General features: G+C 38.6%; 1 long non-coding RNA gene across 3 annotated transcripts; it reads left to right on the forward strand.

The window, feature by feature from the left end:
• The first annotated feature begins 25194 nt into the window (after positions 1-25194).
• LOC135412156 (uncharacterized) lies at positions 25195-45830 on the forward strand. 3 transcript variants are annotated; one of them, XR_010429515.1, is made up of 9 exons: positions 25195-25476; positions 26195-26296; positions 27253-28963; positions 29464-29663; positions 30345-30428; positions 34560-34727; positions 37732-41179; positions 41279-41399; positions 43157-45830. It is a non-coding gene; the product is annotated as an uncharacterized LOC135412156 (long non-coding RNA). The 3 variants fall into 3 exon arrangements; XR_010429514.1 differs by having other exon boundaries at positions 27253-29663; XR_010429516.1 differs by lacking the exons at positions 37732-41179; positions 41279-41399; positions 43157-45830 and adding an exon at positions 35796-35939 and having other exon boundaries at positions 27253-29663.
• Positions 45831-69167: the final 23337 nt, after the last annotated feature.

Genomic DNA, 69167 nt, shown 5'->3' on the forward strand with positions numbered 1-69167 from the left:
TGGCTGATGAAAAAGTATTGGCTAAGTAGTAAGAGTTGGAAAGAAGAAAGGAGGCGGGACCTTACATGTAAAAAGGGAAAAAATTCAACTGATACAGTGAAGAAGGTAAATAGGACAATATATGTTGAAGAGAAAGGAGTTTCTTGGTACTTCTGGGCAGTGTAAAGAGGAACAATTCAGAGACAGAAAGAGAAGTGGCCTCATTAAAAACAACCAACTTACAGTAAAGGGTGATCAGGTGCATTCCACATCAGTGCAATCACACATCAGTTAGGTAATTATTAGTGTAATTGCACACAGAAAGAAGACTAGACAGAGAGAGTGATTACATAGGTGACAGTTAAAAATTCATCCTTTCTTCATAGCAGGGTTAAAGTAACTTTCAAAGTCCAAAACCACATAGCATTGCTTGTGAAAAAAGGTCGAGCTGCATGTATTTTGGGGATGGGGACACCTTGGCGCATCTTTAGTATTGGAAGTGTGTTTTGTCAGTTGTAAACCTATGGATGAAGTAAAGTTTGTTCAGATATTGGGTATGTGGGAGGTTGTGTTGGAATAAATAAAGTGTGTCAGCATGGTGGATCACAAAGAGCATCCATGCTGTCATGTGCAGTTCTGCATAGTTAGTGGGGGAGGTTTTGAGTGCTATTATCTCTTTGAAAAGTAATTTCACTGAGTTTTAGTGATTACAGTCATAGGAAAGATAATTTAGCAATTTTAACTGTAGTCTAGATTAGGCTGCATATATGAATGTCCGTGTAATGGCAGTCTAGATTGAACCAGCTATTTTATTTTAACAGACCAGGGTTACGAGCACAGTTGCTTTTTCAATGTTTGCTTTTGGTGTTCTGTAGGATTAAAATGGGTTATGAAAACATTGGTCAGCCCAGGCCTACAGCTCCATCATCATTCACTTTGACTGCAGAAGAACATCATGATGAGGTGAAGGACTAGCTCTGATGTATGAGAAAAAAATGCAGCATTTCCTTCTGCAAGGACCATGTGTTGTCTTTCATAGGAAAGTGTACATGTTTTTTTTCCTTTTGATCTTTATACAGTATTTTCTCTGTACTGTTGAACTACACCAAATGTCTCTATTGAGATTCAGGCAAACAAACATTAACCTTTTACCAACTGGTGTGAAATAAAAAAAAAAAAAAGAGTTTTTTTAAAATCTATTTCAGCTGCTTTTCTGTCAGATAATGATTGTGTAATTGAAAGACATCCAGTTGATAAAAAAGAACATGTTTTTTATTGGCAGCACAGTAACATGAGTTCAAAGACTGTATTTGCCAAGAGTGCATAACTCTATAATGGCCGGCATACTTTTACAAGTGTTCTGTGGTATTACTGACAGAAAGATCACTTTGGTCCAAGACAGATGTAAAATACTTCATTTAACAAATATTTACTCCACAATTATCTGAAAATGTAGAAAGTACAACCTGACATGTTTGAATATCTAAAGAACCTGTTTATGGGGTATTCTATTATTGTACCTACATAAAAATCCAAAAAATATAATTATAGGTGAGGCTGGATGATTTAGGATATTGGTAATAGGATACAAAGCCTTTCACTTCTTGGTCAGCAGTTCAAATCTGGCTTAGGTTGGTAGTAACTCGAAATGATTGCTGCACTATGTAACTAGGGTTAATCACAGGTTGGTGCCTTCTACTTTCAGAGTCCACCACCATAATGACTAAATTGTGCAATGACCACAGGCTATTGGCACTTTTGCAGGAATTAGAGTCACCAAAGAGAAGACCATGTAGGTGGTTGCAGAGATATAGGATCCCAGCACCTCTTGCAAAGAACTGTACAACTACCTACTCCAGGAACCTATCAGAAGTTTTGTCCTAACTCAGCAGTGGTGGAGACAGGAAAAACTTCTGCCAGTTGAACATCACAGAATGTCACCATGGAACTGTTAGGAAACACACATGTCACTATGAACCATCATAGCAACAGCCATGCTGATGGACAACTGTGTGGCATAATTATTAAAGGGTAATCAGAAGACTGGCCAAAGGGTGAGATTTATCTCAGTTTTTATTGGGTGTTTTGAGTTTCAGAAGTAACAGAAGTGGTCAGTGGTGTAGATCTTATGCTTGAAAGTGAACGTAGTTGCAAATATCTATCCAACATGGAACATCACAATAAAGCTATTGACAGGCAACAATCCCTGACCTGTGTGCTTGGGAACAGTTTTGGAGAATATTAGCTGGCCCAGACCAAAAGTATACCAGGAACCACCTGGTGACAGTTCAAACAATCCTGCTCTGGTGCTAGGCCCATGCCCAGGCATGAAGTGTAAGAAAAGCTGTGCGACCCTATCTAGGAGGTTTTGTCTTCCTCTCTGAAGAGAAAATTGCAGCACTTTTGATTCTTGTGCGTTTAGAGTCTTTAGACTGAGATTTGTCAGTTGTTTGAGCCATGCTTCATAAAAGGCAATAAATTTGATCCTTGTTGTTAGTCCTGGTATACAAATAATTTTATATGAATTGAAGTTCATCATTCACAAGGTGTTGTTGCTCTGGCTGATGTCATTTTTCTGCTTCCATCCCTCATATGCTGATGTATAAATGCTGTACCTAACGAATTCAACAATTCCACAGAATTTCCTTTGTGGGAATAGACCAAATGTTACTGATTTCATGTAAAAAGCAGGCAGATACTGAGCATTTTAAAAGTTGTTCCTTGCTGTCTTTGCTGTTACAGTTACGGAATAGTAGGAAGAAACTGAAGAACCAGTTTTGAAATCAAGATGATTTTATTTTCAGCTTCCACTGTGCATTTTTCATGGACCAGCAAAGGGGCATGCAGGCTCGTGGGTCAGATGGAACTGAGCATCACAAACTGTTTGGTTTGGAGGAGAGGATGAACAAGGGAGCACTCATACCAATGGCCTGGTTTGGGGAACAGAGGGGAAACCCAGGTATGTGGGGAGGAAGAAAGGCAAGATGTGGGGAGGAAGAAAGGCAAAGGATGAGAAGCTCAGACCATTTGTCACACTGGGAGAGAGAGATCCTTGGATAAGTGCAGCTGCAACATTGGGGGATATGTTCAGGAATCTTAATTTAATAGATAAGTTTTGTGTTAATTATTAAGCTGACAAAAATTTTGCATCCTCTAAAACAATGCAGATTTTACATAACCACAGTTTATATCTGCAGTTTTCCTCTTTCAAATATACAGGCACAAGGTGTGATTCTTGGAGTTAACCTATGCAGAACCAGGAGCTGGACTTCAGTGATCCTTGTGGGTCCCTTCCAACTCAGGATATTCTATTATTCTATGATATTTAACACCTTTCCTCTCCTTGATATTGGCACATTTAGAAAGACTGCAGTGATATCTTGATGACTACAGTTTTCTCAGAAAGGGGAGGAACAGATTCCAGCACTATTGCATTTTTTTTGTGTTTTTGTAGAAAAAGATTTTAGGTTTTTCTTACTTATTCCTTGATTTCAAGCTTAGATACTTAGCAACAGAAAGTGCTATCCTGACACCACTGCTTACAGGAATTTCCCAGAATGATCCAGGGTACTTCTACCATTTCAATCCCAATTTTCCTTCAGGTGAAAGTGATATAAGTCTTTATTTTAAATTACATTCTTTCTCTCTGTCAAATGTTGTGCTCTCTAGCAATGACTGATGACTCTGCACTTTAAGAAGTTGTTTAAAAATATGCATACCATTACAGGTGGTTACTTAAGTTACATAAGTTTAAAGAAAAATATTTAAACACAGAGGCCTGGATTCAGGTAACCCAATTAAGATGCCTGAGTTAGGATCAAAGCCACAGTTTGTTCTCTCTAATTTCCAGAGAAACAGGCACCACCAGGAGTAATTCAGTATCCTTCGGCATATGAATTACTCTGTAAGACCTGAACCACTCTCTGCAGATACCTGTCTATACCGATGGATAGGCAAAGGCAAAACCAGCTCTGTTCATGATGGTGCTGTCACAGTATATCATGAACCCAGGCCACTGTATCTTAGAGGAGCTTACTTTCTTGGCTTTCAGCTGCTTTAAGGGTATATCAAATTGGGCATTGTGAAAAACTTGGCCACTTTCAGGTTCCTGAGTCCATTTCAACTGACAGATTCAACAGTGGTAGACAACTGCATGGTAAAAGGCAGAGCAATCCTCTCTTCCATCCTAGGGGCAGGGACAAGGAGAATTCAGGTCCTTAACCAACTACTCATCCAGGACATTTCTATTTGTTTGTTTTGGCCCTACAACATGACAGTAGTCAATACCACTTCTTATTCTTCAGGAAAAGAAAGCGAAGTGCTTCAGGCAGCACAGACAGCTCTGCACCCTGATGGTCTGTTAAGGGGTAGGCAGGACTATGCATTCCCTGGTTCACATTAGTTGTTCTCTGTGACAACCTCTACTAGCCGTAGTAGTCCCAAAGGGTTCCCTCTTCATTTTAGGCAAGTTTTCCATCCTGAAACACAAATCCTATCTGGCAGCCATATGGGACTCTGCACCCTTTATCCTGCATTGGATGAGACAAAATGGAGGATCAGGGACTCTTTTCCCTCTGTACATGCTCTGTCTTCATTTGCAATGTGCAGACCTGTACCGGTCTACAGGCACAGTCCTCCCTGTCTTATACACACCTTACCATGTCAGTTTGACAATGGTTGCTCAGGAGACAATGAAATTACGCACAATGACACTTCATGGATGGAACTGGGAATGATATTTTGCTATTGTTCATGTACTTATAAATGAAAGAGAAAAATAAATTATATCCTTTAAAAATTAAAAACAGACATGAAAAAGTTGGTCTATAGACTTTTTTTTTTAAAGTGTAGTTTTACTGACAAAGCTTATAAAAACATTCCAAAGTAATGTAGTGTGATGACCCTTGCTCATAATCACAGAAAGCCTCTCCAAGTTTTTTTATTTTTTAATAAGCCTATCATTAATCTTCAGTGAAAATAATATAGATTTTATGAAGAAAGCTCACCAAAGTTCTTGGAAAACTTACAAGACATTTAACAGCTGAACAGTGTATCTCACAAATGGACTTTAAAGGTGCTCTTTCAAACTGAAGCCTTTATTTGATCTGGTTTTATAGTTAGCAATTGCTTTGGTCTGAAACCTCACCCATCCTTTCCAACTAATAAACAAAAGAATCCTGAAATATAGCACTTGTTGGAGGTACAGCATAAAAGCCTCTGAACCAGTAAGTATTGCTCTTAGACTCTTGAAGTTGGATTTATTGTTTGTTCTAAGATATCCTACTGCATCAGAACTGTATGTGTGTATATACTGCACAAAATAAACTATGGGATTAGCAGTATTAATGTATATATAATAAAGATGTAGACGAAGTGATGGATTTTTTAAAATTTTCTTTTGTGAATTTTTTTTTGTTGTTTGGTAACATTGAGCATTACTCAAATGTTTTCTCCAATAACTTCAATCTGGATTTCCTTTCTGATAAAACTCTAGCTGTTTGCAGATCCACCCGTCAGTTTTACGAGGGTATCTTTGAGACATCACAATTATAAAACAAACTGAAAGGAAGAGCAGCTGTACTTACAAACAAACATCACAGGCACAATTAATCTGCTTCTAGGGTTTATGAGGGGAAGCATAAAATATCAAATAAAGGGTAATGGGAAATATTTAAAAAATGCTGAAACTGGTAACAATCCACAGAGCAGAGCAGCCAGTGCACATTCAGGAAACAGAATGTAGCTAGTAACTCATTTGGTTGTAAGCCACCAGTTCTCTACCTCCCAACCTAAACTGTATGGCTGTTTCATGTTTCTGAAAGAGATACAGTTCTATATATATATACTCCATTTACTTTGTAGATTACAATTAAAAAGATATTCCTTTTTTAAAAGTGAAGATGGTAATAAAATCTTAAGAGGCCAATTTTGGTTTTTGTTGTTTGACTTAAAACTGGTATGATCCTGTTCTTGCCTTTAAAATTTATGTCCCTGCTTAGATAAAAGAAAAGCGTATACATACACATACTCTTTTGTGTTCTCTCTTTCTTTCACTAATGCACCTCCAAGCCAACAACCATACTGGAAAAAGGCATTGAATTAAGCAGGTGAATGGCTACTTTGGATAATTTTTTTAAATCTCACAGTATACTTTAAGATTCTAAAAAAGAAAGATTCTTCTATGCTAAACAACAGACATTATCTTCAACTCCAAAATTTCATTTTAGAATCTGAATTAGTTGGATGGTGTGTTTGTGATTTTCTTATCCTTTTCCTAATCTTGACAGAAAGCTTCAGCAAGTACCAAACTGAAATAGTTAGGTACATAAAATACCCTGAGCTTTAATATTTGAGACTGCATCTTCTCGTGTCACATGTAAAGCATCTTTATCTCTTTTTGTCTCACTGTTCATGGAGCTATAAAAGTACCAAAGAGACTCCAGTGGTCTGATCAGTTTGTTGTCACATTTCTACCATATATTTCTAAAATCACTCTCTTTGATGTGATAAAATGTGCATTAGTGAATAGATGTTGGCATTATTATGACATGCGTTCCCATTTGCCCAAGAGAAGATGTTTCATTCAAGATACACAACAAATACAATGAGAATTGTTCTTTAAAGAAAAAAAGAAGGATTTCTTCCTCTCACAGGAACACAGTGGAAGAAGGTTCTTTTTTATTATACAGTTCACTTGGCTTTGGTTGTACATAAGCTTTTTATCAACAGGCTGTCAACAGGGCACACTTCCTATGAGTTGGTCACAAGAGTGTCATGCACTGTCTCAAAGGAAGCTGCGTATTAGATCTTTCTTGTTTGAGTTCTGTAAGCATGGAGGGTTTTATCACAGGGACAGTTCCAACTTAAACTTTGGTTTCAAAGGGTAGTTTAATTAGTGGCTTTGAAAGGACCTGTCTGTGGTTGATTCTGATCTCGCTTAAATTGAAGCAGTTGTGTAAATGCAATATGAGATCTTGTGTTGTAAAGCAGTTCCTTGATGCTTATTTTGAGGAAAATATATTAAAAAAAAAAGTTTAGCAGAGAAAACAAACCAACTTTTAAAAGATAGAATAAAAATTCATGCTAAAGAGCAAGAGTCCAGTGAATTTTTCCAAGAAGATGAAGGCATAGTGCCTTTGGATTTCTGCCCGTTTGTGCGCATGAGGAATGTTGGTGTCTTGGGATAACCACACTCCTTGTCATGTATTTTGCTTTACATGGACTCAGAACTGTCATCGCAATGCATATAAACATTTTTTATTTTCTTCACCTGCTCATGTGGTGCACACCTGGGGCTTGCTGGCAGCACACTTGGCTTCAGCTAGCGAGGGAGAGACACTGCCAGTTTGGAAAGCTAGCCTTGTTCCCTTCATATAAGTTAAGCCTAGTTGATCCCCCGCTGTTTTTATGGAGTGGTTAAGGACAGGGCTGAAAAACTTTAGCTTCTACTGAAAACTCAAAAACCTGTGGGGAGAGTAAACTTGTAGAGACTCAGCCCCATCAGTGCTTTGGTTAGACCTGTTTGGAGCAGGGGTCCCTCTCCTTTGCCTTTCTGCTCTGAAGTTTACCCCTGGTGACTCCTGAGTTTTCTGTCTTTGCAGCAGGAGCAGCATCAGTGCGAAGTGCTGTGCCAGGTGGACAGTGAGCGGCCCTTTAGAAGTCAGCTACATGGCACAGGGCTCTGTTGTTGCTCTATTAACGTAATGGCTTGGACTGAAACCTTTGTTGCTGCTTTGCTTCCTGGAGTAAAGGAAGTGTCAGCTGCAGATTGCTCAGAGCTGGCTGAAACATTTATAGAGGAACTGAAATTTTCATTGATTTGAGTTCATGGGCATTACATAAAAATTCAAGGCTTCCTGCTATTTTTTTTTGCATTAGTAAACATTTTGTTGAAACGCTTTCCGGTGTCTGATTGTCAGTCTCCCAGGCCTGAAAGCTGCAGGAGAATGGAAACATTGCAGGGGGAAGCTGTTGAAAGGTGTCTTTTGATGAGCAGTGAGTTGAAACCTCAATGCTAAGGCATCTTCTAGACCATGAACAGATGCCATTCTTACAGATGTGCACACTGACACAGAAATACAGGTATATGTGGCAATTAGGGGACTGAAACCTTACTCCTGCTCAGAAGGAAGATGTGTTACCTCTTTCTTTCTGAAAAAATAGATGCCTACATGCCCTTATTGATGCTGTGGCCAACCTGTTTGGGCCATTTTGGGGTAAGTGGAGTTGGAGACCTGTCCCTGCCCACGAATGCCTACTCCTCACTCACTCATGAGAACAGATCTTCCCTCACTTCGCCATAGCAAAAGGTGCTTTCCCTGGGGAAAAAATGTCATTCCTAAGCCTCTCTACTCCTGCAGGTGCAAAACATTGTGTCATAACTGAGTCTGAAATGGGAGAATTTTGTTGGTTTATTCTGAGGGGACAACTCGTGCTCGGAGTTAAGACTGATATTCATTACTAGCAGGAGTGAACAAATTGAACACACTTGGATTTGATTTATGGGTGTGATCTTTGAAAGTGGAACTCTATGGTGATGGTTATAATGTAAGTAACAGCACCAGAACCAAGAATTTGGAAGAAACTATGTGCCTCTGGCATCCTGTTTCCTCTACATACCCCAGCTATCCAGAGAATGGATGCCTACACATATTTTTAATCAAGCTAATCCACAACTATGTATGTGATCAGAGTATTTTCAGGTGCAGTGCTTTAGGAACAGCATTCATATTTCAGTAATCTCTGAAAGGCTGCCTTGGACAAGACTCTTCCCACACACAGTGTGTGGCATTCTGCTGTAAAAAAACCCAAGGGTGTTTCCAGTTAAAATTTGGCCTTCACATCAAGTCCATCCTTTGGCAGAAGAGTTTGCATTATGTCATGAAGAAGCCCAATAATCCTATAAACACAAGTCCTTGAGGTATGGAGCTTTTTTAGAAATAGGACTATTTACCATGTTATCAACATTTATCCAGCTGGTCAGAAAATGAAAAGACAGAGAGTGAGAGATTATGCAAGTATGTATATGTCTTTAGTAGATTATTGAAACAAGCAGCAGAACTATCCAATTTTCTTGGGCCAATTCCACAGTGATTTAAAAGCAATGCTTATTACAAAGCATGGAGTTCAAGCTGTGGAATTCGTCTCTTTGCTTCCTGACTCTTTCCACTCTTCCTCACCAGCACACACTGAATTCAGTGCTGTCAGACAGTTTGTGATGGTGGGAGGGATTTGACTGGACCTGTTTTAGGGATAGAAACCCTTTGAATAATTTGCAACCTGTCTGAGTATTTGGATTCAAAGTTCAGATCCCTGCTTTTGATTTTTGCCCATACCTATTTGCTGACATGTTCGCTACTGGCCATTGTCAGAGAAAAGATTTTGGACTAGATGGACTTTTGACCTGACCCAGTACATCTGTTCTTACAGCAAGTGGTGCTTTGCACAGGAAGTTGGTGATGCAACTTCACAGATTGCTAGTTAGGTCTGGACTGGAGTTAAAGATGTTCTTTCCCCCCTATAAAGCTGAAGATGTTTTGCACTTTGGCCACCACATAGATACATCTCTTTCCTTCAGGGACACTCCAGCTAGCTGTTCTCTGATGGAAGATAAGGTCTGTTACTAATACACTCAGCCTCACTGAAACATATTTTTCTGCTTTGGCCCATAAAATCCTGATTTGTAGATCTTTGGAACATTCTGTCTGGTTTATTTATCGATTTATTTATTTATTCTTTCTGGCAGAAGAACGGAAGTTGCTTATTTGTGGGATACTAATGATGAATTTTATTCTGAGGTCTTAATGAATTAGATTAATTAGACTCTGTGATTAAGTTTTTCTGGATTTAAACACCTGTGGAAGGTAAGGGAAAGGATTCTTGAGATGCTTCACAGCATTCTTTGGCTATATCAGCACACCAAACAGATCCAGGACATGCAATCACCCCTATTGTCAAGTTCTTTACACAGTTCTGGGCTAGACAGCATTCCCCAGACAGGTTTACCCCACCATCATGTTCATTCCTCACCTGACTTTACTAGTCAATGCTTTCTTAGAAGTAAATTTTTTTGTCAGTTCTTTGTTATTCTCTGAACAGTCTTGCTGAAAAGGAAAAGGCAGAATACCTGTTAAATTTATGATTATTTCCTTCTATCTGGGATTTGTGTACTGCATCCAGTTTTGGATTCTCCAGTACAAGACGTGGACATATTAGAGCAAGTCCAGTGAAGAGGAATCAGGGCTTTTCTGCTGCCTACAGCTACCTAATGAGATGGTATAGAGAAGACTAGACTCTTCTCAGAGATGATCAGTGATTAAATTCTGATGTGAAAACCACAGGAAATTCCAACTACATACTAGGAAACAGCTTTTCACCATGAGGGTGGTCAAATACTGGAATAGGTTGTCCAGAGAATCTCTGGAACCTCCATCCTTGGAGATTACTCAAAGGTTGACTAGACAAGAACATGAGCAACCTGGTCTAAATTGACACTGCTTTGCGTAGAGAGTTGGATTAAAGATCTCCGGAGGTTCTTTCTCACCTAAATTATGTTATAAGTCTATGATTATAACCGAGAGATAAATCTAAGGGAAACTTATCCTCTTCTCCCTCACAGACTATTAGTACTTGTGGTTTATAAGTGCAAAAAAGCATGTATTTTGTTATTTATTTGGACTTTTTTTCCTCTTTATTTTTGTCAGATATATCTACATTTGTGCAATTCCACTCTTTCTATATAAAATTCTAACGATTCATACCAAGAAAAGACAATTTCATTGACATTATTTTGAATTTGTATCTCTGTCCTTCCCTGTAAAGTAAAGAAGTAGTTCAGAGAACTATGGGGATCATTTCTAAAAGATTTTAGATCAATTAAAAAATTTTAGATCAATTTAAAAATTGATCTAATCTAATTAATTTTTTAAAGATTAGAGCTTGTTATTGTGGCCTCAATGGGCTGTAACCCAATTGCTGTTAACAAAAGCAGAAAATACATCAGCACATCCACAAAACAGAAAATGTTTTTTTCAAATTGGATTTGCAAAACCAGACCCTTATAAAATCTGACATTATTTCTGAAAACCTGGTAAGTGCAAGTAAGTGAAATCCAGGAATCAGAATAAGTGTAGAATACTAATCAATTTGCAATCAGTCTAAATGCCAATAAAATTAGTATGAATCACTTTGACTGTTAGATGAGCAGCATCCTTCCTATTCAGGTATTTAGTGTTGTAAATACAGATATTCGAATCACAAGTTTAACCACAGAAATACTGTGAGGGAAAATACCAAAAGATGTGATTTATAATGTTAATACACTGAGCCTGTCTGGTGTGAACGAGATGTTCCTGAAACCTGAGCACAATCATTCTTATTTGACTATTTATGGAGTCAATAAAATGAAAGATCTGTGTCTTCTCTCCAGCCAGATGACCTCATGAGTGTATGGTAGGTCTCAGAAAGAGGAGTGATGAGCACAAAAGTAGTGTTTTTCAGAAGAAAGAGCAGAAGTTTAGAATCTCATTTCGTTTTCAGACTTGAAAAAATGTAGTAAGAACTCATTGGATTATAGCTCTGAATTTATTCTTTCTTTCCTCAAATTCTTTACATTCTTTGCCTTTTCAAAAGTAAATTTAAAAACAGAAGAAGAAAGGAACTAATTGGAAATAATTTTTAAATTTTGAATACTTGCAGCTACTGCATGTCAGATAATTCTACATGTTCTCTAGCAACTAGATGTGTTTGTGTTTGCCCAGCTCTGTGTGTGTGTATGTTTGTAAATACACTTGCATTGTGATGAGTGGCAGGGAAAGAAAACCACAATCAGCTGCAATCCCACAAGATCAGAAGAACACTTACTCTGACATGGCTTGTGCTGATGTTATGAAAATGCTAGAATGTAAATACAAACTATTTTCATGCCAACATCCAGGCCTTTGTGAAAAGTGGTGTTCATTTCCCAGACCTTTCTCTGGAGTAATTTGCAGTAATTTATAGCCACTGTGAATAGCCACATCTCCTTTGTGAAGCACACATTTGTTTGAAGTATTAATCAGTTCCATGAAAGGAATTGCATTTTTTAACATTTCCCACTGATACATGACAGAATATACACCCATTACTCTTTTCTGTGGTTTTCCTAAAGGGCTGTTTTCCCTCATGTCATTACATCAGGAAAACGGAAGGTGCTTTCAACACCTTCTAACAGTAGCTCCAAAATGAGAAGTCAGAAGACCATCTGCTTGCTGGGCCTTCCTCTTGTTACCATGTTTACATCAACTCCTCCTAAAAACCACCCACTGTTTCTGTAGTAGAAGTATTCTTCACTTGTGGAGAAGGAATTAACTAAAAAGACATATGTTTTTGTTTGATGAAGCCAAACATTTTAATGGAGTTATATATGTCAAACCTTGCTAAGCCAATGCCATTTTATATTACACAGAGGACATCAATTGTTAAGAAAGCTGCAGTCATGATGACTCACTGAGACATTTACTTTTCACTCTAAACAGTTGCAACAGATCAAACAAACTGACACTTCAGAACTAGGTGGTTTTTTTTGTAGCATTGAACTATCAAATGTATATTGAAGGAGTGTCAAAGTCCACTATGATATGGCCAGGTTCTTTCAGGTATTCTGTTTCATGTTTAATACCAGTTTTACTTATGTGAAGATTTATGATGTTACAAAGACCTACAGCAATGTACTAAAATGTACACACTATAACAAAGAGAGATCAAAATAATTTCATGGAGTGATCCCAGAAACAGTGTTAATATTTATCAGTATTGTTCTACAAACAATTCACCTTCCCTGGAAGCCAGAAAAGCAGTGGTCTCTGCAGTGGCTATTGTTGTCAAGCACCATTGAAAATAATCTGCAAATTATTATGTGTGATTAAATTAACTGCTAGGTATAGATAGAACTATAAAATCATAGAATTATGGAATCATTACGTTTGGAAAATACCTCCAGGGTCGTCGAGTTCAACCTTTGACTGAACACCACCATGTCAACTGAACCACAGCAATAATTACCACATCCAGTTGTTTCTTGAACACTTCCAGGGATAGTGACTCTGCCACCTCCCTGGGCAGCCCATTCCAATGCCTGACCACCCTTGATGTCTAATCTGAACCTCCTCTGGCACAGCTTGAGGCCATTTCCTCTTGCCCTGTTGCTGGCTGCCTGGGAGAAGAGACTAATCCCTACCCTTCTACAACCTCCTTTCAGGTAGTTGTAGAGAGTGATAAGGTCTCCCCTGAGTCTCCTTTCCTCTGGGTTAAACACTCCCAGCTCCCTCAGCTGCTCCTCATATGATTTGTTCCCTAGAGCCTTCACCAGCCCTTCTCTGGACTCACTCCAGTACCTCAATGTCTTTCTTGAAGTGCAGAACACCTCATTCCACCTGATTTGTAAATGTGGTAGAATCATTAAAGTCTTATTTTGAGGGTAGTCATCAGAGCTATCATAAGTATGCTGTAGACTGTATTAATTTCTCCTACTTATAGGCACTTGAATGAAGGCCTAGGTATGAAGTAACATCTAGAGCTTTGGTAGACAAATGCGAAAGGGAAAAGATAAAGGGTTGCTTGTGTTTTTCAGCGCTAGCCAGATTCTGGTGTACCATTAAAAGTATACAGCAATGATTTACATTCTTGATGTAAATACCATTTATATAAATGGTATATAAATGGCATATATAAATGGCAAATATAAATGCCATATATAAATGGCAAATACCATTTATAAATATTTGGTGCTTTATCACTCCCATCATTCTTGTACCAGCTCGTACATAGTCATTCTAATGGGTGTAGAAAAGTTTTAGTAAAAAATGTGTTCTATCATGGTCTCAGAGGTCACAATCCTGAGTGCAGTGACACTACATTTTACACAGTCAGTGTAAAGAGAAGTGCTTGTCACTTACAGGAACACAGAAAATTGCCCCCTGAGACAGCCTGTGATGCACACAGCATGGGTAGAAGTTCTCTTGTCTTAAATTTTCCCAAATTTCAAATAATCTGTTCTTGGACATTTCTCTGCTTTAAAGTTATTCCTGAGAAAATCCAAATTCCTTTCCTTGGCTGAAGTGTCTCTGAGAGGCTTCCCCCATTTGATTGCCTGATGCTGTGTTCCAGAATTGCCGATCACTTAACACATATGGACCCCAGAATATTAGCTTTGGCAAGATCCCCAGGCTCTTTGCAAAATAAGAATTCACACTTCCCAAGCCAAGTGTAAGAGGAAGGTTCCCACAACACTGGTGAATCCAGACAGGTTCTTGAAGGCTGTTCACATCCAAACAACTGAGGAGTTTAAAGCTGTTGACCGGCAATACTGCTTACACTCCATTCTTGTGGTAAGAAGCAACCTATTAAATTTTCCTTTTGAAGACATACTGCTTGAAGATGCCAGAGAATTAGGACTTTTCCTAGCCAGTGTTAATAACATGCAGTTTAAGCTGGAGAATTTCAATCTATTCAAGTTCATTTTATTTTACATGGAAGAAAATCTACTCCTTAGCAACAACTTAAGTATGGTAAAAATAAAGTTCTATGGGATTTTTTTTTTTGTCCATGAGTCCCCTACCTGCTTATCCAGTAAAAACATGCTTTCATCAGTCCATCTCAATGCTTGGAGCTGGAATCAGTGGAAATAAAGTCACAAGCAAAGGAAAATTATACTCCCATATTGACTTTAATTTGGCTTTAGCAAACCAACCTTTTTTAGTTATATTGGTATCTTGCCTACTAACCCTTGACTCAGAGGCAAATATTAGAAGTACTTCTGTTACTCGGTTTACAACTTAGCAAACACATGGTGCTTGGTTAAAAATCTCCGACAACTAATTCATGGTCATCCAACAAGGCAAAACTGCACTGAGGTGCTACCACCTGGGAGTTACAAGTGCAGAGGAGATTCTCCCTGGGGTTTCACAGAGACGTGGTGTAGCCTTGCACATCACTATTCTGTGGGAGGTTGATTTTAACACCAGGAGGTTCATACCGAGGTTCATTTAGTGGAGATGAAAGTTGCTCAGTGGTTTCTCCTTTACTGGTGGTAAAAAGATTTCCATGTGTTTTTTTTAAAGGGTGCCAGGATATCAATCCATTCTTCCACCTAACAATTCATTCTTCTGCCGTATGGATTCTGTTTATGCATACAGTACATCTATATATACATACATCTGTCTTTGTAAGTTCAGAAGCCTCTTCTCTTGATGCTGACATCTGACCAGGGTACAACCTGGGACTACATCAAGGATTTAGGGCTGTATTTACTTTTGTACTGAAATAGACTAAGTCTAATATATTCGTCCTTTTCATAAGAAATGGCATGATGATTGCCAACAGAGTATAGCAGAAAAAAATGGGAGACCATGGGAAAGTTTGCCACAAAATTTTACTTTTGCTTCAACTCATATCCACAAGCCAGGTGGTAAGAAAGCATTAAAAAGTGCAGCTGAAAATATTGTCCTTTGGACAGTTTTGAAACTAAATTTAGCATAGGAACAGGAGAGGTAAAATATTCATTCTCCAATAAAGAGATTCTTGCAGGATTTCTTTTTAGCTAAAGTGTATCTTTATAACTCCATCTAGAGTTCAACTGCAGCTTATCTTTTATTATAATGATATTTCACAACTGTAGTAAAAAAGTGATGGTGCAGATTTATTCCAGATACTTTTAATCTGACTGACTCAAGTATCAATAATAGCCTATGAAAGGCAACATACACCTGAGTGTGGGCTGTGTGACTCTGCTTCTTTTCACTATTCCCTTAATTAGATAGCTGGGAAAAATTAGCTTTAAAGTATAAAATGTAGTCAAGTACTTCTCCTTAATCAGGATCATGTGCATAATGAGATTGACAACAAACATCAAGAAATCACAGCTAAGAGGACTACTGATGGTACTGGGAAACATTAAACCATTAGTAGCTATTTATTTACATGCATAAGTAGGGAACCAACTAAAAGAATAAGAATAGCTTCTACAGCATAGGCTGTACACACAGCACTGCTGAAGGATTCTTTCCTATGTTCACATGCATTTGTTATCTCTTAGCCAAACAGTTTGCAAAAATATGAAGTGATATAACTAGCTGAGTCCCTACAGAGAAACAAATGCTTATCTGACGATGACGTCTGCTGGAAAAAGCCCAGCAGGCATGGGTCACTTGCAAATTATAACCTTAGGCCATTATCATCTCATAGCCCTTCAACTGCTTGTGTGAAATGTGTTGATGGTCTCAGTCCAATTCGTAGCAGACAGGTGTCCGCATCACTGGAATCACCAGGTGGAGATGACTACATTTTTTCCCATTAAAAAAGGTGATTATAGCTAACACAGTCTAAAACATTAATATAAAGTACTTATAGTTCCCATAGCAGATGTTACAGAAACTTGGAATCCTGCTCACTGGAGAAAATTGTGCCCAGATGCTTGTACTTAAACTTTATGGTCCGAACTCTGCCCTCAGATGTACACATAACTCCCACAGGTTTCGGGGGGAATAATGTTCACGGATGTCAGGGGCATGTCTAACTCCTTTCACAGAGCCTGTATTGATTTTCAAGTGCATTGTGGGACCCGTTTTCAAAAACCAGCAGCATGGTTGATGATGAGGAGGATGATAATGCTAGAGCAGCTCATAGAAGCCTCATCCAACATCAGGGCCAAAAGGTACCAAGCATTGCTCAAACACAGGTTAGTGTTTCGTGTTCTGATAAAGCTTAGCTTCAGAGACTGGGAGCCTTCAGACAGTTTTGCTTTCAAGAATGATGCAGTAGTCCCCTGTGGAGATTTTAGCTGACTGAGTGTTCTTGTCAGTGCTGATGGCAACAAATTATACTCGTGTATCAGCAGCTCCCAGAAGCTCTAGTTCAAGACACCAATGTGTGCACTGACCTGACCAACACAGGTCTGTTTGAGGTCACATGATGTGCCTGTCACCATTGCATTTGCATGCTTTTATGTAATAGCTTAATCTTTGACACAGTTAATTTTAACTACTTCATGAGCTGCTACACAATCATTAAGGTAAATACATCCTGGATTACTATTTGGGTTTTAAAATATTAGAGCAGCTTAAGAACCCAAAATGAAAACTGTGTTCAAATACAAGATTAAAAACCATATTAATTATTCTTTTCTTCATATTCGTAATGTTGGAGTTGTGATATGAAGTGCCATAAATTTACCTAACACTGTGTGATTAATCTGTCAGCATAATCTGCAGATAATATCCTAAGGGCTATTATAAAACAAGGCCTTAACAAAAGCAGAGGCTAGATATAATGTTTTTAATGGTCATTAATAATGATTCCACTTTAATGTGGAAAAGTTAAGTTCAGTTGTCTGAGTGCTGAGTGTCTGACATGTACAGCTACATGCTCCCTGTAGGGAAATAGACGCATCAGAATGTTTAATTCCGTCCTGAAACATGGAATGAAACCTCCCTGGAGATTCCTTCATCTTTTTCTAATGACTACTGAGTGCAAGACAGCATGTTTAAATGACATTACTAATTTTTAGCTTGCCCCTCACCAAGAAGATTATGCAGAAAATGTTTGATTAACACGGCTATATTTTCCATTGGGTAAGCTAACATCTATGCAGTCATGGTCCTTTAAATAACATCTATGAAGATATGGCCCTTTAAAAAAATTTTATTTCAAAATCTCAGTGAGGCAAAAGCGTGTCTGACATACATGTGGTTCCTCTGATGTGCAATTGTGGTCCTCAGTTCACCCTCTTGGCTGTGCAAAATGGAAATATTTCAGTTTTGAGAGAACCAGTACTAGTTATACTACAGAGACTAATCATGGGTTGAAAAGTATTTTAACCATGTCCTAATTAGGCATTAAAAAGGTTCTGATATATTTTGGAGAATTTATTAATTATTATTATTAATCATTACTCATTATTATTTAGTATTCAAGAAAGAAGAACTGACGAACAGGCAACCAAATGAGACAGTTATAAGAATTTATCTTTGTCAAATTGGAACCATCAGGATCAGGCAGCATCCTCCACAGTTCTGGGAAAAAGGCTCATAGAATCATAGAATAGATTGGGTTGGAAAAGACCTCCAAGATCATCAAGTCCAACCCCTGATCCAACTCCAATTACTATATCATGGCACTAAGGGCCATGTCCAATCTCTTTTTAAAAACCTCCAGGGATGGTGAATCCACCACCTCTCTGGGTAGGCCGTTCCAATGCCTGATAACTCTCTCTGTAAAGAATTTCTTCCTAACATCTAACCTAAACCTCCCCTGGCAGAGCTTGAGCCCATGTCCCCTTGTCCTATTGTTGGTTGCCTGGGAGAAGAGACCAACCCCCGCCTGGCTATAACCTCCCTTCAGGTAGTTGTAGAGAGTGATGAGGTCTCCTCTAAGCCTTCTCTTCTCCAGACTAAACAACCCCAGCTCCCTCAGCCTCTCCTCATAGGACTTGTGCTCAAGTCCCTTCACCAGCCTCGTTGCTCTTCTCTGGACCCGCTCCAGCACCTCAATGTCCTTCCTGAACTGAGGGGCCCAGAGCTGAACACAATACTCAAGGTGTGGCCTCACCAATACAGAGTACAGGGGAAGGATGTGCTCCTGCTCTGAATACAAGCAGGAGGAGAGTGCAAAACCAGAGACCTTGCTGAAGGTACTCCCAGGTTGTCAGGTCTCAGTGTAGCCAATGTGAAAAATACCCTGCTCTTGCATGGGATGGAGAATTGAATGTCTTGTCCAACCCTTTTCCGATCTTTGCAAGGCTCTTGCATTTTAATGAAGCATTGGATTACTTCTGATCAAGAAAGAAGGCTGTATGTCAGACACTGCAGAATTTCTGGAGAACTTCTGGAGAACTGGGAGTTCTTGGGAATTTCAAGTGAAGCCAGTTAGGAAGCACTGTGCTGACAGAAGAAGGGAAGGCAGACAGTAAGGCCCCTAGAACAATGCAAATGTTTGCATCAGAAAAACTAAGATCAGAGTTTTACTTAAATGTGAAACACGAGAACTGCTAAGAAAATGAGGATTGGTACAGATAAGGTACGAATTTATGCATAGCACTGGTACAAAGTGCAGAAAATACATGATCATATCAATAATAAAGGAGAGTAAACACAACCAATAAATAATAAATAAAAATTAAATAATTAAATGTGAAAGTTATGTTTACCTTAACAATTCTTAGCAGATGGCCAACCTCCCTAGAAGGAAATCATGTCCACCCATGCTAAAGTTAGAGTCTATGGGTGGGATTCTGTTGCCTAAACATGGGCAAGCAGGGGCGTTTGAGATGCCTTGAATTACCCAAAATATCTGAGTGGAGCTGGGAGACTCAGGACTTCGGGGAAGACTCTGCTCGCTTCTGCAGATTCAGGTGAAGGCCAAGTAGGACACAGCTCAGGGCCTAAAATGACACAGAATCTTTCAGTTTAGGCAATGCAGTCTTTCCCTGAGTTATAAAACAGATTTTGGGTAACTGCTGAGATGCCCTTATGTACAACTGGAGAGACAGCAATGTAATAAACAGTAACAATGAGCCTAACCCTTCTCTTCCAAGTTCATCAAAGATAAAAAGATTTGTTTCACTACATATAGGAAAATCAGGTACCACTAATACTAAATTACCCCATCTGAATAAGAGGTGTATTTATTTTAAATTTCTTCAATATTTTCTGATAATCTTATTTAATGTTAATATGATTATAATTCAATATTGTAAAGATCTGTAGTTTGCATTTATATTCTGCTATGCTGCTTTTCATATTGTGATTTTAATTTATTTCTAAATTATTGTCAGTGTTGGTCATTACGACCAAATTGAAGACGCAACACCAATCTTCAGTGACCAGGGAAAGAAGAAGGATTCCTGTTGGGGGACTTCAGGAGTCTGGGAAATGCTGGCTGGTGACAGCATGCTGCCAGAACTGACTGTCCCAAGAATTTAAAAATATTGTGCATGTTGATTGCCTAAGTCAGAATGCGTTGCATACGGTGCAGGGCAACTCTGCCTTAGACGCTAAGTTAGCAGAAGAATTTCCAAATGCTTGTGGTTCAGCTCAAGTGTTTGTGAGTTGACTGTAGTTGCTTTGAATAAACATAACAAATCCTAACCAGCTGTGCACGGCTGTGCAATGCACACATGGACACACACCCGCACGCACTCGTAAAGACTCACACACACACACACATACACGTATTAATGTCTGCAGTGTGTGTGCCTGTGCATGTGTGCATGGGTGTGCATTCCCTGGGTGCTTTGAAAAAGATCGGTTTCCCAAAGCTGAAAACAATTACCAATCAAATCATCTGGGAGGAAAAATTTAATCAGAAAAATGTGAATGGTAATTAAAAACTGTTTACTTCAAGCCCTAAATGGAGTAATCCCACAACTGAAAAGCTTGTTTAAAAGAACCAAAATACTTACTAATGAAAGCAGCAGTAACTATACCTATATCTCTAACAGGTGTATCAAGAAAACAATTCATAATGTGGATTTGGTTGACTTTTTTTTATGTTGGAAGCTGTGAAAATCTGACACTGTAAAGAGGAAATCTGGCTGTTAGTGTTAAGGGCAATAGGAAGAAAGCACTTTTGGGGGAACAAAAATAAAATGAACAGGGTTATTGACCACTTTTAGAACAGTAAATAACAATACATAAAAAGAGAAATATGTTTAGTAACTATTTTTATTATTAATTGAATGAAAAAGGTAGATAATAAATTATATAAAATATTTTTGTCTAATAGTAATCAATGTTCTTAAATAACAATCAGTGTTAGATCCAGATTTTTTTCATTTGAGAGTTTAAAAATAGCTGCCCAGGGAAGATTTTAGAATCCACAGCATTCTCTTTCAGTGAGTATGTCAAGATTTTGGAAATGTCAGACTGTTGGAAGAAAGATAGTGCCAAGACTGAACACAAAAGGAATAAATATAATGATGCTAGTGATTACAGGGTTGTCAGGGGGGTGCTGATTTTAGACAAAAGTGTGGAATTTGTATTAGTCAACCTGATGCATAATAAATTTGAAGAATTTAATTAAAGGCCAATGACGTTTGTTTATGAAAATAGATTTCAAAATACTTCGGCATAGCAATAACATTACAGCAACATATTACACTGATGGTAAGAGAAAAAGGTCAGTGTTATATATTTTAATTTTTGTTGATGTTCTTTCATTAAGATGGAGAGGACATGGAATCAGCATAACATTAAACAGAAGTAATCTGCCTAAGCAATAGATCCCAAAAAATGATTTTAAGCAGGTGAAAAAGAAGGTAATTTCTTTAAAAAGGATGAAAAATTATGGATGATAAACAGCTGCAAGCAGACTCTTAATGTGGACTAATTCATCAATAGCTCCTCAGATTTGGTGCAAAGCACCCTGAGGCTTTAGTTTGATGTCCACAGTGCAAAGATCTATGAAGAACAATGAGATGGAGTCAGAGAAGAATACCAAGAAGTTGTTCAGAAGAGCACCAAATCAGCTTCTGAAGAACTCACCTGAAACAAAATCTAATAAGCTGGGTTTTAACCATTTGTAGTAAATACTCACATGCAAAAAATAAATGCTGAAGAATACTTTAAAATCAAGGGATCCTAGATTTCATTACATATTTATGCAGATATAAATTCTTCTGCCTCTGAAATATCAAAAGACAAGCTTGAAGTATATTTCCAGAATAATTCTAAATGAATAGCAGTTAATATATCCAGTACTCAATACTTCAGTATTTAATGATTATTTTATTTTATACATTTTCTAAAGGACTAAACTTGTCTGCTTGAGTCACAGAGCCTGAGCCCAAGACCATACAAGAGCCGAAGTAAATAACAGAAGCAGTGATAATGACTGACGTTTGCATCTCAGCATCAGTTACGGATTTTCGTGGATTGAAATATCTTCTAGGTATGTAACAAAAGGGTAACTGCTTGAGTCACAATGTGAGTTCCTGAAAGAAAGAGGGTGCTCCTTCCAGAAGGAAAGGGCAGATGGTGTCTTATGTAGCAGTAAAAGCTGCTGTAAGGGTTTTTTATGAAGAGGTCTACACAACGATGAATCAAATGTGCATATTGGGCTATGAAATGTAAGACAGCAGGAGAGGAAATGGACTGTAACAATTATTCTTGCACAAATGTTTAAGTGGAATCCCTCTCTCCTCACTGAAGTTGTTAAGCAATATCAGCCCTCTGCGCTGTGGAGGCTGTGGAGCCCTGTTGTATTGTTATCCAAGGTCACTCCTGTAGATCATCTCCTTGTGACAGAGTCATATGTATTGCCTGGGACTTGCAGAAATCTTGGAGCACCCTGGTAGGATAAAAGATTCTTGTATTCCCTGTAATGTGTTTCTCTTTCAGTTGTGAGGACACATACGGACATGGTTGGGAAGGGCCTTATTATTTCATACAGTTGTATGTGCCTCAAACTACAGAGATACCCTGAAATGGGAGACAAACATCTACTACTGCAGTGGAAGAGTAACAGCCTGTATATTCATTTCAAGATACCCAGTGAAGTGGCAGTTTATATTTGCACATGGTGCAAATTTGGAAAGAACATTGTTTCCAGCAAGCTGTACTTTTATAAATTGCACAATACAGCAAAATGTATGGTAGAAGAAACATCCCAGACCTAAAAAGAAGGAGATAATAAAATTATTTTTTCCTCAAGTTCCAGGAGATTTTTGAAATTAGATAATTAGAGGAAATATTTTTTCAATTGAATTATATGAAAATGCTGAACTACTACATTCCATAAGTTGACAATGCATTGACTGTTACATTTTCTGCAAAGGAAAAGCTCCTAAACTGGATTCAAGGTTTTATCAAATAACTTTGTCTATTAATTGTTATTAAATAGTGTATAAGTCAGGCAAGATGAAAATGAAGGTAATGGAAAGATACTTTTGATGGCAAGGAACTTGCATTTCTTTAAAATTGAGGACAAATATGTATATTTAAATTTTAGGAATCGGAGTGCTCTGAAGTTGTAACGTGTTGGTGTTTATAACATGATTCTTAGAATGAAATCTTTATTATCACAGAATTTTCTGCATCCTTTCCTGATCATAAGTGTAGCTCACCTAGAAAGATATCACAGAAAAACAGAAACAATGGAAAGAACTTTGATTCAGTAGTATGTAGTATCTACTGTCTGACTTCACAACTTGATTTCAGCAAAGAGTGAGTTTGTTGCAATTCAGCTACTTCCTTTGGGAAATAAATGTTTACTTTTCAGGATTTCGTCAGAATTCCAGAAGGACTGAAAAGCAAGGCAAAGGCTCCATGTACATTGTTCAGACAAGAAATGCTGTTCACAGACATCCAGCAGCACGTGCATCCTTCAGAAGTCTTTTGCTGTGAAATGGTCTAGTACTCCATCTTCAAATGCTCATTGTAGAAATGGGAATTTTCTTACATAAATAGTATTGGACAGGTTTTAGAAACCTACAGCATAGTATTTCTCCTAAGGCTGCAAATCGGAGTGATTGTATTTCTACATGTAGAGTTCTATAAACTTAAAGAGAAAAAAAAAGTGCTACTTTATTAAGTTAATTTTTTAAAAGTTCAAATGTTATATCTGAGAGCACAAGAGATATGTGCATGGTACATAAAGGAAAATGGGATTTCTCTTTTGTTTCCCTTAAGAGAAAATGTTGTTTCTTATTTGACTCTAAACAGCTTTGTTGGGGACAAAGTGTATGGGCATGGGTGAGAAAATAATGTCAGTCAGCTGGATATGACGATTCTACCAGAAAATAATTTGCTGGAGAATCTGGGGCATTTCTTCAAGGTCTTGTATTCAGAAAAAATATTTCACCATTAAGTGAGAAATAATATGAGCATCCAACTCTCTCAGACGACGCTGAGCAAGCAACCAATAAACAAAAACAAGTGCAAATCATTCCCATGAACACCAGACCCGAATAAGCCTTTCTTCGGAATCTTTCTGAATGGTTTCTCTGGTGCCCAGTAATGTCACTGTGCAGACTCAGCAGCTTTTCTGACTGTAGGGGTGATAACCTTCGGTCTTTTCTTAATCCAGTTGTTTATTTTCCAAATTACTTAGGAGCTTGCTATGTACAAACGTTCTGTTCCCCCAACAAATGTGGTTGAATTTGGTAAACAAGCTCAAATTTATTGGCAAGCTGGGAAATGCAGAATCACAGAATGGTTTGGGTTGAAAGTGACGTTAAAGATCATTCAGTTCCAGTCCTCCTGCCATGGGCAGGGACAACTTCCCCTAGACCACATTGCTCAAAGCACCATCCAACCTGACCTTGAACACTTCCAGGAGTGGGGAATCTACAGATTATCTGGGCAACATATTCCAGTGCCTCACCACCCTCACAGTAAAGAATTATTTAGTAATATCTAATATGACAAAATAACACGACTGTGGGCCAAATAAAACCTTTGCCTGCACTCACATTCCCCATCCCAAGCAGGATTGGCTCCCCTTAAAGTTTGAAATACCAGAAATTCCTTGGAATTTGTTATAATGCTGCCGTTTTCAAGTCCAACGCATGTGCAATTGTGATATTGATTGTGGTAGTTCCACCAACAGACACCCTTTTGTCTTACCCGAATTCCAGACTTTCTCTGGAGCTGATGCTTGGAGGGATGGGGAGCATGTGGAGGATTACTTCCTTCAGATTCTTATCTCTACCTCTAAACCCCACACCTTAAATCTATCAGGGTATGTGTAGTCTGGGCTGCCCCAGCCAGGCTGCAATCACAATGTGTGCAGTTGCTCCAAGTTCTAAGAGTCTGCTGCAGGTGATAAAGCACAGACAGCTATTGGGTGTTTACAGCTTTTGAAAGGAAAGATAAGTTAGAATCTCATTTGGTGTAGGTTTTTCCACTGAACATAGCTATTAACTGATTTTCAAATGCCTTTGGTATTTGTTAGTAGTCAGTTTTCCCAATGGCATTGTGAAGATCAGATAGACTGGAAGTACCATCAATTTGTGGATCTTGTACATTCACTATACTGATGAAGTTTAAAAGTGCAATTACTTCAGATTCCAACTGTATCATTGCCATCAGTTACTCTAGTCCTTAAAATGCTTACAGGAAGGAACTAGAAAAGTGACCAAGGAAGTATTCCATGCTATTCCTTTACGTAAACTGAGATATGAACAAAGCCGGTCAGAGAGACCTCTCTCCCTCTTCTTCCAGCAAGGTCTTTTCCTTTTGGGAGTGATTTGGGATTCTTATGTTCATATGTGCATAGCACCTTAATTGTATATCTGTAATATATGTAAAATATATATATATTTTATATAGCTTTTGCTATTCCATTTTTTTTCTTCTCTCTCTTTTGCGAGCTTTTCTTCTGTAGTCTATGGGGTTTGGTGGGAAGCCAACTACAACTGGCTACAGCCTCTCCCAGACCAAGACTAATGCTGGCAGTGTTTTCAAGCAGCTCTGCTACTGGTATCTCCACAAGGGATTCCTTTAACAGTAGAGACAAAAAGTACAGGTGAATATCACAGAATCAGGGGCTTGCTTTGACAGAAACCTTGAACCACATCTTGTTCCTCAATACCAATAAGTTTGTTGTTCATTCCCGGTTTTCCTATAAGAAAATTTATGACTAAGGCAAGATCAACAAGTTGAGAGCAACTTATATTCATGATTGAAAGTTGTTTTTTTTTCCTTACCTTACGTTATTGCATTTTTGTCCCATGGGGATTTCTGGTGGATAAACATGGCTAAAGAAAATTCACAAATATTTTACTTAATGTTTCACAAATTATTTTTCCTATAACCTACCTATTCCATTAAAATGGTCCCAATGTTGCAGCTTTTAACAATGTTTGCTTTTTCAAAATAAGTTAAATATTCATGAAGATTTTAAAATTAAATAACTTCAGATTTTTCTTCGTGAAAATTTTTTCGTTTTTATCATTGCCACTATTATTAGTATCCCGAATAGATATTGTAATAACTAGAATAGACTGAAATAGTCTGAAATTTTAAAAATGAAGAGAGTTCATAATTATATTTATTGGTGCACTGAGTTCTAGATGACAAGGGAAATTATTTAGTCTGAACATTTTCCTCAATGAATATGAAAATAAAATAAAAATAGACTCCTCCATTTGTTAGAAATTACCTTATAAGAATTGATGCTGTAATTACAAGCCTTGTGTAATCCTGTGTGCCAGTTATCTTACTGACCTGAGCATATTTAACAGACGAAGTTGAAGAAGTCAAGCAAACATTTTGCAAAACAAGTCAAAGATCTTCTGAACTGAGCCATGGCAAAGTCCTGTCCTTCGGGAGAGGGGGAGCTTGTTGTAAGTATACAGTGTAAATGTTCCTGAGTAATTTCCTTTCTGACTTCTATAAATCACAGAGTACTTTAATTGCGAATGCATTACCAGCAGACCATGGCCTAAACAGGATTATGGATTTGCATTTGTTCATAGGATTAGCCCACGTTTTTGTAGTTTACTTAAGATCCTTTCAAATGTTTCTTCTCTTATCTATAAACTACTGATTGCATTTCAGGCTGCTTAATTATTAATCTCCATTAAACAAACATAGTAATTAAATATTACTTGATATAAAACATACTTTTTTTAAACACTGAGTTCATTTTCTGGCTAAATGAAATGAGAAGTAGGAGAGGAAAAGACAAATATTGAACTTTTCTCATTTAAATTTCACTTTTTCCAAGTTCATAAAATAGTTGTAAAAATGAATTCATTTTGCAAACTTCTGATATTTTACAAAGATGTTTCCATCCAATATACAATCAGTCTGCAAGTTCTAGAAATGTTTTTTTAAAACCTAGTTTGAAATAGGATGATTAGTTCAGATTGCTTGAGTCAGTCATATGGTGTTCATTCTGTTAATTAAGTTATTCTTAATGAATTCTGAATCTAGTCCATTTAGTTAGAGGGTTTCAAAAACCAGTGTTTGTTTTTCAGGAGTCTTTACAATACAGGAAAGTAGAATAACCCACTCTTCACAGCCATGGTGCATAGAACAAGATGTAACCAGTTTAACTTACAAAGAGGGACAACTTTGTTATATATTAGGAATAAATTCCCACAGTTGAGGAACGGAATAAATTTTCAGAAGAGGTTGTAGAGTCCCGGTCAATGGAGGATTTAAAACCAGAAATGCACATGCCTGTAATGGTGAATATGTGGACCTTGTGTGGGCATGTGGATATATTAAATGTGTTAGTAATATAATCTGTGACCCTTTTTAATGTTATTCTGTGATTTTATATCCTTTTCCTAAGCCGCCTGCAGATTAGCCGTTGGACACTTAGTGGTGTGGCGTGGAAAGAGTTATGTACAGAAGGACGTGCTGCTTCCAAAGCAGTGTGGAAAAGGAGAGTAATAAATGACAGTGAGTAGGAACTCACAGTATATATAACAGATATTGCTTGTATCACTTAACATGCCACTGGCAAATGAGTAGAATTTAGTGATGGAAAGGTTATAAAAACTAGACTAGAAAAACTCACCCAGGCCAGCACAATAAGGAAGGGACACATTCTTGACTGTTCCTTCATCTACAGTGGAAAAGAAAAATCCACCTGCAAAAGTGAGTCCAGAGAAAGGCAGGCAGTACACCCTTTTCCAGAAGAAAACTCACCAAATGGTGATGAGAAAATTAAATTTTCTGTCAAGGCAGAATATGTGATAATACAGTTGAATGGAAGTGTGGTGGTCTGTGTGGAACAGGGAACTGGTATCATCCTTTGTGTACTCCATCATGAGATAATAATTAGAATTTAGAGATGATTAGGCTAGCTGAAAGCTTGCCTTTGCACAGATTGTTTTGCTGTTGTTTATATTTCCTGTACTTGTATATTTTATGGCTTGGATAAGTAAACAATAAAATCTGCCTTAACTCTATTTTATAACTTCTAGTAATAAATAATATTTTGGACATATTTTGGGATCCTGCTGGGTTACAAATTAGCCTGCCTGCTACTATTCTATATCAGTATTAATGCCATCTACTTTCCATAGAGCAGTGCCAGAAGTTCTTGGAGGTCATCTGCTCCGATGCTAACTCATTTTGGTTCCTGTCTTGTGTTGAAAGCTGGTGAAGATGTTGTATTTCAAGACAGGAGTATGCCTTGAAGAAGATATTTCTGGCAACATTATCTACAAGCTAATCAACAAAAATCAAGTGCCTGCTACTAAATTTGCAGGGTCTGCAGGATTTTTTCCCTCTAAATATCCTGGCTCGAAGTTTTAATGTAACTGCTTATTAGTCAAAACAATGAGAGGAGCTTTAAGGAACTGGAGTCAATGCACAGAGGGCCCTGTTAGCACACTGACAGTTAAGTGAAGCCATGTGAAAGGGGAACATTTAAAAGACTGTACAGGACTCACACACCAAAATGAAGTTGCTATGGATACAGGTGTTATGTATTCATATCCATCTTTATCGAAAAACACTGTAGAGGCTGAACTTAATCTAAGTGTAAGGCTTGGGTAAGAGAAAGGTTGTTGTGCAGAGCAGTGAGGATGGAAGTAAAACAATCTCTTCTTTGGTGAGAGGTATTGATGGACTAGAAATAAAAGCAAAACAATAAAGCAGTTGAGCCAAGATCATGCACAAACAGAAGAGAATACCTTCACCACAGAACCTGAATGTGTACAATAAAATACCCCACAATGACGGAAGTCACAGGGGAATATAGAAAAGGATGTTTCTTTGGCTCATTGAAATTAGGGTTAAAAATCCTAGTAGCTTCACTGGAGCCATATGTTTTATTCTTTTTTTTTGTAAATACTTTTAATCACCTGATTAATGCCAGAATTTTTCTTCCCTTCTTTTTCTTTTTTTTTTTTATTTCTTTTTCATAAACATAATTGTCATTGAAATAGGTGGTTATAGAGCTGTCCTTGTCTGCTGATAGGATCACAGAGGAGCTGAGGAGGTACCCCCTACTGGGGGTAGGTGCCAGTTTCCAGAAGAACGTTTTTTGCTCTGTAAATAGTTAGAAGGTACATCTCCTGCCACAGGCCAGAGCTTTTGATATTTCTTCACAGGAGGGCTAAGAATAGATCCTTATATACATGACCAACAAAGTTTTGCATAGAAATTTCAAACTACAAAAAGTGTTGTATAGTTTCAAAGCCATCAGTCACTGATAAAAATTCCAGTGATAAGTGCATTTGAAATGTCTGGGACAGGAAGAGCTGTTACAGTTATGGGTTGTTTAAGAAACCTCATGGTAGTGTTTTGGGCTTACAGTCTCTGCCAAGCACAGTCATGTGGCATCTACAGGATTTCAGGAGGACATGAAAATCTACTTGTTTGGTCCATTTGGCCATCCCCTTCTCTTCTGGTGGAGTATTCATGCAAAACACTTTATGAGTTTCCACATTCTTCTCTCTTCCACTAGACTCACCACAAGGCCACACATACTGAAATGACCAAAGAAGAGCATTGCAGCTGTTTCCTTACTGCATACAGAATGTTTTTGCAGGTATTGACCCTGTGCTGAGTTGAGAAGTGTGTCTAGACCAGGTTCATCAATTTGGAGCAACCGTTTAGGAGGCCATTGCTCCCAAAGATACCTCCAGGTCTCAGGGACGTGACACTCCCAGGGAACCTCAGCGGACTCCAGCAGTCTCTCCTGCTCAACTTGCTGAGTGAAAATGAGTGAACAGAGGTAGTGGAAACCAGGTCAGTGCCTCACATGTCATTTGGTGGTCTTTCAGTTGTTGATTGCTTTCTCCATTGTAAGGTCTTTGATTTTAATCGGATCATTGTGTGCACATATGGATATTCCTGGTGGCCTAACCAGTGAACATAATTAAAAGAAATGATTGCCTTTCACTTTAAGCAAACATCTGGTTTTACTTGAAACAAGATGACTTAGCTGTTTCAGAAACATTCTTGTAACCCTGGATTCACATTTTCATCTTAAAATATATATTTTCTCTGTTCAAGCAGCATGTTAATGTAAACACTATATATAACTGACAACCAAAATTTTCAGAAGTATTTGGTGCTCTGAGCACTAGTGAAACCACAAGAATTATTACATTTTTGATTTGATCTCTGTAAATCTGTTTCAACAGTCACTCTGATTTAAACAATTATTCTGATTTATATTCCAAGAACTATAATTTGCAGAAAATGTAACCATGTGAAAACATGTTTTTGTATAGTATATCTTGGCAACCTTGTTTTGTTGTGATGTCATTGCCTTAGGTTTCATGGAAATACTGAGGGAATAAAAGGAAAACAAGACCCTTTCTTTGAAGTATATTCGTATATCCCCTCTCTCCACCACTAAAAATATTTTAATGTCTTTTTTTTCCATAATGACACTGAATTTTCTGCTATTGCTTGACTGACAAGATGGTCAGAAACATACTAAAGGCTCTCATGAAGGGAATTTAATTGAGAGGGAAGGATTTGTCACCTTTCACTTCTCCCTATCAGGTAGGAATCATCATTTGTATAATGAGCTATTTTGAGATCCTGGGTTTCTTTGCTTTCATGTTGTTACAATGATAGATTCTAAACAGTTAAACACAGGTATGTATGCAAGGTACACAGAACAGAGAAAATGAAATTTCAGACCATTTATCAACTGCAGAGGTAACATTGGAGCTTTATCATTAAAAGTCTATCTAATCTGGTTTATTGTAACATCTGAGAGAAGATGACTGTGCTTTATTAAACCAATAGCTCTCATTCACTTCATCACATCTGCTCTTTCTAAAAAAAATAAAATAAAATAAATACAAGGTTATTAAGAGTAGCCCTTCATTATAAAAAGCATAAGTTACAGCTACATACAATAGAATGAAAAATGGCAAAAGAAAATGCCTTCATATGGAAACAATCCATCTGGATACACCTATATATGCTATATGGGGATTTCCAGTACTATTAAAAAGGTTATCCCTAGTACAAGATATTAAAAATATGCCTTGTATGATTTAGGGGTTTTAAACATCTCCGGTGTTTTTACTGAAAGAAAAGGAAAAGAGAGAATGGGGAAAAAAAGGAAAGCATCACATTCAGAGACATTCCTAACTGGCTTCACATTTTTCTTTTTCCAGCACCAACAAGAAAACGCATGAGACACAAGCTCATGCATGTCAGATGTGATCATATGCTAAAACAAATGACACCACTTGCTAATTTCATTTCCCCAGCACGTGCCTTTGTGCCTGTGTCTGGCTGTTAGGAGTCTGGGATGTTTGGAAACTACAGATTTTTCTTATCTACTTAGCTGCACAATGAACTACAAGGAATTTTTCTATTGGGGCTGATTGTGCACTAAATCGCCTTATTGTTAACCCTGAGCAATTTAGTTGATTTCAATGTATCTCTTACCTGATTAAGAGAATAGCTGGAGAACTGAGCTACCATTACTGACCCTGTAAATATCATCAGCCACCGTACTTAGCTACTGTGAGTTGTCCCTTTTGCCACTCTCTACCAGGCAAGGGACTAGACAAGTGATGTATCCTTTGACTAATACTGAGTCTTCATAGGATCAGATGGTCAGTAGGTATTTTTAAAATGCAATTTTCAAGGAGTTAAAAGCCACAAATAATTTCTGTTTGCTATTAAATTAAATTTATTATTTAGTCTACCTTTACATATCTACTTTTCAATATATTATTATCAAAAAATCCCTTTTATATTGTGAATTTCAACTATTTCAACTCCACCTTCAAAAGTAAATGAGCAAAATGAACATTGGACATGACCTCAGCACTAGTCATATACTATATTCTAACTACTGAAGGCAATGCTCTATAAATCTCTACAGCTATATCCATAGATTTGAGTAATATACCATATTTCCTTCAAAATGCCAATCATGGACTATGTCTCTAGTAAATTTGGTACTTGGTACAATAAATAAAATTAATGTTCATGTATTAAGAAGAGTCACTGTAAATCATCGCTCCCTCTTTAAGGACTATTGCTTTAGCAGTCAGTGTAGGAAATGAAGTAGTTTTGGGGAGTAGGAAACAGCAAGAGTTGTAGAGTACATTTGAAACTTGAGTTTAAGCTGATCTCAACCTACCTCCACGTTAGTCATTTCAAGGTCTGCTGCAGGTGGTCTTCACACAGAAGCTCAAAAGAGGCCATTTGTGCCAAAGTGTGGAGCTAGGAGGGGTAAGTGATGGAGCATTCACAGGGAACAATAGAGCTTTCATACTATGGAGAGAGTGGAGAACCAAGCTGAGCAACTTGGAAAAATGTTAGTGAGTAGAAGACAAAAAAGAAGCAAGTAATTTAAAAAAGCATGTAAGAAAAGGAAGCACAGACTTTGTCTCTAGACAAACATGGAAACAGTTCCAGAAGAGACACTGATAAATTGCTTATTTTCTGCTAAAATATTCTTCATAAAATAAGTAGAGTCTAACCCCAGCTGAAACAGCACTGTCAGCATTGACATTTTTCCCAGTTCTACCTCAGTTGAAATTTATTATTCATTTTAATTGTTATTGCACCCCTGAAGTTTCTCCTTTTTCCTAGTCCCATCACTTTCTCTAAAGTTGGCTTTCCACCCTGCTGGAACTTAAAACTGAGGGTTAAGTCTTGGCGCTGCTGAAGTTAATATAAGTTTAGCCTCTGCAATGAGGTCTGGATTTTACATAGATGTTTAGGAAGTTCTGCAGGAGCATTCATGCCTTTACTCAGGCTTTTTTCAGTTAGGTATTAGAGTCTCTTTCTCTCCACTGATCTACAAGGAGCCCAGTTTATTATTTGACACTAGGGACTTACTTTGCATTCCAAAGAGTCATTGATATTATTTCATTCCGAATTTCAACAGTTAAGTGAAAGGGAAGTTATGAACTGAATGTCCTTCAAGTTTTGTGTAAACCTGGGATAGAGGAGGTAGCAATCTCCTCTAGACATGACAAACATGGGGTGAAGGCAACCCATGAAGATAGGTTGTGAGATTTGGGGCTGTTCAGCCTGGAGAAGAGAAGGCTCAGGGGTGAACTTACAGCACCTTCCAGTACCTGAAAGGGCTACAAGAGAGCTGAAGAGGGACCTTTGACAAGGGCCTTAGTGATAGGACAAAGGGGAACAGCTTTAAACTAACAGAGGGGAGATTTAGATTAGATGATATGAATAAATTCTTTACTGTGAGGGTGGTAAGGCTCAGGCATAGGTTGCCCAGAGAAGCTGTGAATGCCCCATCCCTAGAAATGTTCAAGGCCAGGCTGGATGGGGCTTTGAGTAACCTGTTCTAGTGAAAGGGGAGTTGGAACTGGATGATCTTTAAGGGTCCTTACAATCCAAACCACTCTGTGATTCTAAGTAGTGCAGAAAAAGAGTAAATAATGTTGTGGTGGCAAACATCAATTTTCCTGACTTGTGAGAGCTAAGGTCACTGAAAATTATGGATATCCTACTAGGGGATATCTTTAACTATTGTCTTTGTTGTGTTTCCCCAAAGAAGACCATGTCTAGTTGTCCTGGACTGTGGGTTTGTATGAGAATAATAGAAGCAAACAGAGTCAGGAGATCCCATTTTGCGTAGGAGAAACGTGAACACAGAAAATTGCCCACTTTCAAACTGTGCTTGAAGATAATGGTTGTGGCTTTGCCAACTTAATTTCTTTGGGCAGTTTGGTGTTCTTCTGCTCTGTGGTTAAGCTAGGAGTCATACTGTAGCTCACAGTAGAAAAAGGGATCACAATTTATAACTCATCTTTTATGGATAAAAGCTACGTACTATATCCCCTTAGTGCAGCAGACTAGATTTTGTTGCACAGATATGGCTTCATCAGAGCAAAACAAATTCAGCAAACAGTTGATCATTACTTTAGTGGTGGTACTGATGGAGTGGAAGACAGCCATGTGCTTAGATTTTTGCTGAATTAGGGTCTAATTCTGCTGCTTTCTTCTCAGAATGTATTTGAAACAAATTTGGAACTAAGCAGTGGAAAAAAGAGCTTGAACATCTCATACTTGGTATTCCATATGACAATCTTAATGAATTTTCCTGTAGAAGCAGTCTATGTCTGACTTTGCTTTTGAGTTCTGTCACTGATACAAGTAGCACTTGTAGTGTCATTTCCAGGTGACAGATTGACAGTGGTACAATGAGTTGGCTGTGTAAGAGCAACAGTTCAGCTACGTGAATGAAAGACTGACAGTGTCACTCAGCTGTTGTTGATGGAGGCTTATTGCTGCTTTAATAGAGGAACTTTCTTCACAAAACTTGAAGTCCAATAATGAGAAAAATCCCACAATATTTATAAGTCTCAGAAACACTGCTTTTGGCCTCTTCAAGTGCTATTACCACTACAGTATCTTATTGACAAGTGATCAGAAAGCATTTGTATGTTGTCAGCTCTGTATAGGATACATAACCAATATTTTTACAGGGCAAAAGGGTCCTAGTTGAGAGACTCAGAGTATCTCAACACAAGCTGAGCTCAAGATTTGCTGGTTTACTATTTCCCCACAGGAAATCAGGGAGTCGAGTCACACGAGGGAACTGACTGCATTACTGAGGTTGTGGGCCTGAAAATTTTCATAACCTATTCTGTGTGTAAGATAAAATTCACTCTTTCACTGTTTGATTTTTAGGGCTTCTGAAATCAAACAGAGTGAAATTTGGCAGAGCTCATCATGGATCTGAAGTCTATTTCTACTAAATAAATTAGTGAATCAGTGACTAACATTAGAACTAAATCAGCATGAGATTACAATGCATGCAAATTGCTGCCACTGCAATGATATGTGCGATTAAAACAAGTATGCAGAGTATTTATAGGACTGATGGAAGCATTTGTGCCATTTATTGTGTGTTTAATGATCAAGTAGAGGGCAAAAGTAGCATCGTGCTCCGTGACATGATGTGAGAGGGGCTTTGACATTTTGCTACTACAACGCAAAAGTCTCAGGTTTGGAATGCTGCCCTGGCTGGAAGAATTGACATCCTCACCAGCTATAACATGGCTGATCTACACTGTCTCCTCTTCTCATTAAAGCCATATATACAGCAGACATATGCTTATACTGGCTTATTGCCCTCTCATGTAGGAAGGGGAGTGTGGAAGAGTGTTTTGAGACACACATATGCCTGTGTGCATGCCAGCCTACACGTATAATATTCCTTGCAGAGCAAAAATTACACCCTGCATTCTTCACAAAGGTACCTATTAATGTAGAATGTCATTGAGCCATTTAACGCTATAAGGCAAGCAGAGGCTGAGAACATCACAACTGTTAAGAATACTAGGGCACCGGTGGAGAAGTGGTAGGAAAATGAGGAGAATATCTGGTTAAGGCCCGCAGCAGGCAAGTCACAGCTCCCCCACATCCCTCTGTTTGCGTTGATGGGCACCAGTTGCGCTCACAGGTCTGCACACCAAATTCCCCTCCTGGGACAAGAACGATAATTTATTTGACAGCACCGTGTGGAAGCTGTGAGGTGGTTTCACTTTCCCCTTCCACAATCAGCCTTTTCCGTTTGTATGGGAAACAAACCACTTCTGTGAAAATTCCCCAAATCTCTGGGTGAGTCAGGCTAAGCTGGAGCACATTAACATTTCTCCATCAGAGTTAACTGGAACCTAGACAGGCTAAAGGTCAAACGAAGCAAACAGCGATCTCAAACTCCCAGAACAAAAAAAGAGAAACAAGAGGACAGGTATACTGTCTGAAATATTACCAAGTTATTTAATAAACTAACTTAAATTTTAAATTTGGCAGCTTTGCTCAGTACTGTGCAAACGTAAGAGTTTTGAAACATTACATTGGGTGAATCAGTCCCTTTTTTTCTGATGATGTTTTAAACTCTTTCCCCTTGTGAGTGAACAGGTCTGCCACAGAGGCCTTCTGTCTAAGTATCCTGAAAGATATTGCATATATCCTTCTGGTTCACTCCTTCAAGACCTGAAGAGACTACTGTGACCACATTGTATAGTATGTTACAAAGAACACTATTAAAAATTACTGAAGTCAGGCCTGGATCAGTTGTGTCACCCACATGTGAGCTCAGGCATACTCTGAGAAGACCTTCAGCCTTGAATCAGGATGGAGGGTCTGTCCTAGAAAAGCTGTTTCAAACATAAGTTGTTCTGACCCTGTGAAATGTTTATCTTACTTTTATTCTAAATGTTGGCGGAGATTTTTCAGGTTGGAAGAACATTTGCACTACAAGTCTTTATTTCTCAGGTGAAATTGAGCTTTTCTAAAGTGGACATATAGTTTTGTGTCCCCTCCATTGTCCCTGAGATGTGCCAGTCATACACAGTCCTGCACACTCTTTTGCTAAATTATAAGCTGACGGTGTTCACAGAGGCAATTGCAGCACTTAGGCTTTCTGTTGTCTGTTTAAACTTATTTTAAATGATGAATCAACCAGGATAACAATGAAGCCTGGAAACCAGTTCCTGGCTTCCAGAACTATTCTACTCAGTCCCAATTCCTGCAACTATGCATTTGCACATGTGCCTAATACACACATAAATCTATATGGTAGACATATATTTCCACATTCATTAATTTTCCTATACATATAATCTATATATATAAAAGTCCCTACATATAGTAAACTATATTTTACATAAAAAGGACCTGGCTGATTCAGACCCTTCCAGTCTGGCAGAGGAGCATCATCTCTCAGACCAAACCAGGAAACATTTCTCACTCACCTACTTTTTTTGGCCTTTCTGCAGATACCGTTATAACATGCGTGTTCAGAGCTCCAGGTTCCTCCTTGTGTTCAGGTTTTGGATTGGGTGACTGCAGAAAATATGAAGTTAAAACACAAAGTTAAAACATCTTGGCTTTTCTGAGTCTTATTCTTTTTGTTTTCCTTTCATTGTGTCATGGTCTGCTCCAGTTTTTCTGTCATCATCACCAGTGCACCAGGCAAAAGTAATGAAACAACAAAGATATTTCACAAAATGCAACAAATACCTCACCCTTTTGGATCTCTTTGGACCCCCCTTTGGACCCTACCAGTGTTGTCCTAAACTTTTGTTTTATAAGAATCAAGTCCCAAGAATCTGTTCAATTCTTAATTAATAAACTATGACTTTAGTGTCACCTATTTGGATTTGATAAATTCAAATGAACTCAGAGGTAATAAATCTGATCAAAAAAAGTATTTTACAAGAACTGAATCAAAATAAAGCCTTTTTACAGAGGATTATTCAAGAGAAACTTATGCTGACAAAAAATTAAAGTACAATGCAAAACTGGACTTTTTGAGATACATTAAACAGCTGTAAATTTTATATATTAATCCACAGAATATTCCATAAAACAATGGTGCCCTCTTTAATGAAATTTTATTAGAGAAACAGACCTGTCAGGGGAATACATTTTTATATCCAGTTAGGTTTTGCATTTAACAGATTCCCGCTTTGTATATTTTTCTGTGGTAGCTGCTAAGTAAAATATATATACTCTTGAATGTTTGCTTACTTCTGGAATGGGAAATTTCCACACAATTTAGTGATTTAAGAACTGATTCTAATCTAATAATAATATTAAAAAAAAAAAACTTTTGGGAATACTCAATGTCACTCAGTTTGTTGAACAACAGCCTTTGTTCATTTAGGGCATCATCTAGTTTCCAGAGTCTTTCCAGAGTTTTCTAGGGGGGCTGAGCTGCACCCTGGAGCCACCCGTGTGCCAAATTGCTGATCTGACTGGTGCTTGGGCTTCATTAGACCTTCTGAAGAATTGCTCTGGGAATTTATCACTTTTCAGTGATTATTCAGTCCTTCTTTCTCACTTTCTTTAGATGAATAATAAAGGAGCTCCATATTTAAGGTAGTCAAAGTCCAGGACGAAGCACAGGAAGGCTCAGATAAATCATCATGTCACTATTCCTTGACAATCTACAATACATGAGGTGCTCCCACTGACTGTGAACATACTGTTAGCACATGGATAGGGCAAGGTAATGCAGCATAGCTGTCAGGGACAGAGCATTTAAAGCTGAATTATATTTACAATAGTGCACACATGGGGAATTGCAGCAGCTCCATTGGTACCTTTTAACTTGTTGATTAGCTGTCACCATCAGGGATTTGGTCATCTCTCAGCTTCACAGTGCCCCACTAGCCATAGACACAGGTAGACGATTTTAAAAAGAAGATATTCCAAATCACAAGTCACTCACACAAATCCTATTCCTAATATCAATGATCATGAGAGAATGCAATAATCCTGAGTAGCAAGTTTGATTAGGAGTTTGCAAGCCAAAGAGCAAGCAAAAATCATTAGTTTCTTCCCAAGAGCAAACAAAGTTCATAAATTTCTTCCCAATTACAATAAATCAATACCAGCAGCTTAGACATTTTGTTTTACCAGTTATGCACAGAATAATTTAGATTGGAGGTCATCCCGTCCCATCGCCTGCCCAAAGCAGGGCTGAATCCAAAGCTAGAGCATATTGCCATAGAATCAGAGAATGGTTTGGTTTGGAAAGGATGGTGAACTACAATTCCAGGGATGGGGCATCCACAGGCAGTGCCTTTTCCAATGAAGGGTATAAATGTATCCACAGATGGAAATTTTTCATGGTGTTGGTTTCTAATCAACAATTATCATAAATTGGCTATGCTTTCTAAAACCCTACCCTGATAGATAAAATTGTTATTTTCAGCCTCTGGACTGAAAATTCAACTGGACTGAAAGTTCAACCCCAGACCTGATACAGGGTTTCATTTAAAGATTTTTTTTTTCTGAATGATTGAAACAATTAAAATTTTCTTCACAGTTTGAATCCACAAGCAGAATTCCAATCTGGGTGTGTATTAGGCATTATTTTAATAGCAGAAAGTGCAGAAAAGGTGTAAAATCCAAGCTCCAGATCATTCTTCAGGTTAAATCAGCATTTTTTCCTTTGACCTAGTAGATCAGCAACTTTGCTACTCATCTTTGACATTTTTCACTGAATTATCTTCCTCTTCTGTACTATCCTGTTCAGCTATGAAAAAACAGAAAAGCCGTTCCCTGACAGTTTCACTTACAGTGACTCCAACCCTTTTATCACCTTTTAAAATGATAATAAAAAGTCATTCAGAAATTGTCTGCAAATACCTCCCATAGTACCTGATTCAGAGCAAGGTAATTAGAAAGAGCGATGGCTATTTCATGAAGATCAGAAAGTGTGGATGATGCCATCCATCTTCACTTTCTAGGTTCTTGAAATACTTGTTCTGTAAGTAGCACTTTAGCTGTGTGGAGGTATAAGAAATAAACCCAAGTACAGGTGCTGCATGTTCTCTGCATTAAAAATGCAAAATGTCACCAACTCTGTAGCTGAAAAATGTCACCTCATCTGTTCTCCTTTGAGATTGGACCCAGTTCTAGATGTGTAATCCTTGGCAAGATGTTTGCCTTAAAGCTTAACTGTGTTGTAGTCTCTGTCTCATAAAATATTCTATAAAATCTCAATGAGATATTGTAAGGAAGCCTAAAGACACCCATTATACTTATTTCAAGGTCTTTTTACACTAGCCTAGCAGATGTAAAATATCTGTAATACAAAGGAGAATACATGTACTGGATTCTAAAGCCTTTATTTTGTAGAGGATGGCACAAAGATTCTTTGTCAGAGTGCATAAATCCCGAATAATTCAGTTCCTTTGCGCAAAACTTACTGGAGCACTCCAACTCAATGGTAGAAGTTACATTGTACCTCAAGAATTTCCTTCTGTTAAGGGATAGATCAATATTCATACTTGCAAAATCCCTTTGCCACAACAACACAGCACTTTTCCTGAGGAATATATGTGCAAAGGGGAACAGAGAAAAAGAAGAAAGATATTTGTAGAAAAAATTCCCTACTCAACATTTTCTAGTCGTGCATACATTGGTTTCATTCATCTGTACCTCTGCTGAAGTTGAGCCTTTCACTGAAACATCTCATTCTCTTCACCACTTTATTTACAGAGAAAGAGGAGCCTTAGACCATTTGGTCCAGTTTTGCTGAAATTTTTTCTTAAGTGATTTTTCCTTAAGAGTTTGTTTTCATTTCTTCACAGAAGACCTACAGGATGTGAGATGTTTGGTTGCCAACAGAGAACCCTGATTACCAAAGACAATGCCACTATAGAGAACAAATGTACATTTGTATGGCATTTGGCTCAGTGTCTTCAAGAAAGAAATAAGTGAACAATTCTCCTTGGGCCTGTCAATAAAGTGGAATCTCCAAATAAGCTCAGTAGTGAAAAAGGCCAGCACTTCTCAAGGCAGTGAATGCAGAGAACTGGTTGCAGCTTCTCTTTTTAGCCCTGTTATATGCTCAAGAGTTTAAAGTAAACATAATATCAGGAAGGGGAAGAGACACAGACAGGGTTGGATTCAAGCAGTATAGGAAGGGAAGATGTGTCAACCTCTATTCCATGATATTCTTCACATTGAGGGTAACAATACAAAATGGACAATGAGTATTTGCGAAGTTTTGTGGCTGTGCTTCATTTTCATTTCTTTCTACCTTCTTTCAGGTTTTGTAGACCTGTTACTCTGGCACAAAACTTCTTTAAGGGTGAGCGGTAGGAGACCAAGTTGTACATCTAAATATATATATCTAGTGCTACTCTTGGGAGTCCAAGTGTGGTGGGTTACCCCAGGCCAAGAGCCAAATGCCCACCCACCTACTCAGTCCCTCTCCCCCAGCAGGATGGGGAGCAAAAAGACTCACAGATCAAGATAATGACAGTTTAATAGGGAAAGCAAGAACTGTGTACTATGGCAAGGCAAAAAGAGGAATTTGTTCACTTTTTCCCATTGGCTGTCAGATGTCCAGCCATTTTAATGAAAGAAATATTACAGAGGGAAGACAAATGAAATAACCACACAATAACCATGAAAATCTGCCTTCCATTTCTTCTCCTTCCTCCAAGCTTTTATTGCTGAACACAGTGTCATATGGTGGAATCTCTCTTTGGGCAGCTGGGGTCAGCTATCTCAGATGGGTTCCCTCCCAGCCTCTTATGCACCCCGAGCCTCCTCACTGGGGGCCAAGCATGAAAGGGAGACTTGCTGCTGTTCACACTCTGTTCATGAACTGAAAAAACACTGTTGCGTTATTAGCACTGTTTCAGCTGCCGATTCAAAGCACAGCACCATACAGGTGATTATGAAGAAAGCAAGCTACCTCCATCCCAACCAGTCCCAAGGTACTCAGAGGAGCTTGGCATGTAAGACCTGCCAAAGCCTGCAGCCTTCTGAGGCAGCAGGTAGGATGCCCTGAAACAGCTAAGGCAAAAGTAAATAGCTATTTTAGGCATATCTGTGTTATGTGTGACTTTGTCTTGCCTTTATCTCCTTCCTATTAGATTTTTTACCTCCCATGATGCCATATTGCTGCGCTGCAGAAATCCCTGATTGATACCACAGTTGAGTGAAAAAAACAGCTTCAGAACATAGCAGGCACTTGTTCGGAAATTGTACGTTAAGGTACGTGGATTTTTCTCTTGCTAGCCACTGATAACCATCTTTTAGCCCAGTTGAGCCCATTTCTAATCCTGCCAGAGGTATTGGTATCATATACTGTAGATCACTTATAGAGGCCATGTGTCTTCCACAGCAAATTCTAGGAACGAGAAACGAGGCATACAGGCACAAAAGTATAAAGTGGTAAGTAATTTCCAGTCATGGGACAGGACTTGGTGTATCTAGCACAGAGGGCAAGTTTTGACGTGACATCTTTCTGTTGACTCAGTTAGTGCCTCTGAAACGTGTGCTAGCAATCAGATAGAAGTCCAGATGCTGAACTACTTTTGGCACTCTTGATTTGAACTGTAAATCCATGTAAACATTATTTCTAGTGCAGAAATTATTTCCTGTAAACTAAAGAGGTGAATGTAACATACATTAACAGAGAATTATAACTCTTGACATCTTTTTACTGGTTGGTGTGTAGCATTTTTGGCTTAGTATTGCTTCAGAAAGAATTTGAGCAAGTTGTACTTAAGGAGCCTTTAATAATGAAGAAAGAGGGCAAGTGGACTTTACCTGTCTAGACGACTGTATCTGCATGGGGTAATCCCATGTGGCAGTATGAAACTCTTGACACACTTAAAGTGCATGTCAAGATTGAATCTCAGAAATAAATTTGATTTCCATTTCAAAAAGAGACATTTTGAAGTGTGGGACAGTCCCCCTTGACTTGCCCATGGGTATCTCTGCTGCTGTGGAAATAGAGTAACTTCCCCAACCAGCCTGTCCCACCCTTCCCTGAATGGGATGGCTCGGTTTGCTGCAGGTCAGGGGAATCACTGCCCATGATCTCAGTAGTGAAACTCTCCCATCTAGGCAGGGCCTTGATTTCAAACTGTTTGATAATTTATTAGCACCAAAATGCTGTTGAAAATCACATCATTCATAGCTTTGGCACCAGAGTAAGTGTTAAATGGCTGGCAGTAGGGTTATCTGCAGGGGCATGAGTGGTGTTTCACACCTAATCATCACTTTCCGGTGTCCTCTGGCTTGATAATTGAGAACTGAAATATGGAAAGGTTTCAGAAATATTTTGGAAAGATAATTACCTAGCTAACAGAAAATTAAACTATAACAAATCCTCTTTTCTGTTCTTTTGCAAGTGTTCTCTGCTTTCCTATTTTCTGGAAACAGAAATTAGCAGAGAAAGGGTCAGTTTTTCTTAAGCAAAACAGGCACGATCATGTCTCAGTCCTCTCTCTTTCTGTGGAGAGAGTTACTGCAAAACGTAAACAAAAATAATATCACATAAGAAGAGGTACTCAGTAATGGCATGTGACAAGTGGGTGGCAGAACAGTACGAAAAAAAATGGGGAGATTTCTTTCTTGCTATTAGCTCTGTCCTTTCTGTGGGGGAGCTGGTAATACGGTAATAGTGGATCTGGGTTCAGGAGTACAAAAAAGACCTGAAGGAGACACTACCAAGCCCACTGCTGCCATAGGCAATCCCATCCAAGAGATCTGCTGATGAAGTTATAAACTATTGAAGGAAGGTAGAAACTATTTGTATTCCACTCTCCCCCTTTCAACAGTGCTCCACTTCCAAGATTAATAGGAGTTTCTTTGTTTTTAACTTGCTAGCTGCATTTTTTTATAGAGACTTTATAACCATTTATTCTTCTGTCAACATTTTCTTCAGCTTCTAGTAGATTTGTCTTCCTGATGCCTATGTTGCTCCTGTAGATTTCAAGAATAATTACTTATTTTTTTTACAGCTAGATCAACAAGTTCTAGACTGCACAGGTGCTGACTGTGGCTTCCTATAAAAACAGACCTTGTTCCTGTCACAGATCAAATTAATCTTTACTGAAGATGGAGATTCAGGAAGGTTTTAAATAACCCCATCACACATCTCTATCCAGCTGCTATTCTTTGCATTCATTGCTGTTCTCTACAGTACTGCTGGAGATATTCCTTGTTGTCTAGTATCCTATGTCATGGGAATGTTGCTATGAGAAACTACCAAGAGAAATCAGAGGAAGAAGCTCCTGGAAAGACTGGTGGTCCACTGGGACCTAGAGGAAATGAGTTTTGAGCTGGTAGATTGGACGGTTCCTCTCTCACAGTGAAGATTAATAGGATAACCCAGCTACTGATTAAAGGAAGCTGAAAAGGGGATTATCAACAGCAAGGGACTAGTTCATCCACTTGCTGCTTTCAGCAAGAGACTTTCTGAAGCTAAGGAGGAGTGAAACAAGTAATATAGAAAGTCATTGTGTTGGTAAAATAGGAGCTGTAACGTGGAGGAGACATTTTGCCACCGCGCTGTCCAGGTCACATACTAAGTAGTTTCCATTATCATTACTGTTGATAAACCCTGTGCCAATGGGACAGCCAGAGCTCCAGAACTTGTCACTTTTATGCTAAAATCTCTAGACATTGCTTAAGGGAGCAAGTGCTTTTCTGAAGCCTGGATTTTGATGCCTTTTATTGCAGAAGTCACAGTATACAAATAACTGTGATATAAAACAGAGTAACAGTCCAGAAAGAAAGATTATACTTTAACTAAGTTATGCAGTAATACTCACCCTTCAAATCAGCAAGTTTGAGGCTCTAGTGATAAATCCTAATATTTCCATTTAGACTGATGTTTGACAGCATTAGAAAAAATGGTGATGTCAAAAGGACTACTGTTCCTGTGGCTGACAAGGAAACCATTTTGTATAATTGTTTCAGCCTATGGAAGAGTGTAATTCCTTTGGACATTGCTGGGTTTTATTTTCATAAAAGTGAATAAATTATCTCAGTCCCCTGGATCAGAGGATGTTAAGTTCAAATCCTGTTGCTGGAATAATCACTACAAAATACTTCAGTGTTGATTCTGCAATTTGTGGGTAGTTTTGGTGGGAAAGGCATTTTTCCAAGTTTGCTCTCTTGATGTGTTGAAATTACAGAAAAACTGAATTCTCAAAAGGGTGGCCAGGACAGTCAAAATGGCAATTGGCTGAAATATGTGCAATAAAAAGTAGACTAAATTCAATAAAACGCTACCCTGCTGTTAGATTTTCATCTCTACAAAAAGCCTATGACAACTATATCTAGCTACTTTTATGATTTTTAAGGTGTCTCCCTTAGAAGTCCTAGGGAAAGAATCCATGAGAGTGTTAAGAAATCTCACACTGGGTTTGTGCAGAATTTAAAGATGTTTTCTTGTGAAGTTTTGGCTGACTGATGGTTATGGAAAATCATGATCAGTCATATCAAAACATCTGACCCCCATTACTTTATTCAACGTGGACTTCATTTGTGCAATTCACATTTCTACTGGGTTTAAATTTCAGATTTATTAAATTTTTATTTTAGTATTACTTTTGATCAATAAATTATTTGGAAAGTGAAGATAAATTCCCTACTAGTTTACAAAATCTTTGCAGAGAAAATAATCAATAAAACAGTGCAGAAGCACAGAAATAAGAAACCCTTACCTTTCTAGTGACTAATTATTCCTAATATGTGATTACATTATGAAAATGTTTCCTTTCATATTCTTCTAGTCTGTCCACCTTTGTCCCTGAAGAACCAAAAACAGTATTTCTGGATTTTTAGAAGTTTTGTAAGATATTTCTCAGGTACTTTACTAGAAATGTAATGTTATTGTTTCCAGCCAATGTAGGATGACAACTGTGAACCAACTATAGTCACTTCACCACTCTGCCACTCCTCATACAGATGCAGAAAGAATAGCAAATGAATGTCAGTCACTTAATTTGATATGCAGACTGGACTTCTGACAATCGTTTACTTTTTTTTTTAAAGGCAAAAATAGAAATATATTAGCAAAAATCATTCTAAGCAAGATACAAAAGAAAATGATGAGAAAATTCCTGTTGCCTAGCTGATGAGAATGCAAAAAAAAAAAAAGCTCAAGTTAACCCTTGGTGGTGAAATGATGAATTAACAACTGCTGGGAAAGTTGCCTCTGCTATAGGTAACTCTAAGTGGGTAAGAGTACGTGGGCCTGTATTTAGATTAATTTTTCCTTAAGTCTTTAAAAGGTGGGAACAGGTAAAACGGTGCTTACTAGCACTGACAATTTATTTTTCATCGTAACAAATGACCTTTTTGCACCTTATTCCTTTGGCTATTTTCATGCTAAGCAATTCTTTTCGTGGACAGTCCATTCTCAGCAACCTGCAAGATCAACCTCACTAATAATGACAGAGAATCATAGAGGTTTGAGTGGTGAGTAGCTCACTGTTTTGTTATGATTGTAGCTAACTACTCTTCAAGCTCTGCTACTTCAGAGAGATTTCACTCTTAGGGTCTCTGAACAGAAATCGGTTAGTTTTGGCAGCCTCTGGTCTGCTGTGTAAAATTCATCAGTGTCTTTCCCTGGCGTTTCAAAGGCAACACTTACATGTAATGGCTTTGCTGTGAAACAAAACAGAGAAGAAGTATTGTGGTGTTGAAAACACATTTCACAGAGTTGTTACAGTTTTCTTGGAATGATGCCCTTTATTTAATTAATCTTTCTTTGCATTTTGTTTTTGCATTTTCCATCACCTTTTTATTATTCTCTGAAGGACTTGGTCCCCAGAGCTGGCTCCAGGGAAAGGTCTGCTGGATTAGGCTGTGGTGCCTTTCACCTGGTGTGTTTCCATGAGCCCTTCACGGTTAGCAGTGTGGCGTGCAGGCCCTACTGCGAACGATCAAATGATCTGTTTTCTTTTCCCTTGAGGTGAACCACATTCGCTTGTATAAGAAAGCAAAACCTCCACAGTAGACCTGAAAAGCAGCCTACTGCTTTGGAGAGGGCTCTAATAGGCCTTGATGTAAAACCCTGACCCCTGTTAATGGGATTCTATTGCCGTGAAGCCTCCTTCAGACATTTATTTATTAGGCATGTATTTATTATATAAGTAGGGGATGCCAGCATGCTCTGCTGGATTAAAGCTAGTTGAGCTTCATGATTATTCTAGAAAGATTTATTTTCCTCTGAATGCAATTACACACCAGTCCAGTGAAATGAGCACAGTGGAAAATCTCACCCCACTGCTTTGATGGACTAAGCTGGTGCCATCCACAGTCTGCAGACAAGGACTAAAGAAACTGGGACGTTTTCATAATGTCACTGAATGACAGCTGAGGTGTTAAGTAATTTCTGTGGTAGACAAGCACCTGGAAACAAAAAAAATAACTTGTCTTTGGCAGAGCTGTGGCTGAACTCATTGTCCTGGCTGGGATTTATCCAGACACCTCATGGCTTTGGCTACATCTAAATAAACAGCTTTGAATGCTGACTTAGAGGTATTAATGGGTTTCTTGAATCATTTATGACTATGTGTAGTGACAATTGTGCTGCAACAAATCCACCACATAAATCAGGTGTGTATTTTGGCATGGTCAATACTGCATGGAAGAGAGTTTTTAGGTGAGGACAAGAAAAGTTGCCTCATAAATGTCAATAAGATACTCCTTCCATCAGTTGCCAGGAAAAAGAGAAAAACCCCTAGCAATACAGCAGGGTTACCATCCATGCATGCTAATGAACTATCAAGAAGTGACTGTATTCAAAATATTGTTTCATTGTCACTAATATACAGACAGAGAGATTAAAAATCAAGTTGACATCACATTCTTCTGTTATATATAGGGCTTATATACATCTGTGTGTGCATACTTGTCACCTGACAACCTAACTGCAGTTTATTTAAATGGTTTGATGGATGATGATATATATTTAATATTTGGTTTAAGCTCTATTTGCAAGCTAAATAGTGGCTGAATATAGTTGTAGTGTAAGATTGATAGAAAGGTAAAAATCTTTCTAGGTGAAGCAGTAAGATTGTCTGCATTTTTGTGCCTGATAGTGTGGATCCTCATTACCATAAGGGCGTTGGTGGAGAGGTGGAATCACGTTAACCACACATAACCAGGGACAGTCACATATGAAAACTTGTTCAGCTGCTGATTGCAGGATTGAGCTCTTGGTTTTCTGTGTAGCAAAGTGTGCATAAGCTCAAAGGCTAAGATGTTTTTGGGAACAAAAGAATAATTTCTATTTATTTTGATTTAGAATATTGGCAATTTTGAAATGAGGTTGACATTTCCAGTGCTACTCTGAGTTCTGAAATATAGATCCGTCTTGTGTGTTCAGAGCCATTTAAAAATTAGAAGCCTTTACACCCCCAACAGTCATTTGAAAAAGGCTCTTCCAGGGCACAATTCAGAAGATGCACCACACTCTAGAACCTTCTCTCCATCCACTGGACACAGGAGGAACATAAAGACTTGTAGGCTCCTCTGACTTTGTGACTGAAGCTAAATGACTGATGTAAGATGACTGAATATGAGTTTGAGTAAGAGGAAACAGGTGGGTACTTAATGAAAAAAAACCCCAGACTTTATCTTGGCTTCTTTTTGTCCCCCTCCTCTTTAAAAAAAAATAAATCAGAGTCAATGATTTGATCATTTTTTTTACTGACTTGTAAGAAATACTCTTTGCAACATCTCATTTCCAGGTTCTGTTCTTCCAAGATCAGTCTGTAAAACGGACATTCAGGATACTTAATGCCAGACTCTAGGCAGCTCTTTGACTGAGTTAGGGCAGCTTAACCAAACTGGAGCTGCCTTCTTAGGGAAGCCAACACTACAAATCCTTGCTGTGGACTTACAAACACATTTCTGTTTTTGAAAACATGAGTGAACAGTCCATCAAAATAAATATTTTGCATGAATAAGCCTTTGAGAGACTCCCAAGTTCTAGCTTCCAGTAGACCATTACCTGTGTTTAACAAAAAAAACCTCAAAACCAAAACCGAAGCAAAAAACCCCAACAAGACCGCAAGCCACAAATTTGCTGAAAAATAACAACTTGCCACACAATCCAAGGTGTCTTCTTCAAGCAAAAAGAAGTGCCCCTCTGGATGCTATGATTTCCAAGACCTTATCCATGGCAAGCAGAACTATAAGTTACACTTCCCTTACTCTAAAACACCTTAACCAGCAAGGGGTCATTTCCCCTCCTGGGAATCCACTCTTTGTGTGTGACTTTCAAATGAGGAGTAGGATGAGCAAATATATTTGCTTAGTGAATGGCTACAAGTAGTCATTAGAAAATAAACCTGTGGGAGGACGCATGATGGATGTGCTAAAGGCTGGAAAAAGTTAGTTTGGGTAGGACCTTTATTTCTGGCTATGGTTACTTCTGATTTAGATGATGATATGATCATTCAGGTGCTTGAGCATGTCCAAAGGTGCTGAGGCATGTCCAAAGAAGGGAAATGAAGCTTGTGAAGGTACTGGAGCACAAGTATGATGAGGAGTGGGTGAGGGAACTGGGGGTGTTCAGCTTGGAGAAATAGGAGCTCAGGAGGGACCTTATCTTTCTCTCCAACTACCTGAAAGGAGGTTGTGTTGAGGTGTGAGTCAGTCTCTTCTCCCAGATAACAAGTGACAGAATGAGAGAAAATGGTCTCAAGTTGCACCAGGGGATGTTTAGACTGGATAATATGAAAAAATTGCTTCACTGAAAGGGTGGTCAGGTGTTTGAACAGGTTGCCCAGGGAAGTGGTTGAGTAATTGTCCCCAGAGGTATCTTAAAGATGTGTAGATGTGGCGCTTGAGGACATGACTTAGTGGTGGACCTGGCAGTGTTATGCTGATAGTTGGACCCAATGATCTTAGAGGTATTTTCCAACCTTAATGATTCTATGATTTAGGAATTTGGTGCCCAGTCAAAGCTGTGCCATTGAGTCCAGTGTCCCATGAGTTCATCAGGATGGCTCAGGTGCAGTGGTCCAAGCTTGAGCAGTATCCACCCTGTAAGGAAAACACTCCTCATGGTTGAAACCCTGCTTTATAATCTAATGAAACATGGTAAGAAAAGGGTTGCTGTAATAAAAGGTAAAGAGTGAAAACAATCCTGAGTGCTCAGTAAACCATGATTTCTGTTTTATCCTTTTTGGCAGCCTCATGGTTTGGTTTTCTCTTATATTACCAACACACATAAAACTCAGGCTCCTGGATTTCTGGTATATTAGCTGTTTTTCACTGAGGGTTAGCCTGAGTTGTTCAGGCTGTATTTACCTTCAGTACAGCATCACCTCTCCCCTGAGCAGACCCAAGAGGCTCAGCTGTGATCACTGTCAGTGGGGATTGTTCAGTGTTATTATTGCAATCTAACCCTGGGAACCAAACTTGAGCCACCCAGCTCCTTCACCCTTGACTCTCTGCATGCCTCTTTGCTTCTCAAGTGCTAACAATGACAGCATTTGGCCAGGCAGACGGTGCAGACTGGCTTACCCCAAGAATTTTCTGTTTATGGGATAGTTTTCTCCCATGTAGAGGTATATTCCTTGTCATGGATACTCCGTTACCTCTGGTGGTTTCTTGGACAAAACAGGTTTGATATGAGGAAGTTGTTAAAGTGTATACACTTTGTGTGATATGAATGTTGTTTCAAACCCTATTTTAATGATGTTTTTCCTTTTTAAATTTCTAAGCACAAATGTTCTAAATATTTATGCATCGGAAAAAAGCTGTTTTTAATCAGATTCATAAATACGTCAAAGCCTTTCTACTTCTGATCAATGGTTATACTTCCTTTATATCTGCTCTTCTTGTTTTCACTCACCCTCTCCTTAGGTCATTCAAATTAATATTGACAGCATGGTAAATTCCTCCAAATTTGTATTTCTCTACCTTCCTCCAAACCAACATCTTGAAAGCTGAAAGAAGAGTTTGTGAGCAGAGCTGTACAGTTAAAAATCTCACCTTGCATAGATACAGAATAAATCTGGTCCCCCTCCCTTCTGTATCATTTGTCCATTTGCACTCGGAGTAAGATGCCTTGAGGAATCAGGTGAAGACAGAACAGAAGTGGGAGACACATCGACATTGTGGCAACCCTTTTCCCAGCCTCGCCATAGGATGTGCTGCAGCTCCTAGTGGAAGCAGCAGTGCCAGGATAAAGGGTATTTGGAGTCTGTGTGGAGCAATAGTCATTATGGCACCTGCTGGGCTAATAGACAGATACAGAGACAAAAACCTCCAGTTAAAATGTCATGCAGTGTAAATAGCATTAGACACACATCAAGAGATCTCCTTTTGCTCTGTGGGTTTGTAACAATTCTGCACCAATTCTGCTGGTCGTAGTTTTCTGTTGGTTTAGTCACAGTGGTAGAAAAGTGTTTATAGAGAAGCCCTTCATATTGAAACATCTCTTATGAGCACTATCATGTTCTCATTTGGAAGAAAAAATGCATATTTTATAGCAAGCTTGACAACAGCTTTTCCACAGTAATAATCAGATGCCTTTTCTAACTTATCTCAAGTTTTGGTGCTGAATGGAAAAAGACAAGTGGGACATTGTAAACAGTTGTCTTTAACCCAATTTTTGCACCTCTTTCCTTTTTTCCCCATGCTGCCCCATATTTGCAAGGAGTCAGATTATCACCATGTTCTCCTTTTGTCTGCAAATCTCACGAATCTATGATCTATTTTTCTGCCTTGGTTTCCATCATATTTAGTTAAATTTATGGCAATACGGTGTTGGAAAAGAAATCTTTCAAATAATAAAGTGCTTCCCAAAATCACATGAGGGTTCAGTAGGAAGCCTATTAATCCAATGAGTTACTGAATGAACTAGCATTCAGTTTTGAAGCGGATGTCTCAGATGTAAAACAAAAGCTTGAGCTGAGCACAACACAGTTATGTGGTAATTCTTAATATGTCACTGTTTTTCACTGTGCTGAAATACAAGAAGTTAAAATTACACACATTTGTTGAAACATAATTGAAAGATTGCACTGAATTACAAAATCCTAAATTTGGTATAAAGCAATTCAAGTTTCCTGATGAAAACAACATTCGTTACAAAGTTTTGATTTTAGTGGATGTGTTACCAAACTGGAAAACAACAAATCACTAAACTTCGCATCCTTGTCCAGTTTCCGGTTCCTTAATTGCAGGCTGGCTCCTCTTCAGTTTAGGAGGAGATGGCATCTCTCCCCCCTGCTTCCTGTTTACTTGCACAGGGTTTCACCATGAACTACCCTTCATTGAGACCTGGGCCCAGTCTCACATCACAGGACCTATTTAAGGTAAAGTAACAGTTTTTGCTGCTCTGAGGAGCCAGAGAAACATTCTCAACGTTCTCTGCTGTGCAAGAAGTGGAACTGAGCCCTTACAATCTTCCTGAATGTGGCAGAAACTCCTTTGCTATAGGTTTTCCTGCTATGTAATTGAAATGTTTGCCTCAGACGAGGAATTTACTTCCACCAGGCACCAATCTATCCTTACATGCCAGACTGGCAGCTTCCTTTGTTGTTTTGAAGAGGCTAGAAATTCTTTCAGGAATTCTTTCAGACCTGTGGGACTAAGCCTACTATTTAGTTACTTTCAATTGTATCTTTGTGGGATACTGAAGGTTGAACAATACCATTTCAAGGACCCAATTCTCATTCTTCTTTTCTTCATTATTTCTTATGTGCTGCCAAGTCATAACTGTGATCCTCTTGCAGTAGGTGTTCCTTAAACATGTGCACAGTTCATCTTCCAAAGAGTTTGTAATTTAGCACAAAGACTCAGTCAAGGCAAGATTAAAGGAAAAAAACTCAGATGCCAGTCACTTGGACAGGGTTGATATATGTTATGTCAGGCAGCACCAGCTATTTACTGAGATGTTTTCAATTCCTTTTACAAACTTCTTGCTAATTCCATATTAATGGTTAAAATCACAATATCCTCGTGCATATCCACTTATTTCCTTCTCCTACACCTAATTCATTGACAGATATTTGTAAATATCACAGACATCATACTGAGTTAAATAATATGGACAAAAAAAAGCAAAAATTCAAACTCTTGTAAAGGGGGCTCCATCTGACATCCTGTCAAAAGATTCATTCCCTCCCATCAGCACACATTATCAGGACAATAATAATGACCGAATGCCCAGGGATCAAACCACTAAACATTTCTTGATGTCATATCACAAAAAGTTTATTCTGTCCACGTTCTGTGTTCTCCTTTGGCACCTTCAGTAGAACGTGGCAGATTCCAGCTGGCTCAGTTAGGTACTTGCCATGATGCAGAAGTGAGCAACAGAAGTGATTTTTCAGCCTTTCTCAAAAAAGGTGATATGGGATGGGCGACGGAGACCAAGCAGAGATTGGCGGGGTATGGAGAAATTAAACTTTAAAAGTTTTGGAGAAGGTTTGGAAGAGACTTTATTGTTGCCTGTCATTATATAAAAGGGGCTTATAAGAAAGATGGGGAGACTTTCTACCAGGGCCTGTAGAAAGGAGAAGGGGAGAAAGGAGAAAGGCAGGAGAAGGGGAAATGGTTTTTAACTGGAAAAGGGTAGGTTTAGATTGGATGTAAGGAAGAAATTTTTTTATACTTAAGGGTGGTGAGACACTGGAAAAGGTTGCCCAGAGAAGCTGTGGATGTCCCATCATTGAAAATATTCAAGGTAAGCTGGGACAGGGCTTTGAGTAACCTAGTCTAGTAGAAGGTGTCCCTGCTCATGGCAGGAGGGTTGGACTAAATGGTCTTTAAAGATACCTTCAGACCAGGACCATTCTGTGATTCTGTCTGCATATCCATTCATAAATGTTCATCGCGAAGCTCCATGACCATTTGTAACATCAGCATGTAGTGGACATCCACCACAAGGAAGAAGTGTTGGATATGACCCCCAATGGATGAGGAGCAAGAACCCTAAGCTTTGTGGTTACCTGCATGGTGGTTTCTTATTTGAAGGGCTGGGCAGCTTTCACCTTCTTCTGGCTTTGGGCTACTCAAGGTTGGTCTCAAAGGTCTCTGTGGACATTGCCTCATCGTGCAGACACTGAAGTGCAGCCCACTGCCAGTCACAGAGGCTTTGCAGCATGCATTACAAAACACGTCAGATGTGGGAAGAGATAATTTGGCTTCTCATGTTTGAGAAATAAGATTTATGTTGTTTCCTTTTCTTGTACTTTTAGAGAAAGATGAGTGCTAACGTCTTTTCTCTATCACCTCATAAGCATTAAGTAATTCTCCAGAAATGTGCTAGAAAAAAAACCTCAAAATGAACCTTGACCAGGGACAATAAATAATATAATAAGGTGTTTAATCATGCCATGGTTGTTTTGATCTGTAGAAGACAGAGTAGATAATCAGAGAGATGGACAAGTAATACTTTAACAGTGACATATTCATATATATTCCTAGAAACATAGGAATGGAAAGCATGTTATAAGTGTGCTGTTAAAAGTGCCCAAAAGCCTGCTCATTTCTTGACACCATATGTCTGTTTCTTGTATTAAAGAGTTTGGAAACATTGTTTATGGATTTTGCATGACCATGAATGCCAAAAATAATAATCCTATTAAGTTTAGTCCAAATAGCATGTAATGAGATTCAAAATGATATGTTAAATACACATTCTAATAATGAAACTCAAATTGCTTTACAAATAGCATCGGAGAACATTAGCCTATTTTGATTCTAATAATTACTTGCATCCTGTGTTCCAAATCTATTCAATATGCTTTTCGTAAGAACAAATATTTGTTCTGCTAATTGTTCTGCAATTCTCCCGGTTATTTTTAAAAGGCTAAAGGGCTACACAAGACCAGCAGTTGTCTGTTAGAATAAGATCTGGTTGGTTTTTTTTTTACTTTAATCATCTTACAGTATTTGAAGAAATTAGGTTCTCTAATACCTCTGTCTTTTGTTCAGATTTCAGTTGTCTGTGTTTTGTATACCATCATTAAACTACTTTTCAAGTGAATCTTTGCCAGACTAAACATAATCTTTCCTCGCAGGACATTCCATCCAAACCACATATGACCACTGTAGCCCTTTCTGGGTTGTCCCAAGATGTGGACTCTTGATTTTTAAGCTAGGCACTATTTCTACTTTATATATTAATTCTTAACTAATTATATATTATCATCATACCATATTATGAGTTAATAAGCAGTTATCAATACATTTTTGACTGCAGAAAAATGTAAACTGTCTGTAAAGAGACCATATGGTTTAAATGTTTTAAAACATTGTTTTAAAGTAGAGACAGAACAACTATGAATGGGAAAGGAGCTCAGCTTTGGTTCACTTCTGGCTTCACAATGAAACAGCCAGGGATCTCAGTGGGTATTAGAAATGGACCAGAATTGTATAAATGCTACTTTATCCACCCCTTGAAATATTTATTCAGGTTTCTCTCCTTAAGTTTTTTACAGATGTGAAGTCGATTAGTCTTCAGTCTCTCTGCCACAATCTCAAAGACCCAGTGTGTGGCCTCAAACACATTGAAAGATGACCAATGTGCAAGATGCACAAGGGACTTTTCAGATCTGAAGCCAGCAGTCTGAAAAATAAAGTACCCAGGGAAAGTGTGTCTTCTTTCCACTGACAGTGAGATCAGGTTCAAGGAGAAGCTATGCATGAGATTTAAATACTAAGACAAAAGTCAGGCAGACAAGAACCTCCTTATCTTCATTTTTTCACCACAATGTATTTGTATTTTGTTATTTTAAAAAGGTACATTAATTTTATTTTATACCATCCAAATGGAGACTTTCTGAAGACCACTGTAAACTTATAACTTTTTGATAACTTCATCTCTTTCTAATTTCCCTGCATCTGACTTAGAGAAGGAAAGGAGAAACTGTCAGACAGCAAAAATGCCCATTGCAATATCCTGGCCTTAAAAATATCCTATGTTTTAATGGAGAATCCTTTTTTTCTCAACTGAGTTGCATGTAATTCTTTTCACATATATGGAATAGTCCTGGGTATTGAGTACAGCTGGGATTTCTGAGTACAAATACAACTTGACTGCATACCATTGAAACAGAACTCAGTTGCTTGGAGAGTCTATTGGTGAATTCCTTAAGTCTCATTAATCACGTATGTGGTGACACTGGAGGGGGCTCTTTACTTTTTTATTTCTCATTTGTCTCTGATATTCCCTGTTTATTACAAAATCCCTTCCTGTGCTGGATTTGTAATGTGGCTATTTTCCAATACAGTTGTATCCTTTCACTCCCAAGAGGAGCCACCCATGTGCGAGAGCTGGGAACCTGGAGCTTTTTGATGAATATCCTTGTTTGCCACAGAGTAAAGAGACTATGACAGACCTTGGAGATGCTTGACGGTGTGGCCCACCAGGAAGATCACGATTACAGACGGAGTTTGCTGATTCTTATTCCACAGTCTTGTTCCAGTTCCCCCTGCAGCAGAATGTGTCTGTCCCTCTGCTCTTCTACCCCAAGGAATTTGTGATTTCTCTTTATAAATATGCATGTCTAATTATGAAATTTATTAATTAATCCTCTTTGCAACAGATATTCTGTCTTTTTATGTTAATGCTGAGATGAAAGTTTATGAAGATATTTAGGTACAAAAATATCTTTGAGGGTCAGGGCCATGATTGCCTCATGGGGTCCATCTACCAATCCCTCTAACTCATCCTCTTTCTCATTTCCAGTTTGCTCCCACCTCTACTGCATAAACAGACTGATAATTTAAGGCTGAAACTTTACCCTTAAAAGTCTCTAGTATAGGTTCCTCTCCCGTGTATGTGCAGCAGCACATTGTGGCCAAGTGCTTTGAAGTTAAGTCGTTCCAGGCAGCTTTTTACTGAAGTTGATGTGCTGGATATGTCTGCAAATGGGTTTGCAGAGGGATTTCACTTTGTGTTGGCAGTGTGGTGATTGACAATGCTCTGGAGGTCTGCAGTTTATGCTCTTGGTATTGTGCACTTGGGGCTCTGAAACTCCATTTGATTCAATGTGCAGGGAACAAATTTTCAAGTGCACATCAAAAATATCACTTTTCGGGTGTCTAATGTTCCTATTTCATTTGTCCAGAGAGGTAAGAGCTGAACATGAAACCATCATTATCTCTTAGGAGGCACCTAAGGTTCTTTTGCTAAGCTCATAGCAAAGATACTGTGATTAGAAAAATATGGTCTTTCAGAATAAAAACTGTGTGAGGGTATAGGGACCAAGTCAAAGTTACAGATGCACAAAATCTTACTAATCTTGGAGAAAGGGAGGATAAAGAGAAATTTTAATTCTATTTTAAAACATGCACTGACATATATGCAGCATATGGAATGTCTAATCATTACTCATATAAAATCAATAGCACAAATAAATTTATAATAGGACTCATAGAGTCTGACACTTCTTTTCCTCATTCCAAATAGTACTTAGGTGGTGTTTCTTCTCTTCATTTGATGTAGCTAATTCCCTTTTTGGTTTTGTGGTAAGAATTTGACATAAAAGAGAGCACCACTGCTGTGATTTCTACTAATTGTCATGTTAAGTAACTTGATGCTACCATAGGTGTTAACAAAAAATTGCTTCCAGAACATAAATATGTGTTGCCAGCAGAATTTAACCTCAGGCTGTAATAGTAACACTGAGACATGAGGAGGTTGAAGTGGAGTTCTGCCAGATTTCTTTTTGCAGATTATGCAGGTGTTTCCCTAAAAAGGAAAAGTTGATAATAGATACGATGGCAATTTCTTCCCTCCAAATGATAGCATGAGCAAGTAGACTTTTTGGCATGAGTTTTGACTAGGAAATAATTCTGATCTCCCCAATATTACCTAAATATATTTTTATAGAAAGCATAAGAAAATTTATATTAAAATATATCATGTGTCAAAATCCCTCTATTTATTAAATGAAAAACGTTGGTGGCTGTTCCCATAATGTTTTTTGAATTAAAAACATGGGGAAGAATCAAGAAAATGGAAAAGGTAAATACTTCAAAATGAAAACATTTGAAATAGAGGTTTATTTTTTTTTTTTAAATCAGTTCTACTTGACAATTTCAAGAAGATTTTGCTAAAACTTAACCTGCTGACTCTGCAGCCTGGGAGGGAAGATTACTTTCCATAGCCTCAGGTGCCAGGATCAGTCCAAGAAGGCAAAGGACAGTCCCACTGTGTCCTTATTTACAGTAGTTTCATCCCCAAAGACGCTAGCTGAAGTCACACTATGGTAGAGTGCAGAACTATAACCTGTAGGGTGGCTTCTTCTCTCATTTGTAATGGTATAAATCAGCCAAAATCAATGGAGGTCTGAATGAGAAATGGGAGCAAGTGAGAGTTGGGTTTCAAGATGCATTCCTCTGCAACAGCCCATAATATTCATGACAACAGAGCCAGATGACTCCAAATTGCTAAATTCAGATGCTGAGGGGTTCGGTAAGACAAATATCCAGCACTTTGCACAGACGAACTCTCATGCCTGGAGAGATTGATATTTCAGAGTAGGGTAGAACAGGTAAGATTGGCATCTAAGTGACCCAAGTGAGCATGGATGTGGCCCTCACTGAACTTAAACTTCACTCTGTGTCCATCCACCCAACCCTCCCATTCAGCCTGAACTGCCACGCAGAAACAATAGACACCTCAGCCCACTCGAGTGGAGTTATTTTTATTGAGAAAAGCAGGATGCAGTTCAAACCCCACTGTAATTGCTGAGAAGGCTCCCATATATTTGCATGCTATAAGACGAGGAGTACAGAAATGGTTTGCTTTGGGAAATGGCATCATTGCATGTACATATCCTGGAGTGAACCAGCTTGGAAAAAACAGTCTCACAGCAGTGATGTTCAAGTGGGATCTTCCTCTGCACATTTCCATCTATTCCCTCCCTGCCCTGCCATATATGTACTGTAAAAGACAATTGAACTCAGTGTTGAAAGCTTAGAAATATTGTGAGAAACATTATTCTTGGAACAGCATATGTATGTGTTGAGGGATGAGAGTGAATGTATTCCAGTGTGGGGTGGTTAAGGGGGCTCCAATCACATTTAAATTAAGGCCAGATTTAGGCTCAGCCCATGAACTTGGATGGGTATCTGTTTCCTGTTTTCCAAAGCTAAAAGCTGAAATGGAGGACAACTAACTGATGGAAAAGAGGGAAAGCAGCTTGTTTGCAGTGTTTGTGTGGGGTATGAATGAAACAGGTTAAAAATGGTGGGGCTTTATTAGTAAAAAAGATACACTGAATGATTTCCAAGGTTTGTTGTAAATGCAGTCCCAGCTTAACAGCATTTTGAACTGCGGGATCTGCAAAGCAAAGGCAGGCCTGGAGCTCTTGTCTATGGCCAGGTTTCTTCCTGTCTGCAATGAGACAGCAAATATTAATCTGTGGCAGAGTCAAGGCATAAACTCTGCTAATTTTTCCATATAACCTTTTCACATCACTTGGCAACTGCCTATTTCACTGAAAAATTACTTTAAGAATAGACTAACAAGGAGATTTAAAGATCTTTTTTACAAGATCAACATATCTGTCCTCTATATAAACTCTGAGAAAAAGAGTAAATAGAGCTGTAAATCCTTTCACTCTTTTTGAATTGAAATTTTAGCTTCACTAACCTAGCCATTTTTCTAGTTTTCCTCTTCGAAATATGATAGAAGTACTGCAAAAAGTAAGATGATTTTTCTTTGTTTAGAAAAAAAAATCTGTTGAGTTCTTTCAGATCTTTGTTTTACCTTTTTAAAAAGAAAATTGATTATGAGTGATACTGTCAAAACTTGCTTGTTTTTCATTTTTCAATGTAATTTTACAATGAAAAGTGTTCATAATGCAAAAATGTTGTCCAAATATAACAATATAGTGTTTGAAAAGTACCTTTTTTTAAAAAAGCAATGCCACTAGAGATGATCAAACAGTCCCTGATATTCCATGCAGCTCCTTGGTTTGCAGTGAGTGGCACAGGAAAGAGGACTATTAAAATTCAGCTGATATTCTAGAACAGCTCCTGTGTCTTATCCCCAGGGCTGCAGAAAAGGAGAGCTTTGTTGCTGCTAAGAGACGTTTTAGCTTGAGTTGTGTCAAGTTAGGTAACTTCAGGACTTAAAAAGTAAATCTCTTGGGCCCTGCTGAAATGTTTTTTTCCCTGCAATTTCCTCCACAAAAGAAAGGACAAAATAGAGTGGAGCTGAGAATTTGCGTCATGTACAAGTTCAGTGAAAAGGTACTTTTTAGCTATAAGAACCAGCTTGTTGCCAATTTCCGTCAAAATAATTCCCCAGGTTAAATCCTGGTCCTATTGAAGTCATTGTCCAAATGCTCACTGGCTGCAAGGGGAGATCAGGATTTGTCCCATTCAATTCATTAGTGATGGTATGAGCCCCAAGTAGTATTATGCTTCCTTTAAAGAAAGAGAAGCTCCTACTTACTGTTTATATACTAACGTTATTTCTCACACGTTTATTGTGTTACTCTCCTTAATTTGGTGCCATGCTGAGTCCCTGTGGGATGCCACTCAAACATTATGTCAATGATCTCAAAATTGAACTCCAGTGCTTTATTTTACAAATGGTTTCTAGCAGATGTGTGGCACACTTTATTAACTTAAGTACCCATTAGTTGAAAATTTCATTAGTTTGGGGGAAAGGGATCAGTTTCGTCAATAGATCTGGTATGGGTGGACCCTTTGTGTCAACCTGACCCATATCAAAATGGATTATTGTTGTAAGTGAGACAAGTGACCTAATGTTCTGCCTATTATGCACACATGATCTATAACCTTTTAAAATACTAGTGTGGGAAAGGAGCACACTTCACTGCATCCCCAAACCATGGATTCTTAACAGGTGGCAGTCCCTCTCTTAGCAACGTTTGCCATGGGCTGTCTGCGTGAGTGTATGAATTATCAGGGGGTACAGTTTCCAACCAGGTAACCAGGGAAAAACTGGGATGGAGAATGAAACCAGGATAATGAACGGCCAAGTAGAAGTTTTAATGAGTGCAGGAGGCAGGCAGTGGACCTGGGTCTGTAGTGCCATCCTCTGACTGACCAGTGTATTTCCACCAAGGCATTTCATGTGCTGTCTGGATCTTTTGGGCTAATAAAGTCAGAGAAGTAAGGCTGGATGTGGTTGCAGCAGGAACATATGGTACATTTTACTCCACAGTTTCAGTGTTTTGATGCTGTTTGCTCTTCGAATGATGGCAGCAGTAGTTTCCAATGCATTTACTTGATCTTGTTTTGGAAACCACTTTAGGGCCAATTTGAAACTCCATGTGAAAATATTTGGCAGGACCACACACTGAAAGGTGCACTACATAACCCTTTGGCTGTTTTGTGCAGCAGCTCTCACACCTGCCCTAAACTCATTGACCTTCTGAAGAGGGAAAAGTAAATCTGTCTGGAAGTGATGAATCATAGAATCATTGAGGTTGGAAAAGACTTTTAAGATCATGGAGTCCAACCATGAACCTTAGCACTGCCAAGTTCACCTCTAAACCATGTTCCTAAGTGCCACATCTAAAAGTCTTTAAAAAGCTCCAGGGATGGTGACTCAACCACTTCTCTGGGCAGCCTTGTTCCAGTGCTTGACAACCTTTTCTGTGAAGAAATTTTTTCCTCGTATCCAACCTAAACCTCCCCTAGTGCAACTTGAGGTCATTTCCTCTTATCCTATCGCTTGTTACCTGGGAGAAGAGACTGACCTTCACCTGGCATAAACTCCTTTCAGGTAGCTGTAGAGAGTGGAGTGATAAGGTCCATCCTGAGCCTCCTTTTCTCCAGGCTAAACACCCCCATTTCCCTCAGCAGCTTCTCATAAGACTTGGGCTCCAGACACTTCACCAGCTCCTGCACCTTTAGGATCTCCTTCTTTCAGAGTATGTAGCCTTCCTGCACTCCTTTGCCCTTCAAGATTGCCTGCTGTTGCAGGGAAAGTCATACAGCTCACTTCCCCTGAGCTACACGCTGTGGAGTGGGAAGCAAGAGTTAGGCTGGATGAACTGCCCTTTCTGGGAGAGGTCACTCCAGCTGCCATCCTCAGGGTAGTCCTTTCCTTGCTATATATTCTACACCAGAACATTGGTGATGTGATTAGAGGTGTGAGAAAACCAGGAAGATACCAGTTGGGGTGAACTGATCTTGTTGGAGTCATTGACCTTATCTGCAGCCAATTCCCCTTCAGCAATATCTGGGCATCCCACAGATGGGACTGGCCAGACAGAAGTGACATGGAAAAAAGTCTTGTTTTCAATGTTGTAAATTTGAGAAGCAAAGGGAGGGTGCCCAGAGTTTGTAGAGAGAGAATCAGTCATGTTCATCTTCAGTAATAGAGGCACATTTTCCTGGAGCAAGACACTTTCCTCTGCCGCTAATTAAAATCAAAGGCAAAACACAGTATCAGTACAATCTAACAATCAGTAGAATTCTAACACTGAAGAATTTGTGATAAGCAAATTTGATTTCCTAGTTTAGTGGTGGCTTCTTCCTCCTTCTGCCAGCTCTGATTGATTCCCAAAGTTCATTTTTTTGTCAGTCAACTGAACAGAGAGAGGTTGTCTAGTTGCTTCAGGACCTCATGGGTATGCACTCATTTCTCTAGGAGATGCGGGTTAGGTACAGAAACAATACGTGCCTTGGCCAACACAATTACAGTTGGGTTTCTCAGATTTTAAGTGGTTGTGGGACGCTTAGTTGCACATGCTTGTTTCCCACCTCTGAAATTCAGTTTTATTTGCCTCCTACAGAAAGTGTTTTCAGGTAGACTGAAGAGAATTTAATGAGAGAATGAGGTATATCAATTCTTATTATACAGTGTCAGATCATCATAAATCATGTTCTGAGGCAAACCCATGCTAGTGTTATTACGCTTAATCTTCTGTCTAGTGCTGAATAGACAAAAAACTTGTAGAGGTTTAATTGTAGTCACCATTTCTGCCGGCAAGCTGAGGTCCTCCCTCTCACAAGTCAGGGAAACATGCACTCAGTTGCTTCTTTAGTTGAGGTTCATTGCAGTAATTTCAGTGTATTTTGCTGCAAAGTGCTTTCTCACAGACAGGTCTCCCATGATACCAATATGAAGTGTACACTATATTCTTTCCCTGTTTCCTCCAGAGCCCAATATATCCTTTGCAGTACTTTCAGCTTGAAATGAAGTGTATGACCTAAAGTCTATAGAATAACATGAATCACTGTAGAATAATTTATAGGGTCACCTCATAATTACTATTGAGTATAACATGACTCTGTTTATTGGAACATGTACCGAAGAAAGGTTATTTTTGAAATTTTTCTTGTTTATTCAAGACAACATTGCTGAAGATTTGAATGGATTTATTGATACCACATTAAAACTAATAATTATCAAAGCAACAGGGAGAAAAAAAATTTAAATAGTAGAAAATTCCTGCTCCTGAATCTTTCTTGCAGGGATGTGGGGAGCAATCTTTTATCCATGGCTTTTCTGTGAAAGGTGATTTTTTCCATATCTAAAGAATAGAGATCTGCTTAAGGATTGGTAATAAGAATGGACTAACTGAATGATAAGAAAGTATGTTAATGTTCCAAAAAATCATGTTTTATTTGAAAGGGAAGCAGGTTAAAGCAAAGAAGAAGCCAACAATTTAAAGGGGGAAAGTTATAATTTGGACTTGTTTTCTAGACTTCCAGGTTTCTGCATTTGCTGTCCCTAAATTATAATTCCCCATGGTCTTGTTCATGGGAAACATAGAAGCAATGAGGGATACAACAGGCAGTGCTCAAACCAATGCAAAAAGCTTCAGGCAATTCCAGGAGAGGTGATGTACAAGAAATCTACCTTTGGCACATGTTTGTGGGACCAGAACCAGAGACCTTGCTGACTTTTACCAAAATTTGCTGGGTTAAAAAGCACCAACACTCTTCACACCACAGTGGTGTGTGTAGAAGCTTGATGACCAGATAAAATCAAAGCCTGTGCAATAAATATAGGTGCTGTGCTTCAGAAGCCCAACTTGTTGCTCTTCTGGTATCCAGGATCTCTTAACACCGTCACACATTCCAGATGTGCATTCCAGACTGCTCCAGTTCTGAACGTATGTTTGGCTAGACCAAACATGGGGGGTTTATTCCAAGTAGAGATGTATTCATTTGCAGTCATCAAAAAATGTATATTTATGGAGGAAAGTTTGGGTGCAGCATGCCAACACACCAATTATGAGTGTGTAGAGGAAAGAAATACTGTCAGGCTGCATATGTTTTAAATATATAAATTCAGAGACCAAAATGCTTAGGGACAGCAGATGGATTAGTGACTCGTTCAGAAAACTATGGGTACATGTACTCTGGTAAATTAAACAGTGTCAAGGCACGGGCACAGGCACTGGAACTTACTCATCCACACTATTCAATTGTTAGAACAGTCCTTGGTGTGGTTTTGGGCTTGATCAACTAACGACCTCCCAAAAAATTCTTAGGTATGTCTTGTGAGTTAGTTCAGGCCAGGGACCATTGCCAGTAGGCAACATGCAGGCAGCTGTCCTGTGCTAGAGGTTAAGAGAGTTTAATATTATGGATGCGATCAGCTTGTTCCAGATGGCTTGATGGCCCTGACACTATTTAGTTTACTAATATAGATTTAACCTTTGGGTTTTTGTACTCATCCACTTGGACCTGTGACTCACACACACCAAACAAGCAGCTGTGGTGATTTAAGATGTTATTGCACCTGAGCTCTTTGTTACTGGCTCTTGCTGGAGGTTGCTGAACCCACTGTAGAGCTGCCAAAAGTAATGTACTTCAAGTGTTTTAGGACCACTGAAGGTCAAGCCATGATGTGAGGTCTGTACATGTACTGAATACGGGAAAAAGATTGGTTTAAGAAGATTCTCCTTCCTCGCTTTGCATCCATGTATCTATAAGGCCCAAACTAAGGCCAGAGCTCTCACTGTCTCTGTCTCTCTCTCCAGCACAGGATGCCCTTAATCATGAATGACATTTTGGATAATGACTCTTTCCTAAAGCTACTCTTTGGCTTCCATGAGCTACCCTGTTTTTCCTGAATCTGTGGTTTTCTGACTGTTGTTGCACAAGAGTTTTGCACTCTAAAAACTACATACCAATGATATTTTCCCTAATTGCAATCGCACTTTCTTTTAGAGACAAATTGCCATGACATCACCAGGGCTGGTGCATCACTGTGACATGGATATTATCTCCTACCACTAAAGTGAGAAGAAAAAAATCAAATAACAAATGACAAGTGATAATGTAGTGGAGGGAAATTAAGCATCTGTAGTAGAAATTTAAAGAACAGCAGATCAGCATAGGTTAAAAGAGAATTAAAAGCAGCACATCCCATCCACTGCCCAGTTTTAAGGACTTATGCTGCTGTTTGCTGTTGAGATTTGTGGGTCTGAAGGTTAAATTCTGGAAGAAAAATGTTTATCAAGTTAACTGAAGGTAATATTTCACACCTTTGGAATCCAAGAATCCAAATATGCATCCACAAGTTACTGTTGGCACTGAGGATGTTTCAGTGTGAACTACAAAATACATCTTTCTCTCCATGACATGAAACAGAGATTTTACCCAGGACTGCCTTGTGTTGTGCACTTCAGTTGGACACCAGAGCAAAATACGTTAGATTCCACCTCCTTGGTTCACTGCAAAGTGTTGCACCCTCTTTAACTGGCAGGACCAGAGATCATGGGCACAACTGAAACACAGGTGGTTTACCGTGAACATTAGGAAACAATTTTTTTTATTGTGGGGGGTGACTGGCAAATAGCCAAGGAGGCTGTGGAATCTCCATTGTCAGAGATATTCAAAAGCTGTTTGGACATGGTGCTGGACAACTGACTCTTGGTGGCCCCAGTTGAGCAGAGGGGTAGGACCTGATGACCTCCTGAGGTCCCTTCCAGCTTCAACCAATTTGTGATTCTGATTCTGTCAAAGTATTTAATGCACAGAGCCATGGTCTGACAGTCACTCATTGGGCCCTTTGGCAGCAGACCAATGGCTTAATCCAAGGGTACAACATGGAGAAATCCCCTCTGACTTTCTACCAGACACTTCTAGGGCAGTATCTGAAGGAACATGAAAAGGGCATAAACAAGTTTAACGAATAGAGATTTGAAGCAATTACAGTGCTCTGAAAAGGTTCACAACCTCTGGTATACACGTTGCAGTGATACAGACACTCTCAGAAACATATGCATGTCTGCATGAGAGGTCTTTATTGTGTAGTTTTTTTCTGAGAGGGCACCATCCCAAGCAAATTATATTTCACAGCCTGATAGCAGAAGGCAAGCTCAGAGGTAAAAATAGTTGAACATAAGCTTTTTTTCTTGCTCTGTCTCCTTGCTTTCCTACAATGCCTCTTTGGCTGGAAAAACACAGAGCAGTAAATGTAATTTAAAAGGCATCCTCAGCATTTGTGAGATCCTCAGCATCATAGCACATGACATTCTTGTCCTACGAAATATGTGGGGAAAGTGTGGTCATCTCACACAGTGCATAAAGACAGCTGCTGGTTAATGGTTCTGCTAATCACAAGTGCATTCTAATAACAAACAAATTCTACTATGTCTTATTTTAAGCCAAGTTTACATGTTTATTTTAAGAACAAAGGCTCAATTGCATAAAGTATCAGTGTTGCTCTGGCCAAAAAAATTGTAGACATCCCACCCCTCCCTTACCCAAAAGAAAAAAGAAGCCTTATCTGGTTGACTGCAAGAGCAACATTCTTAGATTAATCTCAAAAAGACATCAATGAGTAAAAGGAATGCATTACATCAAAACAAGAGATCATATTTATTGGGCTATATTTCCCCAAAAACAGCCTCTACATGTGTTGAAGATAAACAACAGCAGCAAAGCAGGGAGTCTATGACTCTACAAAATGTCATCTAGGGCAATTTTCTTTGACTTTCAATGTGAGTGGGAAACATGAACTTCCTTCATTTATATTACACTGAATAGTTTTGGGAGCACAAGAAGTGCTGAAGCCACATTTAATACATATTTGTGTTGTATGGTTGATTGTGAGTTCCACTGGAAGATTTTCCTGTGTCTAGGACGTTCATAACTAAGCTCTCCTTTAAGAAATCTTGGCCACTAAATAGGTGTGAACTCGCAGCCTTTCACTTCTTTGAGGTGCTAATAGCATTTAGGTCTTATCATGAAATAAAGTCATTTAGGGTGTAGTGTAGCCCTGGAGGTCATCTGATCCAACACCCTACACAAAGTAGGACTAACCTGGAAGTTATGTTGAACTTTGAAGTTGGATTAAGTTGCTTTTGACTGTGCCCATCTGAGTTCTGAACACCCTCAAAGAAGGACATTCCACAACCTCTCCTGAATCTGTGCTGGTGTTTGATTATTCACAGGGTAATTTTTTTTATCCCTCATATGGCTTTTACTTATTGCTTTTTGGTTTTATTTTTTTGCTTTGAGAAGAGCCTGACTATCTTCTCTGTAATCATGCAATCAGTCATGGAAGACAAATAATGTCTCCCCTTAGCCTTTTCCTCTTTAGTCTCAGTAAACCCATCCACCTTTGCATGCTGTGTGCTCCAATCCCCTGACTAGGCTGCTGGCCACTGCTGAACTTGCTCTGGTATGTCCATGGCTCTCTTTCACTGGGGATCCCCGAACCAGACACAGTAATCCAGATGTGGTCTCACAAATGCCAAATAGAGGAGAAGGATCTCTTCACAGACCTGCTAGCTACAACTTCCCAGTATGTGGTTAGCCTTCTCAGGCAAAAGACCATACTGTTGACTCCTGTTCAACTTCTTGTCACAGGGAGAGAGTACAGATAGTTAGATATAACATATAAAAGTATATATTAGACATTGCACATTGCGTATTTTATCTATATATATCCTACATTTTATCCTCCCCAAGGGAACAAAATGTGCTTAAAAAGTTCTGTTGCAACCTTATCCACAGCGGAACAAATGGGCTATCTGCTAACTACATTATGGTGGATATCAGTAATCACTATGGGAGTACTCGACTTCAGAAACAGACACTGGCTGCACACCAGATCCAGAATAGAAGTGGAAACAGGGTGAAGAAGCAGCTGAGCTTAGCATCAGACTTTCCAATATGTGCTGACTTTTCGGTATCAATCTTTGCAGGCTATGCTTTTCTAATTTAAACATTTTTTTTTTTGTTGCAATTATTTGATTTTTTAATGGAAAAAGAAGTAATGTAGTTTTATTAAATAAATCATATTCTCTCTGTAATATTGACTAGTTTGCATGCCTTGCTAAACATTAAACCAGATGAAATGGGACTTGGTTACATACGGTTAAGTGGCATGCTCTTTGTGAACAGTAAATGAGATTACTATTTGTTATTTTTAAAAAAATGTTCACCCATAAAAAGAAACATCTCTATTAGACAGAAAAGTGACTTCACAAAGGTGCATTATGTGGTAGCCAGAAATTGAAACGGGTGGCAGATTATTTCCAAAGGTAAAAGTTTATAGCGAAACCACGATATAAATTAACTGCTAGCAGCCGTTGAGTCCATTCCTCGGATCATTTATCTGTATGAGAGTGTTATATGTTTGATGCCTGGTATGTATGATGGTTTTGGGGTGGACTAGAGTGTTTCTGAGTGATTTAGCCCATGAAATCAACTCCAAGTTTCTAAAATAATAAACATGATGATAGGAGAGAAAAGTCAATACGTGTATCTTGATTTCTTGTGGCCATTACAGTGTGTCTATCTACTTCATGGTCTTCAGTGCTATGAGACTTATCAGATTATCTCCAGGCCATGAGTTAGTTTTATCTGACAGCTCCATTGAAACGCAGAGAAATACAATTCCCATTTTTCTGCTGGAAAACTAATATATGAGAAAATGAGGTGAATGAATGATGCAGTAGATCCAAAACTGGTCTAGAAACTGAACCCCAATCCAGAACACGAACTATTAAAACTCGACCCCGTCTCTGTAATGAGTATCATGTTTTAAAGGAAATCAGACATGGGGCATATATTAAGAAGATTTATAAAAAGCAAAAAGATAGTGATGTTCAGTGGAAACCTTACAGGGAATGCACAGAGTCCAGGTGATACACACATACACACGGCCACAAAGTCAACAGGTCTTTACTGGACTAACAAAATATTAAGGAACATTTTTTTTTTAAAGCTTTTCTAAACAGACTGGAAAATTTCAGCTCAAGTCTTTTGGAGGAGAAACTGGCCAATGTTGAATAAGATCAAATAAGATCACTTCACAAAATTGTACCTCAAATTCATCAGCACATTTCAGCTGAAATAGAGACCAAAAAAAAAAGGCAAGCTGCATCACTGCAGCATCTAAAAAATATAACTTTCTGGTTTTGTGTTTAAAAAAAGTCAAAGCTTTAGATGATGAACCTGGTGGAACACCATTGGTGAAGATGTTGAATTAATGGGACCTGAGTGGAAAGACTTACATCACCTAACTGCTGACAGGCATGTTGGGAAGGCTTGGCTGGCTCAATGTGCTGAAATGAGGGGGGTGACCTAAGGATTAAAGATTAACTTTAGGCTTTTAACTTGACAGTAATGTACATAGTGCATGTGCGCGTGTTTGCATGGATGTGTGCACGTACAGACAGATGTGTCTGAGAGAGAGAGACGAGGTGGGGTTTGTACTTCTGTAATATGGGCTATGTGTGAGGGATGTGTGTTCCTTCAGATTTGGCTGGTTTCCTGTTCTGCAGCTTTAAAATGAAATGCTTTTGCATAACTGTCCATATTGTTTGTAAATAGTTATAGGGCAGTCATTACCATAGAGAAAAACAAAGGCTTATTAAAGAAACAAATATAGTAACAATAGAGAATGAGCGTTATGGAGAGACAGCCAGCAAACAATGGGAAATATCTGTCCAAAGTGTCATGCAACACAAAGGTAGTAGATGCTTGTGAGACCTTTTTTTATCCAACATCTCTTTGAGAACATTCAAAGATAGTAATCTAGAAATAAATTAAATTGATGCCTAAGCTGAACTTCAGAGACAGTGATAC

Source organism: Pseudopipra pipra, chromosome 3 (assembly GCF_036250125.1).
Source record: "Pseudopipra pipra isolate bDixPip1 chromosome 3, bDixPip1.hap1, whole genome shotgun sequence".
In the NCBI taxonomy this organism is placed as follows: Eukaryota; Metazoa; Chordata; class Aves; order Passeriformes; family Pipridae; genus Pseudopipra; species Pseudopipra pipra.